The sequence below is a fragment of the Manacus vitellinus genome, unplaced genomic scaffold (assembly GCF_001715985.3).
Source record: "Manacus vitellinus isolate BGI_N305 unplaced genomic scaffold, ASM171598v3 scaffold_19_pilon, whole genome shotgun sequence".
In the NCBI taxonomy this organism is placed as follows: domain Eukaryota; kingdom Metazoa; phylum Chordata; class Aves; order Passeriformes; family Pipridae; genus Manacus; species Manacus vitellinus.
Window position 1 is genome coordinate 6,865,247 of NW_021939395.1, and position 72,089 is coordinate 6,937,335.

The window sequence follows — 72,089 nt, forward strand, 5'->3', positions numbered from 1 at the left end:
AAGTAAACATATATATTTAGAGAAAAGATCTTCCAGATTAATTACAAATCTGCCAAATTAACTCATGCATGAGTGAGCTTGGTCCAGTTCCTGCTTCCCACCTCCTGCTAGTGGGAAGGTCTGACAGCTCACAGCTGCTGCTTCCAGGAGAGCAGCGGGGCCAAGGGCGAGGCAGGACCACCGGGGTGCTGTGCCTGCCCACTGCAGTGTAGGGGCTTTGTGCTGGGGGAACACAACCCACAGCTTCCAGTGTCTGCAGTACAACTGTGAAAATAAAGTCAGGGGCTGCTCTTTGCGAGTACTGAGGCTGCTGTGCTCGTTCCTAGGATAAGGGCTGCTTCTGCTCCAGCTGGGTTTGATCCCCACATGGGCCATTCACTGGGGAGTTGGACTCGATGATCCTTGTGGGTCCCTTCAAACTCAGAATATTCTGTGATTCCATGGCTGACATGGATGGAGGGAGGGCTGGGCTCTGTTTTTCATATTAGTGGCTTGCAGTTCCTACCATTTACTGAATCAGCCCCTGAAGCTCAAACAAGAGCTCGTGGTGCCAACGTACCTCAGGAACACACAGAGTTAGCAGAGGAGGGATAAAATGGCCCTGCACTTGTGCACGATCATGAGCCAGGCTCACAAAGATATTGAGGCAGCTGAAGGTGCAGGCAGGTACCTGGGGCCACTCATAAAGAACCTAAACACGTTTTTGTATATCTGGTCCTTGGTAACCTGCCAGACTACTCCAAAAAGGACAATGGACTCAAATTTCCTGTTTCTGGCTTCACAGGAGCACATTTTCTCAAAGCTTGTTCCTTCTGTCAGATTTTCCCTTCAGAGCAAGCCTTTGCAGAGTGAATTTTCAACAGTTCCCCATGTCCTTTGATATGTCCAAGTAGCTACTCAATTCACAAAACCATGAGGTGCCACAGTTTTACCAGTTTCCCTTGCAAATTTGATTTTGCAAAGAACAAAGCCAAAAGACTTAGCAGAACTCCCAAGGTGTCATTTTTTTTAGTACTCTCACATGCTCAGAAATTCTGTTGTAACTTCCTTCTAAGTAGTTGGGGGTTAATGAGACCGAAGAGAATGATAGGAAGGAAAGAAATAATTATATATTCTCTTTTTTTCACCACATGTCCCAAATGTCACCTCTGACCTGGCTTTCTATTTCTGGCATGGACTAAACTCCCTCTATTTATTTAGCAGCCTACACACCATTACAGTAACATAGCAACAGTACTTTCAGTTGTGAATTTTAAAAAAAAAAGGAAAAAAAGGAACATATGAACATGTTAAAATTGTTAAAGCATCGCAGTCTAGTAACACTTCAATAAATGCTTTTTTTTTCCCCTTTAAATGACAGAATTATTAGGTTTTCAACCTGCAAACCCAAAGGAGAGGGATGCACAGGGGAACCAGTGTCACCACCACAAAGCCTGTTCTTCATATGCCAATCCAACTGTCCCCTAAACTTTCTGTTTGTTTTACTTAATGATGTTTCAGCTTGACTATTTCTCAGGCTCAGCACAGATGAAAGCGGGAGTTTGGGGAGGATACTGAAATAATGATGAAATTTATCTAGTGGTTTTCCCTCTCTTTTGAAAAACAGTTCACCATTATTTTATAATTCATAGCTCAAGGGTGATATGACACTCAGAGTTATCTGTCAGAAACGAACATTTAAAAAGTATAAAGTGAAGTTGGAGTAACAGTGCCATTTTCAGCTGACAATCCAAATCCCACTGTTTTACAGGAAAAGTTAATCAGTGTAAAAGCAGCCCCGGAGTCAGGGGAGGATCCAGTGAAAACATGTTGTAAATCTTCTTTCAGTGGGAGCAAAGCACCTAAAAATCTCCAAGAAACCCCAATTCCCTGAGCTACTTGAGTTCTTCTTAGTTTTAAACCTAAGGCCTCAGTGAGAACACAATTATTTTCTTAGGATGGATTCAGAATGCTGAACTTATTAAAAATAAAACTTCTTAAGCTTGCAAAGCTTCCACTATAAATATTAGTAAACAATACAGATGATGTAGCTGGAATAGCAGTGAGCACTTGGCCAAGGAGTGTATGACTTCTCCTGAAACTGTTTCTTCATTGCTACTGTAAACTCAGCTGGCACCTCTTCAGATGTTTCTTGTCCTCTCATAGGGATTTGATCAGCTCAGTCACCTCTGAACACTGGGGGCTTTTCTGTGGAATCAGCAGCAGACCTTGGAAGCTCAGCTTTACAGCAGGGACACATGGGCAGCCTTCTCAGCACTCACAAACTCAGTTCTTTGGTAAACTTAGTGCCTTCGCTGCACAGTTTGTAAAGTCTGCAACGAAAACATAGTTCATGCTTGTTCTGAACTATTGGCTTCTCCTTGGCACGACCAGTTCATGTCAGCTTGAAAAAATGGCCTCACAACTGTAAAATCCTTGAACTTCTACAAACAGTTTGCAAGTCTGGTATGCAAAAACAGATTGTTCAGAAACTATGTGCTCTGCTGGCACTACAACAGTTGCGAAGTTAGGAAGTGTCCCCTTATGGCCGTTATTCTGTCCAACAGAAATATGAATACATAACCCATGGTCCCTGGGACTTGGGAGTCACAGGATGAATATTTATCACTAACAGGGCTCACAGAAACGATTGTCTTTAAAAAAAAAATGCCAAAAACAAGTTGAAAACTTTCATATGACACCCTAAGTTCCATTTAAATTAAAACTCCTATTTAAATAATTTCAAATTCATATTAATAACAACATTGTACTCACTTTCTGTAAAATGCTCTATGGGAAGGGATCCTGGATAACTGAAATGTGCTGTTCAGGGCTTTTGTGGAACACTACAAAGCAGTTTTGACTGCAAGGGTCAGGTGGGGTCTCTGGCATCAGGTGGAAAGGGAATAACAAAATCTCTAAGAGCAGTTGTCTCATTCTAACAATTACAAAGCTATGAAGGGAGTGTTTTTCTGCCACAAGAACTAGACATCAGTTTTGGTGGTCTTTTTAAACAAATACTAAGTTGCAGCAGATTTTAAAACTGAGTTTTGCGTGGCTATCTGTTTGTTGGTTTGTTTATTTGTTTTCCTGATGCAACACAAACTGAAACAAGTCAAGGATAGCAGAAAAAATTTTTAAAGTTCAAGTATTTCATTTTATTCAACAATTAAATGAGAGAGAAGAAAATGTATTTTATCTGGCTAGAAGTAATGTTTTGACATGCAAATTTTATTTCAAAACCAGTATTTTTTCCTTGTCTTATCGCATTACTAATTCATTTCCAAATCAAATGAAAAGGACAAGAAAGTAAATAAAATGACTGTTTCTCTACCGAGTAACATTTTAGGTGCAAACTTGTCCCTTTCCCTAAAAACCTACCAAATTTTCATAATGCACATTCATAGCAATTTAATGCATCATTGGTAGAAGTAATGTGTTTATCCATGGTTTTAATGCTACAACAAAGAGTTCACCAAAGTATGACTTGCAATGCTTTTTCCTCTAAGCCGTGTTTGACTGCATCACTAGTTGGACTACCACTCAAGTTAACATTTCCTTCTCTATTTCAAACTAGCATGTTTTTTTCTCCCAAGTCTCTATTTTTGAATGCAAAGACCTGATAACTTGTGGGTTTCTGTTTTGAACAGAAACCCATAGCTGGACATTCCTGTGCACTGAAAACATGAAGTCAAAGATTAAACTGGGGCTTCAGGACTGTTACGGCTCCACCCAAATAAATAGTCCAAGGGAAATTATTCTGATACACAGGTTGCCAAGAACAGCAGTGTTTTTTCAAAATTATTTCTTTCTTAGAAATCAACCTATCTCATTAAACATTGCATTTAAACTATCAAAACATGGCTAAAATGGAAGAAAACGGTCTAGAATAAACATCGCACTTAACTTACCAAAACAAGGTTAAGTGTGGAAAATGGTCTGATTTGCACGTAGCTAATTGCAAATGCTTAACTCCAGTGATGGAAACTCCTCCCTAATATAAATATTCTGCTGTTATTTTACCAGTGAGATCAATTTGTACAGGATTTCACAGAGAAGGGAAGGTGTAGGCTGCCACATAGGGGCTTCTGCTTGGAGGCCTTCATTTACTTAAAATTCAGTTCTTAATATACAAACCAGATAGACCAGAATATACACTGGATTTTAAAATGAAGCAACAACAGAAAAAACATAGGCACAAAACTTACAACTAGAACAAGCTACAGGCTTTGACACCTTTCTCCATCACATGGGACTACTATTTCCACCCAAACTATGAACTAGAATTACACAACCCATGCAAATTGGTTAAATACAGTCAGTTATTTCAATGAGAACTTGGGATATGGATTCTAGAAAGGTATTAAAGGTGATCATAATTCTCTATTCAGAGGGGAGAGGACTCAAGAGGTGAGGCTTTGTAGAAAGCATTTGGAAATAAAAGGACTTCAGTGTTTGGCTTTTTTTATGGATAAAAATTAAGTTCAGATTTCAATTCGATAGTTATTTTTTGGAAACTTCCCCCAAGCCCCAGACCAGCAGAAGAGGTACTTGACCTCACATAGCACTTGGGGATTTCTTTAGGGGAGGGTGGCAGTGTCCTCTGCTGACAGCAGCCCAACGTTAGATCCGAGAGCAGATGCTCTGCATCCCACCCGCCCGCGGCTGTGCTCTGCCACTCTTGTTCCTATTAGTTCAGCAAACTCTTCCATAATTCTACTTTACTTTTTCTTCTTAGTGGCCAGTAACTTCCTGTTTGCTCTCCTGATAAATACCAGAACTTCAGCTAAAAATGGAGAAGTTGTCTACATTCTCTTATCTCCCAAACCCCTGGCCATGGTGTGCTGCGGTCGGGTCCTGGCAGATCCCCCAACGGTCAGAGACATGTGGCTGTGCCCTGCTGGGCCCCTCTGACAGCCCAAAGCACAGAGGCAGTGGGAGCAGACACTGCTTTACTCTCTTTTTCCATCTGGTACGCTAATTTACACCTCTGTTTGTCTTCCCAGACCAGACACTCCGAGAAGAAGTGTGGCAGGAAGTGCAAGGCTACATTTTCTAATATGAGGTCCATTTTGGACTCTTTGTTCTAGAGAAGCTGACAAGGAATTTTGATTTTCAACAACGTTTGAAGAAATCAGTCACTCAAGTAAAGTGGGAAACTTGCCTTTTTTTTGAGCAAGTGGTCTTCCCTCATCAATTTGTATAGTACTGAAGATTAAAAATAGCTCTTCAGCAGGGGGACAGCTGTGCAGCAGTGACTTAAATGGAGCTGCACTGACTCACAACAAGCAAACATCTGTATATAGCCCTTTACTACTGCAAACCACGTAACTTAACACTGCCAGTAAGTAAACACTGGTGTGTCATTCAGCAGAGCTACTGCTACTGTTCCTCACTGGTGTGACAAACTATGGGACAGCGGTTTAAGGACAAGTTGCAATTAGCCGTGTGTTAAAAATCCCATCTCCTTATCAGCACATGAGCAATGTGTCTTCTCAATGGTACTAGTCTCTTATTTCATTAAACATCCTCTCATAGTGACTTTTGCACTGGCTGTGCTAAGTCCTTTGTTTTCTAGGCCATGAAACCATTCCTTCCTTCCACCTCCACCAATAAATAGAAAACAAACAATAACAATCAGTGATCACATATATTTCCATATGAAAAGTATCAAAAAGCCAGCTGTTCAATGCTGACATTACAGAATTAGGATGCATCTATTCAGCACTAATATAAGGAACTGTGAAACCCATCGAATTTGAAGCAGATTCTCCCATGGCATCTAATTTCCTTATAATCCACTAACATCAATACCAAAATTTCCAGCAGGGCTAGATTTTCCTCTTTTGGAGCTGAATGTAAAGCTATGCCTGAAACTTAGCATTTTTGGTCTAGAGCAGGATGGACTTCACCTCCATCACCACCACTTCTTAGTTTTTCTTAGCAGCTTCTTCGTCTCTGTCTCCGCCCCATACCAGCCTCCCCCAAGCTTTGGGTGTTCCTTGGCACTGCTCAGGCCCACACAGCCCTGGTCAGTGAGAAAAGCTGGAACCAAGTGGGGAAATGAGAGCAGCACAGCTTTCAGGTCACAGTTAGAGGACAAAGAACTGCAACACACACCAAATACTCTCCTGGGAGACTCCTTGCACAACTGCCTCTTTAGATAGGCTGACGTGGTGGTGGTGGTTCAAGTATCAGACAGAGGGAAAAGCACTGCCCATGCTATTAAACCACTATTAGAGTATTTGCCTGCTCTAGCAAAGCTCCCTGTGCTTTCTAATAAATTCTGTGCATTTAGCATTAAGCTCTCTGTTTTTACAGAAAGTTAGACTTGGGTAATTAATCTCATGTTCGTTTCCTGCACATGCAAGAGAGCAGCCTTTGTTAGGGAATGATAAGACACTTCTAAGAATAGTGCTAAGAGCATCAGCTTTGTAAGACATTACAGGAAAAATATAGATTCTTAACACCTGCTTTTTGCTTTTCAAAGTTTTGAAAACAATGTTCTGCTTACCTAGACCCAAATGCTGACTTGTTCACACATAGAAAACCTAATTGTTTTCTGCAGAGAACAAGCATAAATAAAGGTATACTTTGGTCTTTAGGTTCCAGCCTTGGAAAGATTAATTTGTTTAATTTGACAAACACTGTAAATATCCTCAGTGGCTTCAGTGGGACCATCTGCAGTTCCCAGTCTCACAACATGAATTCATCGCTTTGTCTAATTTCTTAAGTACAGATTCAACTGAAATTAATTGGATTTTCTTAGTGGTTGTAATAGGTGAAGGATTAAGAATTTCTCTGTGCGTAAAATAAGGTGACCCTCAGGTTGGACCTTACAAAGGCTGGATGCTGAGCTCAGGAAAACGTAAACTGGGAGACAAACCCATGGGAGCAGCGGAGCCTCGGCAGTGTAGGAGAGGTCCCATGAGCAGCAGACCAAGCTGGCATTTGAAGCTCCCTGGAAGCTTCAGCTCAGACCGTGGGGCTTTGCCAGCTGAACACAAAGGGTGGTGTACAGTTTGGGGATTTATGTATGTTGTCAGTTCAGAACCAGAGCCAACACCATTCTCCTGTAAGCGGTTGACACTTGACACCTACTGAAGTCAGTTTAAACAGTTATTGTTTTAAAGCTCTGTTGTTTTTAAGCAGTCACTGTGGTTCAGCCTGAGCTATCTGCCACCCCAGTGCAAGATGCACAAGCTGCCATGCTGGTGAAACTATATAAAAAGTGGAGGGAAAATAGTTTACAGCAGGTGAGAGACAATTTCCATCTGGTTTGTAGCATCCACTGTGTAACCAGTCATATGAGAAAGGACATTAAGCTTTGCTGTACTTGCAGCAGATTTATTTCTGCTTTATGATGGACAAAGGAGTAGCTTATCCTCCTAACCAGAAAACAGAGCCTAATCTGCAGAGATCTGGCTAATCTAGTGGTTGATGTTTAGAGAATAACATAGAACAAATTTTCCTTGGTTTTCTTGTGCAAAATCTGAGCAGAGCAGACTGCAACTAGTCTTGTGAGCTGATCAGAGCCCCTGTTGTGACTATTATCTTGACTGTATAATGGGGGCTTTCAAATCCCAGCTTTATCACATTCTGTTTTCTCTACTTTGCCCTTTTATGAATATTGAGTCATCAAAAATAGCTTCACTGACAGAGTTACTAATGATACCAGCTGGGTGAATCAGTGGTTCTTACATTGTGTCTGCTATACAGTCCTATTTGTACACTCGTTACAAAATATAGCAAAAATTAGAGACCCATATTTTATTTGCAGCTCCCCTGAGACACATCATAGTGGTTATTTTAGAATTGGAAAATGCTAACCGAACAAAGCAAATATTCAGCCATTTCAATGCAATACTGTGGTCTAAAAGAAGAAACTCTGATTTAAAATAAGTTAAAACTAAAATCTAACATCAGGAAATTATCCTTTCTGTCAGTCTTTGGTGCTAAGAAAAAATACACCACCAAATGATATCCACCACATTCTTCACGATACAGTTATGCCTCATATTACTAGAAAAAGCTAACATCAGCAGTCCGGAGAAAATGCTGATAAACAGAAGTGAATACGACAAATGATGTAAGCCATGCACTCGGCTCGGCAGCGAGAGACACGTTCGGTGGCATCCTACTAGTACAGAGCTCGGGGGTAAGTTAGGTTAGAAGGGCATGACTCAAACGGGTATTACCGAATCCAAAAGTGTAACAACACAACAACATATCAACATGCCTGATGAAGAACCACCACAAATGAGTATGCAAAATGGCCCACGATGGGCTTTACATTTTTAATGCTGTCCCAAGCAAAATTTTAAGGGTCATTTATTCCTACTCGGAGCGCCTTCCTCAGAGCCCTGGACCGAGACAGTTTCCTATGTTTGCAACACACATCCTTTTTTTTTTTTTTTTTTTTTCCAAACAGGCAGGCAGATAGAGAACGAAACAAGGGGCCCCCTTCACACATAACGCAGTTGCAGCTCTCCATGCAGGGCTCGCTTATTCTCGCCAGCCTCCTTCACCTTCCAGCTATCAGGAACTTTACAGAACAGCATCTTCCAGCACCTCTTTATCACGGACCAAAAGTGAAGCTTTCTGCTGGCTACTGGATCTGGCATTGGTAAATAAAACTATTGCAGATGTTGCCTTTAGCAAGTGCCATTGCAATTACAGAGCATCTTAACAAAGCAGAGACTCAGAATTTAAATTATTAGGATTTGGGCTGTTTGGTTGGTTTTTTCCTTTTTTTTTCCTTTTTTTTTTTTTTTTTTTTTTTTTTCCTGTTAGGATGTTCTTGCCCGTCCCTGGAAATGTGACATCTGCAATACTATTACAACAATTCTGCTAGTTACGGCAACATTAACTGAAACCGAAATGTGGTTTTTAGCCTGATATGTTGCATAACAACTGACGAATTATAATCTTACGAGACGGGAAAGGTTAATTCCAAAGGGCACAAGAATGTCGGTGAAAACTAAAATACTCCGTAAGCGCATGGACTTGGAAATCTTTTTGTTTTGGTCCGAGGCGAAGCCGAAACAGGAGAGAGCTTTCAAAGGGACAACGAGACAGCGAGCACACGCCGAAATCCCTTTAGCGAGAGAGAAAAAAAATGCCAGCAGAGCCTCTGCACTTACGTATCTCTTGAGTTTCTTCTCGGGGGGTGATTTGATGAGCCATCCAGTGCAAACCACGTCCCCCGAGCTCATCTTCCCCCCCGGCGCGGAGCGGCGGCGCGGGATCCAGGGTGCGGGCTGCGTGTGCGTGTGTGTCCGCCCGCGGGTGTGTGCCTGCGTGTGCGGGTCTGTGTGCTCCCGGCTGTGTGCGTGCTCCCGGCTGTGTGTGTGCGGGTGCCTGTCCGCCCGTGCGGGCGTGTGGGTGTGTGTATTGTTCCCAGCCAATTCGCACCCGCAGCAATCAGCTTCCTTCAGCTGCGCTCTGCCGCGGCTCCAGCCCGCGGAGGAAGTCATGACATTGATCACTGACACGACCAGCCCTCCCTCCGCCGCCAGCACAATGCAACACACGGAGCACGTGATGGGCGGCCGGGGCTCGCCGCCGCCGCCTGCGACACCCCCCGCACCGGCACCGACAGCGGCTGCTCCCGCGACCGGCCGCGCATCGCCCGGACACCCTCCCGGAGCTTCTGGGAATGAATGGACACTCCCTGCCGCGAGCCCCGGGGATGTGGACACCCTCTGCGGAGGCCCGGGGATGCTGGACATCCCTGCCCGCGGGGATGCTGCCGCCCACGCCAGGAGCCCCGGGATTAGCGGCCACCCCGCCAGACCCCCGGGGTGAGCAAGCCCCAGAGCTGAGCCGTGGGAGCGCCGGGCGGGGCGCGGTGACCGCAGTGGTCTCCGTGAAGTGTCGTGGTGACCCGGCGGGGTTGACCGCGATGGCCGGAGAAGGGCCCCGGCCTGCGAGGGAGGCGCAGCCAGTGCCGGCAGGGCCAGTCCCCACTGCTGCTGTCCCCACTGAGACCTCCACTGCGGCTTCCACCATCCGCCAGACTTTGTCGGTTTGCGGATTTAAAGGTTTTTCAGTAGGATTTAGTCCCTTGTATGAATTTAATAGGAATAAACTTGATTTTTCTTCTCACATCATCATATATTTTTAGAAACAGACTTTTTCAGAAGTGGCCTCAAGGAGACAGGTTGCCATTCCACTGTCACAACTAAAAAATACTCCCACAAAGTGCATAACTTTGCTGATATCCTTGTAGTCAGTGCCTCTTTCCAGGATGGGAAATTCCTGCTTTTTCAAGGACAGGGCAGCTTGTATTCATTTTTAAGAAGTCCTTTTTAACTTTGACTTAAAGTGGACCCAGTGATTCTTCACTGGGTTTCACGACTCTGTAATTCCAGGAGTCTCACGTGCCCCTGCCCAGATACAGCACTTGTGGTGCCCCTGACTCTGCAAGGTGTGATCAGCAGCATCGGGCCAGTGGGAGAGTTTAATACTTTCACAGAATTTTTCATGTCTCTGCTGGGGCTCTTTGACAGGGCAAGCTGAAAACAGCTTGCAGTGTCACTGCTGGAATCTCACAAACTAGAAACCATAACTGTTTTTTTCAAGTTTTTAAGCAAAAATGTGGTGGCAATATGTATTTATTATATTTAATATAATATGTACTATAAATGGCATACAATATATAAATATATGCTCTATGTACATTTACATAAAAATGTAAATAAATCTGTACAAACTCATAGCGTTCCTATTGCTAGTGCTTTACTGATCTTAAAAAAATCCTGCCATAAATGAAAACTGTAATGAATAAACTATAAACAGTTTATTTCAAATGTGCTCAGACTTCTTTTGATATGTTTTTGTTTGAGTGTGACTTTCATGCAGCCCTACAATACTATGTAATTCCCAGCCTTCCATTCTACTACCACCTTCACTCAGCTCCATTTATCCTTTATTTACAGTGATGTTTTAACAACTTCACATGTTTAATAGCAGGTTTGTGAACAAGGCTTTGTAAGACTTTTCCTTGGAGAGATGCATCCAGCCACAGAATTATTTAGGGAAGGAAAGTCACACTTTCCTTCCACATGTGACTTGCCTGTGTCACTGTGACAGATACAGTAGCCTTAAACCTAAAGGCTTTAAAACATCAGTCTGCCAAAATAAAATGAGTTGTGATACACTTCATGTGTTATCCCTGCGGTGTCCTAACAATACCCATTTTTTACTGGATCATCCTTCAGACGGATGAGTTCCCTTGTGCAGCTTTATAACCACTTGCAGAAAGGCAGCAGAGGGAATGGGGAGGGAACAGGACACAGGTACAAGGAGCCTGGACTGCCAAGTGGATCTAAACACTGAATACCAAACCACACCTTAAGGAAAGCTCTGGCTCTGTCTTTGCTGTGGTCAGTGGTAATGCTGCTTAAATCACCAGTAGTCACCATCTTTTAAGTCACTTGTCCCTGCCCTTCTGCCATCCCCTCCATTGCACAGACACAGTTTATTTGTGTGCCTGCATGAGGAACTGAATCACAAAATTGACTGTTTGGAAAAGAATGAGTCAAAAAAGAGAGCTTATTTTCCAGCTGGATCAGGACTAGTTTCCTGATCTGATAAATGTCGTGGCCTACTACACACTTGCACCTGACCAAGGGAGCAGGCGATGCAGGGGCAATAATAAGAAATCAGCAGTTGCTTAAATTGGCACTTCTGCCCAAAAACCGCCTGCTGAGTGGTAGCCATGGTGACAGGGAGGGGTACAGCGATTCTGTTCCCTGCTCGATGTGTCATTCCTCTGTCAGACAGCTCCTGTCCTCTGGAACTGCTGGAATGGCTCAGCTGCTTGTGAAGCACCTGCCCAACAACTTGCATTCAGTGTAATCAGAACAAATAAAATCTATGCCAGTTTATTTACGGTGCCAGTAGCCTGAGGAGAAATACAGGAAGCCATAATTAAGCAGAGCATGTGGGGGTTAACATGTTTGTTATGAAAGCTGCTGTTCCTTCTTGGCATTTGTGCTCCAAACATTAAAAGAGCAAATAAAGTTCTTTTCTTACCCTGACGACTTTCATTGTGCTGATAATGTGTCACTCAGGCTTGTGTTTGATAATAACAGGCTTAAAAATGAATGGTATCTCATCCTGATGGAAGAAGCGGGATTTCACTTTTGTCCTGATCCATGCAAAGATTATTCAGCCACTTTTAAAACATAAAATTCTTTACTTAAATCCATCATCATGATGGTGAACGACAGAGTCTTTGTTTTAAAAGTCTTGCAGTTGAAAACAAATGCAGAGGGCGAACTGAGGTTGGAAAGAGAATGGAAAGTGAGGAGAAAGAAGAGCAAAGAAAAATTGATTTCGGCTGAACACTTCTGCAAAACCCTTGGGGTGTTCTATTTTAGTTCCAGCTTTTGCATTTATCCATTAGCATTTCATTTTGGACTTCAAGTATGTTTTGAATACATGTGGTGAAATCACTGGTAAAACTCAATTAAGAAAGTTTAAAAATAAAATTTATTTTCTTAATATTATTGTGATGCTGGCAAGTTTGAAAGTGTGGAATTACACATATTTGTGTAATATGGTTTAATGTCTCACTTGGCTTATTGCATTTGATGGGAAACTCCTTCGTGACTCTACAGAGCACTGATTTAAAGAAGTTAAGTGTGCTATTTAAGCTTGTCCATTTCCATGTTGCAGAACAACTGGTGATGTTATCATTAATCTTGAGAGTAGTGAAAGTTCTTATTTTCCTGTGGACAAACAAATAATCAGGATGGAAAGGATGGGAAAAATCAGGAGAATTTATTTTATTCACAAATTTATAGTTATTGAAAGAGGAAGAGACACCAGAGTTATCTAGACTGACATTTCCACAAGCAGATATTTTTCTGAGAATCCAGCCCCACATTTAATTTACATCACCACACAGGCCTGGTGAAGGTTGAGGTGCATGCAAGAGGCAGTCATGGCCCTGGGAGAACAGCCCTTTTCTCTCATCTAGCGACTGATCCCTGTTTACACATGGAACTCGCACCACACTTACTCAGCAGAATGCTAACATGCCTCTGCAGCATTCCCTCGGCAAGCAGAACAGCCTAGTGCCACAAAAAGACATGACACAGTATATATGTTCCAGCTGTTCCTGACAGTTACCACTCTGCTCCCCCCTGCAGACAAATATTTCACTCCCTCTCCATTCACAAGGACAAATTTAGCAAAGTCACGGGGGATAATTCAGCCCCTTCTCTTCCTTTCAGTAGCCTGTCCTCACCATACAAATCAGGTCTGATGGAGGAATGCACACAGATCCTCAGAGCAGCTTGATTTGTTGCTGCTGTTCAAACAATTAACTACAGAAGCCGGAGCCTGACCACGGGCACAGACCGATGACGAGGGCTCTGCACTGCTCTGGTTGTCTGAGGGATATGTTGTGCCTGGTTCATGCTGTGCACTTGGGCACCCCCGGGCTCTCAGTGGCAGCGAGACCCAACACCTGATTCCAAGGCAGGAGCCACTGCGAAAATAAAAGAAGAAAACAGACAGCTGAACGTTGCTGTGGTTTTGCTCCAGGAAGCATATGAACTATGTGAGCTGCATGTGGGTATGGCCTTTATTGTTGTGGACAGGGCAGAATCTAATTTTACCAAAAGCACTCATGACACATAGGGAGAACTCTGTCAATCCCTTTCAGAAAACAGACCAACGCCCTCTGGCACTAACCTCCTCTGGGAAACAGCAGCAGACACCCAGCATCTCATAGGAAAGTCTCCTGTTTAGGAAAGTAACTGGTGGAAGGGCTAGAATTCTGCTGGATAGTGCATTTATTTGCAAATGTAAAACTGTCTTTTTCTAAAGTGGGGGTGCCAACAAACAGGGTCACTTTGGTTCAAACCCCTGCCCTGTCTCTTTTACCAGAAGAGAGGTTTCTCTCTTTGTTATCCACGAAAGCACAGATTAAAAATTGCATTTTTGCTACTTTTCAGCTTCTACTTGCAGACTAGTAAACAATACATAGGTGGATAAGTTGGTCTTACACTCTACATAGGCATTGCTAGCAACCCTTTTGTGAGGATTTCCTTGCGGGGTAATTACAACAATGGCTCCTCAAGGTCAGCAAATAATCCTTGCAGTTGAGGGAGGAGATACAGCAGAAAAGATGGCTTTTTAAAAGAGCCAAAATTTCTCTTCTAATTGTCTTAATCACCTTTTGAAGCTAAGAGAAACCCACTTCATTTTTCATACATAACAATAACCAATACTCAGCTCATATGTGAGGTCTACTGATTAACTTTATATGGCAATTTGGAGGAGTTTGCCTGTGCACAGCTGATGGATCCTGGTGACATGACACAGCCAAACCTGTAACAGCCAGGAATACAAAATAATCTCTTTGACATCAAGATTATGACATGCCTCTTCCAGGTCAGAAATAGCAAATCATTATTAAATTTTAATTTTAATCTCCTGAAAGTGAGGACTTGCTAAAACCAGTTTACTCTAGAAGTTTACAGCCTAAAGTTTGGATATGAAGTTTAAAGAAAGGTCTCAGGAAGGCCTGCAAAAACAGATGGAAAAAGAAGTTTGTAGTTTTACGTTTAAATGAAAAAATATCTACCTAGCTATTTTCAGACTCATAAATGTGGAAGGCTCACCATGAAGTGCAAGATGGATCTCAACTTTCCTAAAATATTCCTACTGATAACAGAGAACACTCTGGAGTGATGAGAATATAAACCTGTGAAAATTAACAGAGGACACTGTCTGCCTTTGTTCTCTATATTGCCCAAAAATGCCAAGTTATAGGAACTCTACCTCTTACACTGTGACTTGAGAGAAATTTTCATGCAGATGGCAGAACTGTGGGTGGAAGAGAGACCTTCCCCCACTAGGCAATTGAACTACTTTGTTTAAGTATGATTGAATAGAGGCTATTACAGCAAACAGACCAGATTTCTGAACTCTGTGTGTAAAAGGTTGCCCTGTGTGAAGAATGTAAATGCAGGAAAGGAGGGATTGTTTTGATGGCAGCTGTGTGTTTGAGACTGTTACAAAAAAGGAAGAATCATTACAGGATGAGGAAGAAAGAAGGCCTAGGCAGTCGGGGAAGTAAAATAGAAAAAAAAAAGAGGTAGCAAGGAGAAAGGCAGAAACGTATTCTATGTGGACTGGGATAAATTAAAACGAATTACTCTTATCTAACAGATCTTTCAGCAGAAATGGATAATATTCTGGAAAATATAACAGGTTCAGTCTAGTTTCCCACAGAGTGTAGATGCTGGCAAGTAAAAATAGACATAAAGGACAAGATTAAAAGTATTTTCACAGCAGGGTAAAGCCCGTGGCAACTGAAGTGATGGCTTGTGGCTTATGCAATGCATCTGCCATGTTTGCAAGGCCAGGGCAGACTTTTTACATTTAAGCATCTTTTGTGCATTTCCTGTATTTAAAGGAAACCCTGGTGCATGCTAAAAGCTTTGAAAAAGAACTGTTACATTTACAAATAGTCTGTGATCATCTTAGGGATAACAGTGTGAAATCAAACCCACAGGAACAGGCTTTTGCTTAAGGAAGAGATTATTTATTTTGGGTAGAGATTTGTGAAGAAAGAATCTCAATTATCATTAAAGAGACTTAAAGGCTGTATTGTACCAGCCTGCTCACTGGATACTCACAAATATTCAAAATTTTGTAATATTCTGTTTCTGTTATGGACAGATCATTTACAGGTTTTCAATATTGCAAAATAACTGTATATGTTAGGGAGAAGAGAATGCCATTGTAGTGAGCAGCAAAATATGCTTCAGATTTATTTCAGTTGGAAAAAACTTTTGACAGCTTTTGCTTTGACCTAAAATCTCTTTTAAAGTGCCTTTCACTTTCAATGAAACTAGACTTTTCTGGTCAGGGACTGTCTTGAGACAGTGCTCAAATTTTGGCAAAGTCATAGTTTATTACATCAGGAAACATTTTATGACCTCCAAAGGAATCACTCACTGGTCATTGTTAAATTTTCATGACATCATTGTTTGTCGGCAAAATCTGGAGTTCAGGACAGAACACACAGTTGTAAAACTGTTTATTAAAGCCTGGGCTATGGTAGCTTAAACTGATACAAATTAGTGTGGCTGCAATTCCACCCTTCATCTTGCCATGGATCTGTTTTGCTGCTGTATTGGCACTGGCCCCTGAGTGCGTGGGCAGTTGAGTTGTTTTGCTGTGCTGATCTGAGAAAAAAATAGTAACTTTCTTTGTTGGGATCAATTTTTGCTTTTTAGAATCTTGAACTAACCCTTTTCTCACCTGCAGAAACAAAAATAACAGTGCAAGGGGTCTGGAGCAGAGAAACATGGTGTGGTGGGAAGGTGTTTAAGTTCAAAGCTGCAAAGGGCAACTGGTGTCCATATAGGCAAGGAAGGTACCTTTGCAATATGTTCCTGATGAGGCTTGGTAAACTAACACATTCTAACACGATCACATAAACCTGGCTCATCACATCCATGAAGAGATGACAGTCTTCTCACTTTCATAATTTACCAAACTGTGAGAGTTCCTGGCTCTCCCACTGCAAAAATGAACACACAGCCAAAAAAAAACCCGAAAAAAACCCCCACGAGGATACCAAGTGAAAAAAATGTTGAGGGAAAAAAAAAACCCCTGTGCTTGGGAAATACAGCCCTATTAGAAGCCTTTTCAGTACCAAAGTAAAGCTTTGGCTGCTAAAGCCTGGATTAAAAATGCAGTATTGGGATAAAGTTGTAAAAACAAAGAGTATTTGTACAGCTATCAACGCTTTGAACCAGATACAAAGGATACATTAGCTATTTTGTTATAGTTCCCAAAGCTGAATGTGGTCTTGTATTTGCAAACCCTATTGGCAATGCCAGAGACTGTCTGTTGGGTAAAATGAAAACTGGATACAGAAAATTGATGCCTGAACCACAAAAAACAAACAAACAAATAACCCTCCAAAACCACCAAAACAAAAAAAAAATCCACCAAAACAAAAAAACCAAGAGAAAAAAAAATCCCAAGCAAACAAACTCCACAAAAGCTCCATCCTCCTCAAACAAACAGAACCCCCCCCTTTCTGAAAGAATACTCAATGTGAAGCCTATTAGAGCACATTAGTGCCTGTAGATGATGCAGAATCAGGTAAGCACCTGTTTGCAGCCCTGAATTGCCTCATGCAGGGGCTGGGTTGCTCTCATCTGCTCGGTTTCCACAAAGTCCTGCAGCAAGGGACATCCTCAGAAATTACATCTTCAACAAAACCTGGGTTCCCAGATGAGTGACACATAAACCAAGAGCTCATTTGAGAAGTATCTTGTGTATTGTAAGCCTTAGAGAGGAGGAGGCCTATGCTTCTTTCTAATCCTATCAGAAGGGAAAAGAATCTGGAACCCTAAAGCAGATAAACTTTGTAAGGGAACCTGTGAAATAAGGGTCTGAATGAAACAGGGCTGCACAGGTAAATGCAAGAATGCATAGAAGTGTGCCACTGGATGTAACTGAGGTTACTCGTAGAGAGATAACCTGTTAGCTTAATAAAAGCAATATTAAAATAGCAACATGATATAAGCATTTTAAGAGAGATGGCAGTACTGCAGTCAGGGTAAGGTAACACATGGTTGGCACACTGTGGTGGCTCACACTTGGAGGCTGATGTAGGCATGGAGATAAAGGTGGCATATATGAAAGTCAACAGGCAAACACCTCAGAGACAGCACTTCTCAGTTACTCCCAGATCCTATTTGTTTCCAAACTATAAAGCTGTTTATTGCTTACAGCTAACTTGTATTGCACAGTTGTGCTTTAAGTTCATTGATGGTACAATTAAGCTAAAAATGACCAGTGTTGTAGATGTGGATTTTGGACTATGGCATTCAATGGAGAGCCTCCTGAATGCGCACAAGGGAGTGAACAGATCCCAAACCCACAGGATACTACCTTCCCAAGGCCCTTCTTAACAAGACTCTTTTGCCATTTTAGGGGAAGATACTGGTTATACACGATGCAGTTCTAGAAATATTTAAAAAGCAGCAAGTAAAAGACGGTTTACAAGGCTAATTTTTATAATTTTTTTCCCCGTTATTGATCAAATCAGTTTCAAGACTGAGGAGTATTCCTCTTGTCAGGACTCCCGCAGACGAGTACAGGTCGGTGTTGCCACCTGGTGGCACATGACAGCGGTACTGCCACTTGTAAATCGCCACACAGTGCATTCACATGGTCGGACACCTACCACACTGAGTTACTTGCTTTGTGTAACAGTTGGGATTTGGCAGACTTTTGGTGCATTAAGTTTATCTGTTCCTGTGAATTCAACAGGTCTGCTGGTCTCTAAAGCTTATCATTTTGGATGGTGGGAGATTTCTTGGGAGATTCTTGGGAGATTTTCACATATTATCTCTTCTCGTGAGGGCAAGAGGAGGGGCAGGCACTGATCTCTTCTTCTGTGGTGACCAGTGACAGGACCTGAGGGAATGGACTGAAGGTGTGTCAGGGGAGGCTTAGGTCAGATATTAGAAAAAGGTTCTTCCCCCAGAGGGTGGTTGGGCGCTGGAACAGGCTCCCCAGGGCAGTGGTCACAGCACCAAGCCTGACAGAGTTCAAGAAGTGTTTGGATGATGTTCTCAGGCACATGGTTAGACTCTTGGGGATGGTCCTGTGCAGGGCTAAGGGTTGGACTCAATGATCCTTGTGGGTCCTTTCCAACTCAGCAAATTCTGTGATGCTGTGCTTCTGTTATTCTGTGATTTTAGCATATACTGTTTCATTCTTCAGCCTGCTTTTTGGTAACATTTCTCGATCCACAGCCATATGTTGGTACCTATACAACCCCTCCACAGCAATTCACACAAAGGGGGCTTGTATAACAACTTGGCCTATGAAGTGATTCCCCAGAATACTAAGATTTATTTTAAAAAGTTACCCAAATCCAATATATCTGTGCTAGAGAAATTGCGACTGCTACAAGTAGTGCCCTGTTTTGAAAAGGTTAAATAGCTACCATCCAAAATTTTAAAATCTTATGGAATTATCTGGATAGTATATGAAAATGCTACTGGATCTGTATCATACCAACTCTTTACAAATTTCAGCAGTGTTTGAAATACAAAAGTGGGAAACTGTGAGCCTAAGTGTATGCAATTTCTCTTTCTAAATCTGACAATAAAACATAATTCTCATCATACAATATGTTAAGTGGCATCTTTCTGAATTGGGCAGAGGAGGCTTGATAGATTGGTGTGTAGACTACACATTCAGCCCTGGTGATTGTATCTGGCAGACTAAACTAAGGAGTAATAAACCTGGGAAAAAACAAAGAGCTAATACCTAAATCTACAACTTCAACATGACAAGTGGCCTCCTGCCTCCCAACACATAAAAAAAAACAATTGGAGAAACCCAATGGAATTTTTCAAATATTAGCACAAAAAATATATATAAAGTAAGTACAAAAAAGCACTTCACTACTTTAAAGAAAAACCCCAATTAAATGGATTATCATAAGATAATAAGCGATTTTTTCAGCCAATGGCCTGTGGATCCATGGGAGTACACAGCATAGTCTAAGAGAGGCAGCTAAGAACATCTCTGCATAGTGTCAAATGCAAATGTGAAGCACACAAGCAAAAAATAGCCAAAGGAGATCTTTCAAGAAAGCAGCAGCTTGGTTGTTTTGTACAGCATGCAATGTTCCTGTGAATTTCAAGGAAAAAACAAGCTGTAACAAACACTCGAGAGTGTTTGGCATAAACAGAAGCTACAAATGTTTGAAAGTGGAGAAGGAAAGTCAGATGTTAAAAGTGGTTAGTGAGCTATTTTCCATAAAGGTTAAGAACAAACACGTCATAAACTGGAATTTTCCCACCTTAGAGACTTTCTGCATAGCTAATGGTAAACTTAATCTTCTAGACAGCTCTGCTTGGAAAAGCTATTTGGAGCACTCTTTCAAAACCAGTCACGTCACTCTTCTCGATTGCACTATGAAAAATGTACCTCCCAAAGCTTTTAAAAATAAATCAAGTGGAAGGGCTACTGCAGATGCCGTGGGCCTTGCTTTGTTGAACTGTACAGCAGACACAGAAGGCAATAGGGGGGCTGAATAATTTGGAACAGCACTGTTACTGCTTTAAAAATGTTTCACAAAACGAAAAAGGGGAGTTTAGAACTTAAATCTTCTGTGCTGGGCCATAATCTAGATAATGAATCTCTGAGTAATCAGGCAGTCATGGAAACAGTTAAGACACATGTTACTGGCACCTCACTGGAGTCAATGCATAGATGGAAAAGAGTTCTCAGAGGTTTTTCTAAATGCAGTGTGTGAGTGCTGCAATAGCCCATTTGCTTAGCTTAGTTGTTAAGTTATGCAAAAAGATCTTGATAACAGTTTCTGAGCTTTTTACTGGACTGAAGAAGCTTTTATTGCTCATTCTGCCTACTGGGCTAAGGTTTCATTGCTGTCTCTGTACAAAATGCTCATGATAATGCCTTTGTAAGTAATCACCAGGTAAAATGGCTGATTTGGAGCTCTCAGTTTTTAAAGTCTGACATCTCAAGGATTGTTTTGGGATCCTTTAGCAATATGACCAAGGTTACAGCTCAGCAGCTGAGAATCTGAATGTCTTGCATTGACAGTCAGAAATACATGCATTGCCAGTAACTAAATCGAATGGCTTCATAAGTGCAATTTTCAACAGAAATATGCAAACACTGCTGAATTTAAAATGGCTCAAGAAAAAAAACCACATATGTTTTTTCCTGTAAGCTATTCTTGCTTTGGGAGCTCCACTGGTACCTCTGCAGATGTTAGGAGATGTTTTTCTCTCTAGTACAGCCTGGGGCACTTAGGAAAACACACTTGCCATTTGCAACAGGGTTTGGAACCACTGGGCTGAGTAAAAAGCAGTATGGGCAGCAGGTGGAGGGAGGGGATTCTGCCCCTCTGCTCTGCTCTGGTGAGACCCCACCATCCAGCCCTGGAGTCCCCAGCACGAGGATATGGATGTGTTGGAGTGAGCCCGGAGGAGGCCACGAAAATGCTCCGAAGTCTGAAAAATCTGAGAGCTGGGACTGTCCAGCCTGGAGAGGAGCAGCCTCCAGGGACACCTCATTGTCCTCTTAAAGGGGACATATAAAAAAGATGGACAGCGACTTTCTGTGCGGGCAGATAGTTATAGGACAAGGGGGAACAGTTTTAAACTAAAAGAGGAGAGATTTAGATGGGATATTAAGAAGAAATTCTTTAATGGGGGTGGGGGGGGATAGTGAGACACTGGAACAGGTTGCCTATGGAAGCTGTGGATGCCCCATCCCTGTAAGTGTTCAAGGTTAGGCTGGACGGGGCTTGGAGCAACCTGGTCTATCGGAAGGTGTCCCTGCCCGTGGCAGGGGGTTGGAACGAGATGATCTTTAAGGTCCCTTCCAACCCAACCCATTCCGTGACTCCCCGTAGCGGCCCTGGCCGCTCTCTCTCCTGTGAGCTGCGGTGTCACTCGAGAGGGCGGGAGGCAGCAAGGCCTCCGCGGGCCGCCCGTTGTGCAGCGCCCGGCGGGCACGCTCGGGCACCGCTCCGGGCTCCCCGCTGGACCCTCCCGGTGCCGCCCCCGCCCCCGCTCCCCTCACACGGCCCGGGCCCGTCAGTATCGCGAGAGCGCGCGCGGGCCCGGGGGAGGGAGGGGCGGTGGGGCCGCCCCCGCCCCGGGACCGCCGAGCAGACATGGACATGGACCCGAAACCTGGGCCCCGGCCCCGCCGAGGAGAGCCCCGCGCCTCCACATCCACGCGCCCCGCCGCCGCGCAGGACCCGGCGCCGAGGAGGTACCCGCCGGGGGGGCCCTGCGGGTGGTGGGAGCGCCACCGGGCCCCGCCGCCCCCTCCTGCGGCCGCTGCTCGGGCCGCGCCGCCCCGCCCTGAGGCCTCCCGGGCCCCTCCGCACCCGCCGTGAGGGCTCTGCGGGCCGGCCCCGCCGGACACACCCCTGGCCCCGCGCCCGTCCCTCAGCATCGTCGTGGCATCGCCCCGCTTGCGGTGCCCCCGGCCCGGCCTGCGGCCCGGACACGCCGGTGCCGGGGTCGCTTCAGCCCCCGCCTCCCCTGCGGACCCCCCGCACCCCGAGCGCTCCTGCAGGACCCGTCCTCGGGAGCCCCGCTATTTCCCTTCCCCAGTCCCCAGGGAAAGCTGGGACGCTTTCCATAGAAGAACCGGCAGCTCCGAGGGCCGGCGGTGGGAGTGTGGGGCCGGGCCGAGGGGTTCGAGGCTGACCCGCTCCGCCCCAGCCCGCACGGCTCGGGGTGTTCTCCTGCCCGGCTCGAGTGCCCTGGTGCAGAGCACACCCCTCGAACGAGCGCGTAGGGCTGCCAGCTGGCTCTCGTTAGTTTTTTTGGAAGAAAGACAGAAGGCTAAGGCACAAGGAATGTAAAAAAGTGACGTATTCAGGTATCCTTGGAAACTGAACAAGGTTCAACCTGAAGAGTGAATCTTATAAAAACTTAGTAAGAATGAGGACTGTCCATTTCTGGTATTGGAGAAAATTGCAGAACTACTGATAACAGTGCAATCGGAATTTTTAGCCCTGTTACTGAAAGTCTGTTTTTGTCTGTAAGGAACACTTGAGGCTTTCATTACTTACGTGTACAGACACAGTGCAGTGTAATTCTGAGCATTGCCTGGTTGTTCACAGGAAAATGTTTAAGGGCTATTTCTCTATTAGATACAACTTATTCTGCAAAATTTTATGCATGTGAACTGATGAAAAGTCAGTACTAAATGTTTAGGAATGCCTGCATGGAGAAATCATTTGAAAGCAGTGAATGGTTTCAGATATTATCAACTTTATGCTACTGAGCCATACTGGGCAGTATCGTAGAATTATAGGATGTCCTGAGCTGGGAGGGACTCACAAGGAGCATTAACATCCAGCTCCTGGCCCCGCACAGCACAGCCCCAGGAATCCCACCATGTACCTGAGAGTGTTGTCCAAACACTTCTTGAACTCTGTCAGGCTTGACTGCTTGGGCACAGCTGTGACTATTTCTCTGGGGAGCCTGTTCCAGTACCCAGCCACCCTCTGGGTGAAGCACCTTTTCCTAATATTCAGCCTCAACCTCCCCTGACACAACCTCATGCTGTGCCCCTCTGCTTCCCTGCCCAGGCTGAACAAGCCAAGTGGCCTCACCTGCTCCTTGTATGGCTTCCCCTCCAGACCCTTCACGATCTTCTTTATGCCTTTTGAGTTCTTATTCCCAGTCATTTGTTGACGGTTTGTGGGGCCTTCTCAGTTTAGGACTGTTACACTTACCAGGTAGAAATTTCCCACCCTAATACTAGTAGCAGTATTTAGGGTAGTTATCAGAGATTTTACAGGGGGGTATTTTGTATCCTTGGAATACTCAGGATCTGTTATTTTTGAAACTGCTGCGTGGTTGTGTTTCTTTGTGAGGTGTTTAAATGACATCATTTTTCAGGGGACTGTCTTATTTGCTAATGGAAACTTTCTAGAGTAGAGGCAAATTGTTACCAGCGAGTTTCCTGAGTTAAAAATGAAAGTATTTTTTTGCTGGTTAATTGCACTGAGACATGTCCTGTTCCCTGACAAGTCAGGCCTCTAAGTGATGAAGATACATTGTGTAAAGTTTCTAGGGAAAAACTCTCACAGACCTGATGAAATGTTTTGTGGTTCTGTGTTGTAGGAGGTACATGGTCCAGTTTTTAGTGAGAAGTATTCTTATATCAAAATGTAATCATTGTCAGGATGTAGATTTCTGTAGCTCAGAACATTATGCAGAAGCAAGTTTGGATATGATGCTTATCCCTACCACCTGCCTGGCTCCACCAGCACGAAATAGTATTTTAGTGAAACTGCAGCATATTGTCTTCCCCTGTAAGTTATGAGGAGGAGAAGGGAAACAGGAATGCATGTATCTTCTTTGTCTCTTTCATCAGCTTTTGATAATCTCCTGTTTGTTATTTCTGATACATTGGGAGCCATTAATGTTCAACAGAAACACTGCAGTGAGAAGCAGGGGTGGGAAAGCAGGGAAACTGTCTTTTATCTTGAAAGGTAATGTATAGGATGTGATTTTATAGTGCTGTGGCTGCAGTAACTTTACATGTCAGCTTGTTTGCTACTTTAACTCAGAATGTGTTATTCACAAATACTTATTGCAGAATAAATTTGATTTGGATGCCACCATAAGTTTTATTCTTCTGGGGAAATCTGAGTAACAACAGAACTGGCATTGCAGCCATCTGCCTTGGGGCTTAGAAAGATAATATTGCATTGCAATTTACTTGGAAAACTTTCAGTTAAAAAGGATACTCATAATACTGAGTTGTTCTGCTTGAAGAACTGTATATTTATCACTAACAGTTCTGAAAGTTAAGTGTAATGTTGCTTGACAGACTTTTGGTACATTTTGGATTCGTTTTGCTACTTGACCCTGAATAGTTTTGATTAATTATTATTTTAATTTAATGTATTTATGGGAGGCTGATACGTAAAGCAAATTAAGATTCTGCAATGTTACATTTTATACAGACATGAACTTTGACAGTTCCTTTCGGTTTATTCAGAGCATATAAAAAACAGTTTTATAATTTAATGCATCTCAAAATATATTTTTTTTATTGGCAGGAGGTGTGTAAAAAGGCACACTTCAAAGGCAAATTAGGAAAACTTTCCTAAATTAGGGGAAAAAATCCACCAAACATTTTGCCAATATCAAAGTTGTGATAAACCTGCTTTGAGCTTCCCAACTGAAGACAGAAATGAATCTTATAAACTACAAAAGTCAGCCATTTTAGTTACAGTTGCTGAAATTTGTTTCATGTGTAGTAAATAAGGTAGTTCAGGGAGTGGTTGCTGCATGAATTGATTTGGTTGTTAATTTCTATCTCTTCCTATCCATATGCCTAAGTGTAGTTAAGCTGTGTTTCCAATTGAACTTGTGACTATTTATCTAGAAGTGAAAACAAACAAACAAAACTCAACAAAGATGCATCAGAAACTTACAGTTAGGAATCTGACATTAAGAAATCACATTTAATGTTTTAAAATGTCTTTTCAATATATTAATGATACATTTATAGCAAGATCTCTGTGAAAAAATTAAACTTTGTTCTCTTTCAGTAATTTCTTTCAGTGCTTTCAACATGGATCTTACTTGTAGAGATAAACACAAGGATGAGACGAATCTCCAGCTTTCTTTTTTTCTAATCATATCTCCTCTTTAATTTCATCATGGATATCATGTTCTGCTTTTGGTGAAATAATATAATTAATGCGTAATAATAGCATACTTACCATGTAGTTTGTAGGTTTGTTCAGTTTGATATCTTTTTGCTAAAAAAACTATATAGGAAGCTGATATTTATAAAATGTTTAACTTTTGAATTCCAGAAAAATGATCCCCCTTTTCAACTCAAACTTCCTCCAAAAGCGGCTAGACCTGAAAAAGAAGTTGACCCAGAATATGAAGAGAAGATGGTAAGTGTTTTCATGATGAAATATACTGCAGCTTTTTATGGCACTTGGTTGTTGGAACTAGATCAGCACAGTTACATGGGGTTATTGCAGCCTGAATGTGTCAGAAAAAACCCTGGCCAAATGAAGATTCATCTAAACATTAGTCCAGTGTGGTGTTTCTCACAGTGACTAACAGTAAGTATTTAGTGAAGAACAGGAGAACAGAGGAAGCAGGTAGTGGTAGTTCTGTTAAACACTGTCTCACTTGTCCAAGTATTTCTGTCTGCATGATTTCTGGAGTTGGAGGCTGTGGTTTTTATACTCAGCAGTTGTCAGTTGATTTTTGGTTTTGTGGTTTCTTTTTTAGTTATCCACTCCCTTCTGTGGTAAGGAGTTACTATTCAGTGACATTTTATATTTAGAACTCCCTGTTTTGTTTTGAATCTGTCTCTGCCAGTTTTATCTGATGACCCCTTGAGTCATGTCAGAGGCATCCTTAAGCTACTTCTTAGCTGAGAGAAATACTGAATCTCCCAGTTTTTCATCATATAAAAACATAAAGGTTTTAAGTATTGATATCCTGTAATAATTGTGCCATAACAATGCAAAAGATACCTGTCCATGACATGAAGGAAGGGAGCTTGTAGTGCTGGAGAGGAGATGTAACAGAGTAGCTTCTGTGTGACAAAGAGACAGAAGCCAGGAGGACATTGCAAGGCTTGTTCTTGAATGATACATGTAGTAAGTTCTTGGTTTAAGCTGGTATCTGTATCTTGTTGTATTTTTCTTAAAAGCTTTAATGTTAAATGGATGCCTAATAATTACAGTAGAGTCTGAAAGGATTGGATACCATGGAAGTCAGGGAAGAGTATCACTCTTAAACATACTTGTATGAATGAATACTTAATGTTTAGCCAAAGAGAAGACACACAAATCTGTTTGTTGGGAATGAGCTGAGTAAATAGCTAAACTTGTTTTCACAGTAATACGTGGTGAATTTACAGCTTTCCTAAATTAGCTTGTTAGTTCAGTTGTTCTAGGAGGCAAAGGGATCAGATATCAAAAGAATCTACCTTTCATCAGGGAAGAAATAGTAATTTTTTCCAGGAGATCTCTGTGAAGGTGTTCCTGTGCCGGTCGGTGCTGTGCTGTTAAGGAAACGCAGTGTCCTCGTGTGGCGAGATCGCGCATTGCGCGTCAGGCTCATTTTGCTGCCCTTTTCTTTGGCTGGTGTTACTGCTGGGGGGGCACTTCCATGGCTGTTACCTGCAGAAAGGCTCTCTGTGGTTTGTGTATTTCCCGGGAATGTTATGGTGCAGAACTGCTATTTCACTATTGTAGTTTTTATCATGATATATAAATGACATCACATGAAAATTGCTTCAAGTGGTACAGTGTTACATGAAGCTTAGAAATGTTGTTGAGAAGCTGATAACAATTGCATTCTGTCAGATAGTGTCTGAATTCTGTTTTTCAATAAAAATACATTTTTATAAAGAAAAGTTATCTTCTTTTTTTTTTTTAAATTCTCTTCCCCACTTTGCAAACTAGAAAGCAGATCGAGCAAAAAGGTTTGAATTCCTCCTGAAGCAGACAGAACTTTTTGCACATTTTATTCAACCTGCAGCACAAAAATCACCAACATCTCCACTGAAAGTCAAGCTGGGACGGCCACGGATGAAGAAAGATGAAAAACAGAGTTTGATTTCAGCTGGGGAGTAGGTTTTATTTTTCTTTCTGACTTCTTACAGTTTCAAGTAACTTATGCTTTTTAACATATCTGTTTAGTTTGCATAGAGATTATTGTACTTTCAGTAAATCCAGAACTTTTCCTGTTAATGGTGTATCAGTTTCTTTAAAAGCTGGTTGGTGTGTGCATGCTGATCCATCAGTGTTAATATGACCTTGGATCAGAAATGCCCTTGTAAACCAAATTGCCTGATTCTTGCCACTTACAATGCTTTGGTCTGTATTGTGGGGGGATATTGGAGCACATGAATTGAATTTCTTTTGTGTGATGTTGAATTAGAGGTGCATTCCAGAAGTGCTCCAGATGTGCTCCAGCTGCTGGTGAACAAGTCAGTGGGACCAGAGTGGAGCTAGATCAGGTTAAAACAAGACAGTATGGATGAGTGAGGATGTTGGATCCTCAGCACAAATTTTCTTGCTCTGCCAGTCTGTCTGTATTAAGTATTGCAGGCAGAGCCTGCAGTCAGTGTATTGAAATTATTTTGTATAAACATGACTCTTGGGTTCTTCCTTTAGGTACCGTCACCGGCGCACGGAGCAAGAGGAAGATGAAGAGCTGTTGTCCGAGAGTCGGAAAACATCTAATGTGTGTATTCGCTTCGAGGAGTCCCCCTCCTGTAAGTATTGTATCAACACTTCTCCAGTTGCTTTGATGTAATTAAGATCTGAGCAGAACACAATTAAAATGTTCTACTTAGAATTAGTATTTTTCTACTTAGAGGAATCTTACATTTACAGATGTGAAAGGAGGAACTCTAAGAGATTATCAGGTTAGAGGTTTGAACTGGATGATCTCATTGTATGAAAATGGTGTTAATGGCATTCTGGCAGATGAAATGGTAAGCAGTCATCTTTTGGAATTTTTGTGGCAATTATTGAGCAAAATGCAACATTAAAGTGCTTATAGTATTTAATGTATGTGCAGTAGTATGCATCATTCTACAGTAGTTTGATTTTTCAAATCTGAAATTGTAATGCAATGAAAGAAATTTTATTGCAAACGTTTGCTATCCGGTTTGCTTTGAACAACTTAAATGGCAGAATTACATAGCAGGAAAATTGTTCAAAATTATTTCTGTATGGTATTTCACTTCAGCAGGTTTCTTTCCCCCCCCTCTTTGCCAATGCAGGGTCTTGGTAAGACTCTGCAAACAATAGCATTACTAGGCTATCTGAAGCATTACCGAAACATTCCTGGGCCACACATGGTCCTGGTCCCAAAATCAACTCTGCACAACTGGATGAATGAGTTCAAGCGCTGGGTTCCATCGTTACGTGCTGTTTGCCTTATCGGGGATAAAGATGCCAGGGTAAGTGTTGTACAGTTCAAAAATGTTTCCATTATTTTGCAAAAATATCATTTGGGTATGTGGAATTCTCTCTAAGCTAATTACTTTATTACAGTATATTTTAATAATCTCTAACTATATTAATGTTGAAAATGCAAAATGTTATGCTTGTAACTATGAAGAAAAAGTACAAAAGTACATCTTGCAAAACAGAGATGGGGCAGAGGAATGAGGTACTTAAGAAAGAGAAAAGATGAGTGGGTTATGTGAATTGCGTTGAAACACTTCTGTGGATTGTGTCTTTGGACAAGTTAGAGTTTTTTTTCCCTACTGGTTGTATGTACTGTGTTTAAATTACAGAGGAATTATGCTGAAGAGTAAATACTTAATTTTGAATAGGAGATCATTTGTGTTTTGCTTAATCCCAGCTTTCTCTGTGCCTGAAATACAAAGGATTGAAGGGTTTTGTTACAGTATCTTTCAATTACTGAAAAGATGTTTCATAGTCTTTTGTGTGCTAGTTTAGTTCATCAGTAATGTTGGTGGAAAGAGTTTTCACTGAATGTCATATAAATTGTTCATATTTATAAGTGTTTATTAATCCAGTTCTTCTGCTTTAGGCTGCATTTATCCGTGATGTTATGATGCCTGGTGAATGGGATGTTTGTGTTACATCATATGAAATGGTAATTAAAGAGAAATCAGTCTTCAAAAAATTTAACTGGAGGTACCTGGTAATCGATGAAGCCCACAGAATAAAGAATGAGAAGTCTAAGGTAAACTTGAAATTGTTTGATGCTTTGAAATTAGTTCAATACAAAAAGATTCCATCTGATTTGTGCAGATTTTAAGTGTCAGGTGTGGTGTTTTTCAAAATAAAAACCATAAGCTATTGGGTGGTAAATATGAATTTCATGGGTAGCTCACTGTCTCTAAATTTTATTGACATTGTCTTAGGTGTCAGAAACTGATGAAGATTCACTGTGCTTATCTGTACATGGTGATGATAACTATTTGTTGTATTTCTAGCTGTCAGAGATTGTACGTGAGTTCAAGACAACAAATCGATTGCTGCTTACAGGAACTCCTTTACAGAACAACCTCCACGAGCTGTGGGCATTACTCAATTTTCTGTTACCTGATGTCTTCAATTCTGCAGACGTAAGTTGATGTTTGGAAGTACAGTGTTGGTCTTGGTATTTTGATTCCCAGGCTGCTGTCTGTAGAGGAGAAGAATGAACAGCCTAGTAAGAGACATAGGTTGTGGAAAGCCTGGATTCAGGAGAAGCTCTGTGTCTTACCAAACTGTAGACTGCTTTTGCTCTGCCTAGTTAAAACAGCGCATTCTGTTAGTGTAGATAAGGCCTCAGAATAGTAATAGCAAATGTAATATTTTAAATAGTTCAATAATTATGCAAAATTTGGGAAAGAACTGAAGAATTAAGAATGTGAAACATCCAAGTAGGCATAAGCCTTTTTTTGTGTAGAATTTGAGTAACCTTTCTCCTCCTTTACTGTTAATGTTTCCTTATACTTGTATTGCTTGCTTCCATTATTTTTACTCTGTTGTCCATCTCATTACTTAAGGACTCAGGATTCTTTTTCTTTTTTTAACTTCTTGCCCCATCGTTACACAAGCACTGAGGAGAAGGACTTGGACACGGCAGTGATGAGCATGGAATGCTGTTGTAAATGAAGCAGAGTAATAGTATTTTATCTGCAGAGTTATGCAGTTGACTTGAATGTTATAACATGCTGGGGAACAGACATAGCATTGCAGACTGATTTTTCTTTCACTCACAGAAGTCATTTGTCCCAAGATTTATGCCACTCTCAGCTAGAATGAAAGAGAGTCAATATGTGTCTGTTACAAGTACAGATGATAAACTGTTCATACCGATTGTGCTGTTTCTCACCACAGGATTTTGACTCATGGTTCGACACTAAAAATTGTCTCGGTGATCAGAAACTTGTGGAAAGACTTCATGCTGTAAGTAATTAAAGCTGTAATCACATGCCATCGTTAGCATGCACAGTGTAAAAGAGAAAACTGGATTATTTTCCCCTCATCTCAGAGTTGCGAAGATGAACGTGAGGTATTTAGTTCCAGAACTGCCTGGCAGAATTTTCATGAATTAAATATTGGAACTTACTATTGTAGATACCGCTTTTTGTGCCATTACTGTTTGAAGCAGACAAAGTCTGAACATAAAATGTGAAAATGAAGACTTTTGAGATCTTTTTGAAACCACTTATTATCGTGAATGGTATCTGATGCACGTCATGCTAGTCTGAATAAAGGCATGCCTTTACCTTGTTTTACTGTGCATGAGATAAAAGACATTTTTCATCTTACAGTAACAAAACAAATCAGAGAAACTACAACATACATTGCTTATATTTGAAATGTTGGTGTGTTTTGTATATGCTGCTAGTGGAAATGAAACAGAGCTTAGGTTAAAAAGAAATAGATTTTATAAGCTTATGGGTTTGGCCCCTGCTTAGGATAACAACTGGGAAGAATGTGGCAATTCTTACCTAGGGTTGCATATTTATGTGTGAACTTAGTCATTACTGGACAACTCTGTTTTGCAGACTTTAGCAGAATTTTTCTGAAGGAGTCACCATGACAGCAATAGATATTGGTTAGTTCTGAATACATACCACACAACTGAGTCTATTTATTTTGTATTTGAGGCAATCAACTTTATACATTTATCTGTATAAAACCCCTTAATTTGTGTAGGTTTTGAAACCATTTCTATTGCGTCGTATAAAAGGTGAAGTTGAAAAGAGTTTGCCTCCAAAGAAGGAAGTAAAAATTTATCTTGGACTCAGCAAAATGCAGAGAGAATGGTGAGTTATTTACATCATAGTAAGATTCTTTTCTGATACACACATTGATGTTATTTTTCTTCTTATAATTGAGTGTTAAGAAAGAGAAACCTGTATTTGAGGCTTTTTTAAAAAATGCACAAGTTAAAAAGAACTCAGGAAGGCCAATGAAAAGAGCTGGGAGGAAGAAAGCAGAATTGTTTTTCCTTCCTTAAGTTTGTTTGAAAGAACATGTGCCTCCTAAGCTTCCTCCTTTGATTCAAGTATGTATGCACCAGTAAAAATCTCACCTGAAATTAAAATAAAACTTTGAGGAGCTACATATCCAGAAAAAATGTGAGGAAAAGGAGGCAGATCAGTGTAGCAGCTTCTGTCAAATAAGTGATATATTTAATTCACTGTGTACTACTGAAGTGAAAGATAACCCAGTAAATGACAGATCACTGTCGCTTGCAAACAGATTGCCTTTCATGTTTAGGTATGGATTTATAAATTCTTATTAGTCAGACGTTTTTTGCCAAGTTTAATAATAATATAGCTCATTGTTATATAAACAAAGCAAACTCCTGCGTCCAGAAATAAGTAATTGGGATATTGCAGGGTTTCATGCATGTTTTGAATGTCAAATACAGACCTGAGAGTTTTTCAAAGTTGCCTTTAAAACTTCAGGTATACAAGGATCCTGATGAAAGATATTGATATCCTGAATTCAGCTGGGAAGATGGATAAGATGCGTCTGCTGAATATTCTGATGCAGCTGCGGAAGTGCTGTAACCATCCTTACCTGTTTGATGGTGCTGAGCCAGGCCCTCCCTACACCACTGACACGCATCTCATCACCAACAGTGGTAAAATGTTAGTGCTGGATAAACTGCTGGCAAAACTCAGAGAGCAGGGTGAGTACTGGTTATGGACAGCAGTGATCTGAGTGCTCGTTGTAAGCACTACCTTTCAAAAAGAGCGTAGGTTCATTCTTGTCTTCCCTCCACTGAGAAGGCATTCATTACTTTGTGAGGTTTTGTTGAAAATTAATTTTCTGTAGATCTGAGCACATGGAGGGAAAGAAGTCTTACAGAAATGATGAGTAAGACTAAAAATTTGGAGAAGCAGAAAGAAAGGAAAAAGGAAGCTCTACTCTTCCTTTCTTGAAGAAAATTTCCAATGAGAAGATTAGTTTGTCTGTGCACATCAGTTGTTACCTAATTATCTTACGATGGTTTGAAGTGTTCTGTTTCTTTGGTTGTGTGTTTCTCCTGTATAATTTATCAAATAATTTGCCTTGAGTAGTTAGATCAATACCAGAAAAGTAACTTCAGAAGAGAGATGTGAGTTAGACATAGTACAGAATATTTCACATAGATTCTCAGTCATGCTCTATATTAGCTCTGTGATAAGATTAATGTGAAAACATAAAACCAACAACAAAACCTTCTGTATTCTGTCAGGTTCAAGAGTTCTCCTTTTCAGTCAGATGACTCGCTTGCTGGATATTTTGGAAGACTATTGCATGTGGCGTGGATATGAATACTGCAGACTTGATGGACAGACACCACATGAAGAAAGAGAGGTATATAAACAAGAAATTAGTTTGGTTTTATGTATTAGATTATTAAGAAGTTATTATTTACATATTTATGGATAGCTACATAATTTTTTAAGGTAAAGCAAAAATGCTACACTTTTTAAAAGGCTGCCAAGGGCATATCCTATGAAAAATAGAATATATTGTGGACCCAATATGGATATTTCCACTTGTGCAAATCTACAGTTTCTTACTTGGATAATTTTTTTAATATGAAAATTGAGTAAATTTAAAAGAAATTTTATTGAAAAGCCACCAACAGTTTGGAAACTTTTTTGAAAGATCTGGTACTAAATCGACACCACATTTTTTTTTTAGGAAGCAATAGACACATTTAACGCTCCCAACAGCAGTAAATTCATTTTCATGCTGAGTACCAGAGCTGGAGGTCTTGGAATTAATTTGGCAACTGCTGATGTGGTTATTCTCTATGATTCAGACTGGAACCCTCAAGTAGATCTGCAAGCCATGGTGAGTTGACTCCCTAATACATGTTCGTTTGTTGAAGTTGTCAATGTTCTGTTTTGTACAACTCTTTTCAAAACTCACATTTTTGTTATTTTTCTTTACTTTTTGTATACACAAGACAGTACCAAGAAACTGAGGAATTGAATGAAAAGGCATGAATAGAATTTGTGGAAGTAACTGTAGGTTTTTGTCTGAATTATTTTCATAATGACAGATTACTTCTATTGAAATACTGTATCAATATTGTTTATAGAATCATTCTAATATCTGTCTTTCCAGAAAAGAACAGTAAGTGAATAACAGAGGACTGTTTCCAAAATAAATGATTAAAAGCATGCAACCTTATATTTCTCTTATTTGGAAAATTTATGCTTTTGCAACCCACCTTGTTTCTGCATAAGCATAAAATCATTCAGTGGTGATGCTGGGGAAAAAAAAGTTATCTTTGGGTAAAACATACTAAAATCTTCTCTTTCTGAGTGCTGAATGTAAAAAAAATAGTCTGTAATTTGTTTCATGTGGAATAAAAATCACATGATCCTTCTTGCGTGATTGGGAGGGTGGGTATTTGTTCAGTGGTTTATAATATTTAATTTTTTTTTAAATGCACTTAAACTCATCAAATATTTCATGTGAATAGCTCATCCTTTTGATATGCATGCTGACTGCCAATAGTAGACCAACTTCCTGGAAGCTGATGAGTGTGATTTGTGAACTTCAGTAGGGTTTTCAGGAAGAAATGAATATTATGCAGGAGAGTATAAGACTTAACAGATCATTTTTTAAGGACAGTCAGAAAATCCTGGTACCCACAGCTTGAAGGATAGTTGTTTAACTTTTTTATTTAAGATGACAAAATATTTTTGTTCATATTTTCCAGAGAGGATAAACACAAGTTTGTCACAAACACAAATATAGTGTGTCAGTTATAAAGCTCATACTCTGTGTGTTGTACTTGTGCTGTGTCAGCTGCATGTTGATGATTTAACATAGCTGGCTTAGGACAAGTACAGTATTAAACCTGTGGCTGCAGGAACTTTGCCCAAGGAATCAATATGCTCAAGCCAGGGATGCCAGAGTTTCATTACCTGTGTCAAGTGAGAGGATTAGTTTGAAAGCAGTGCAAATGTGTGTGTGTACTGTTGTATCCCCACTTCCCAGCTGCAGTCTAGACAGACATTAAGATGAATTTAGTGCTACAGAATGACTCAAACATAAACACTGTAACAGCCAGGTATAGGTAAATATTACTACACTGGTTTTACATTTTTGTATGCTCTTGAATAGTAGGTGAGGAAGCAAGAAGTACATGCTAGTCTGAGTCTGCTGTTTCTGCAAGCTAACTGTGTATTGCTTGTGAGTTCTTGTTGCTGAACACTCATTGATTTGTGTTTGTTAGGACCGTGCGCATCGTATTGGTCAAAAGAAACCAGTACGGGTGTTCCGACTTATCACTGATAATACTGTTGAAGAGAGGATTGTAGAAAGAGCTGAAATAAAACTGAGGCTGGACTCTATAGTTATACAACAAGGTATCAACTGCTATATATGTTTGTCTGCAACAGAATTGTTCAGTCCCTTAAAGTATGGTTAAATGGCTGTACAAATGTACAGTGTTAGAGAAAGCAGGCCTTATGTATAATAGCAGTGTACTAAATCAACCCAAGAAACTCTAATGTATACGTTATTCACTTGTTCAGCTGAATTATTTTAAATTCTATTTCCTGAAAAATGTGGATGTAGACTTATATTAAGAGTCTAAATGAGAAAAGTAAACTACAACTGAATAGATGTTACTTGGATTTGTGATGTATTAAAAATGAGGAAAAAAAAAAAAAGATATGTTCCATGGCAGATAAAATAATTATATACATATGCTTCTTACCACAAAAGAATTGACTGAACATTAAAACTGCTTTGTGTATCTTTGTTTAGAAACTCTTGGAAGAATAGTTTGTCAAAAACTAAGGTGCCCAAGCTAAGTTTTGAAGGTTACTTGTATTTCCTCGAGGGTGGGCTACTGAAAGGATAATGGTCAAAATATTGATAGCATGTTGAAGAGATGAGATAGGATAAGTGAAATTTTGGGACAGCAATTCAAATTTTGGCAAAAATATTCAGAAATTTGGATTGAAATCAGTGAAGTGAGTGTTAAAGATATCAAATACTTATTAATGGTTATTACAGAATACTTTGTCATTTTTTATCCTGAAAAAAGATTGTGATCTTAAAAGTTGAGCTTTGTAAGAATAAGATCTTAAATGTAAAATTTGGATTATCTGAATGTGAAACGTTTTTGTTATGGCTTGATTTAAAGTAGTTGTTTTGTTATTTTCCCTGAAGTTCTTGATTTCCATTTATTGTCATCTCCAGTGAAATGTAATTTTTCTGTATGGTTGTTCTGTTTTTCCTTTCTTGTTCTGTCAGTGAACTAAAAAAATCCACTGTTTGCATGGTCCTACTAGACCACCTGCAATTATAACTTTCAACACATTTCTTCTAATTTTAGGGAGGCTCATAGACCAACAGTCCAACAAACTGGCAAAAGATGAAATGCTGCAGATGATCCGCCACGGAGCCACTCATGTTTTTGCTTCCAAAGATAGTGAGCTGACAGAAGAAGATATAACGACTATTTTAGAAAGAGGTGAAAAGAAGGTTAGAGAACAGTTTTGTATGGAATTCAAAATGTATCAAACACGAAATATATGTGTACAAAATTGAAATGGGATCTGGTGATGTAAATTTATTTTTATGCCAAATTTTTACTATTTGTACATGTTTTAAATCATATGAAAGTTTTGAGGGAGTCGAGTTGTAATTATTTTCAAGGTTCAGACTGTGTGCATCGTGTCTTAAGCACGGTTTATTTTGTGGCCTTTTAAAAAAATGTAAATTTAATGCCAACAATTCTAATAGACACAAAATCTTTATGGAACTTCATTAGGGATTAGATAGCTCTGTGCAAAAATGAACTGCCATTTCAACTCCAAGGAGTTGGGCATAAATTTAATTTAAATTTAGAAGTTAAATCCTATAGTTGTAGGACTACATCCCAGCATAATAAATTTAGCTTAATGGAGAGTCTTGGAGTCAAATTGTTCTAAATTGAAAAGCACAATGGGCATCTCTCTTTACAAGAAAATGTAAGTAAAAGTTTAAAGCAGAAAGAGACATTGTGAATGTTGCAGTAATGATGAAAGCTGTATTTTTCAGGAAAGATAAAATAGCTTAAGTGAGCCTAAAAGTATCTTCCTCTCTTTTTAGACAGCTGAAATGAATGAACGGTTGCAGAAAATGGGGGAGAGCTCCTTGCGAAATTTCACTATGGACACAGAGATGAGCTTATACAACTTCGAAGGTGAAGATTACAGAGAAAAGCAAAAGGTAATTTTTCTTAGTCTTTAAGACTTAAGTTGAGAGGTGCAAGTATAAAGGCCATACTATAAATGTTATGGCTATGAAGGTTATTCTGGAGAAGTTAGGAGCTATTGAAAAACTCACTCAGCTCTGCAAAAGCGTCAATATTCTTTAAATATCATTTTTTTAAAATTAGCTCTCAGGTCCACTGATCTTTTTCATGGTAAAATCTGATAATATTGCTCAAATTTTATCCTTTCTGCAGCAAAAGTACTATGTTGCATCCTACTATACTGCTGCATTCAGCTTTATTTTACTGTCACATATCTGAGGGGGAAGACCAGGCCTGATTCTGTGTGTGGATCTTGGACTTTAGTCTCGTTTTGCAGTGAAAGTTTTAGTCACAAGCATTAATGTGCACTGTTTGTACACTGATTTACATAGTAATAGAAGGATCATCCAAACAAATAGGTAGTGCTCAGTCCCACAATGTTCCCTTTGTGTCTCTTTGTTTTTTGTGGGATGTATGGAGAAGATATCCTGAAGGTCTTACCTGGAATCAGATATGTGAATTATTATTTGTTAACTACAAAATGCCCTTCTAGCCCAGGTTTCTTATCAATTTTGAAGAAACATTTAGAAAAATAAATTGTTTAACGAGAATATAGTGCAGTGTGTGCGTAAGGTTCTTTCTTCATGTTGATAATTTCATTACAAGAAGTAAGTTAAATACAGCATAGTCTTGAAATACACTTAAGTAACTTCAAGTGATTCAGTTAAGATTAATCTACTTTTAATGGATTTTTTGTCTATGTTATAGCCTCTGTAGATGGAGAAGCAATTTATTCACTTCACAAGAAATTAGAGTATTCAGAGCCCAAGTCCCCAGTCCTTCCATTGTGTTTTGGTAGATGGAATCGCAACCTTACTCAGGTGTCTGACACACCTAGAATACTGTAAAAGGATCTACTCTTGCTACTCCACTGCCTTGCTTGTGTATTATCTTGAATGTGTTAATCAACTGTAATTTCTAGCTTATTTTTGAACTCTGTTGTAGTACCCAAGTCATTGAGCATTTGCTATGCAAAAATACATTCCTGTTTTGTACTGCCACTTCAGTCATTGTTCCTGTGACTTTAGGAAAGCATAAAGCTACTTAAATACCTTTTTATTCTAATCTGTGTGTAGCTGAGCATGATGGAATGGATTGAACCTCCAAAAAGAGAACGCAAAGCTAATTATGCAGTTGATGCTTATTTCAGAGAAGCCCTACGTGTTAGTGAACCAAAAGTCCCAAAGGTAAGAAGTTGGCAAGTATGGAAGACTTTTTATGTTGATCTTTTGCTACTCCTCTCCCATGTTGTATCCTGTGCTCTCACCCTCTGTATTTACAAAGTGATAGGTTGCCACTGCTGCTGAATTATTAGAATGTATTTGCACAGAAGTCAAGCTTATATAATGCTGATGTATCTGTGTATTTTTGAAGGCTCCACGACCTCCAAAACAACCAAATATTCAGGATTTTCAGTTTTTCCCACCACGGTTATTTGAACTTCTGGAAAAAGAAATTCTGTATTATCGTAAGACTATAGGATATAAGGTAATGTTGTTTTTTTTTTTTTTCTCTTCAAACCAGTGAAATGTATTTGTATTCCTTGTTGCAGATTTATTGCAACTTAAAACCTCTATTCCCCTGTTTCTGTTCCACTGTGGAGCAGAAAAAGTAATCTGTAATTCTTTTCTTCACTCCAGATTTCATATCTGTGTAGCTTTGTGTTTTGTGGTGGGTTCCTAACAATAAAATAGAGTAGAAAAAGTCGAGACAGTTGTGATGCTTCAAATACTCAAACCCAAAAGTGTGATATGTGGTCTAGCTGAGAAATATAAGGTCACCTTCCAGAGTATGACTTTTTTTGTTAAAGCTTTTGTATATCTTATGCAGAAAGTAACTTAAGATAATACTGTCTTTGTGTTGATATGAAGGTAAGTGAACTGATAATGATTTTCCTTTGATTTTGCTGGGATATAAAGGGTTTAAAGATGTGGAGAAGTCTGAATGTATTAATACTACAAAAAGGAAACCAAACAACAGACTTCTCTTTTTTTCTTTTCTTTTTAGTTCCTACTATGCCTTAGTTGAATTTCTCCCTCTTCCCTGCTGACGTTACTGGACAAGTAGTGAACTCAGATTCTGTTTTAATGTTGATTATCTTTACTTCCACCGGTATTGACTGAGTAAATCAAGTGGATCCCCTACTAGACATGTCTGTAACTTGCTTTAAAAAACCCCAAGTTTCATGGCAGGTTTCAGCAAGTAGAAATCACCTATAAAATGTGTTGGAAAACATAAACTTGTCATACAAAGCAACAGATAGAAAATTGGTGTTGCCTAAAAGTAGAATTAAAATTAGCAAAATTGTATTTTTAAGAAAAAACAGAAGGTGTCTCAGAATCTAGTTTGAAGCAAAGAGAATTTATATGGATGACAGGATAGAATTAAGCTAAGCATTAAAAGGAGTATAATTAGCTCAGGGAAAGAATTTATTCCATTAATGATCCAACAATGAAGGATGAGAGAATTGCTAATGTTGACAATATGTATGAAAACAGAGAGGTTTCCAGCCCTGTTAGTGAAACCTGTCAGACTGGATAGGTTAAACATGAATACTTGTTATCTTAAAAAGTTAGTGTAACTGTTTACTGGTGGTGAAAGTGATAAATATGATTAAATTTGTCCTTTGAAATGGAACTTTGCTTCTGATGAGACTTTATTATTAAAACTGAAAACTGCCATAAACAGTATCAGAAGGTATGAAATAGGTAGGAACTAAGCTTTATGTGTCAGTCTTAATTTAAACCATCAAAGTCAAGAAAATTTCTTAGATATTAAAAACAGCTAAACAGCTCTTAACTTACATATTTTTGCAGCAAAAGGCAATAGTTCTACAAAATCTTTACTGGACTTGTTTGCTGTTGAGTGTAGTGGAATTGCAATACACAGCTTAAAGGCCATGAATATTAAATGGGTCAGAGTGGAAAGAGATGAAATGTTGCTTGGCCTTGTTTACCTCGTGTTGTCTGTCTGGTCCTTACTTTGGCTCTGTGCATAATTTCATAGGAAACCTGGCAGAACTTAGGATTTCACTGTAGTTATACAGCATTTTAAACCATTGGATGTGGGAGAGCAGATCCTTAGCTGATGAAAAGTACCACTGAGATCAGTGAATTGCGACAGCTTACGTGAGGTGGGGCTCTGCCCCTCACAATACCCTTAAATAGTTGTTTGTGGAAGTGGTGAGTACAGGGCATAACAAATTTTATAAAAGACATTTGACAAAATCTAGTCCTATTTTTGAGAGGAAGGGTTTAAGCAATAAGATTTGATCTAGCTAAAACACATTTGGTAACTTGTACAGATCAGTACTTTTAAAATACAGTCTTTGAAATAAGTATTGCTGCACTACTGCTTTCTGATACCCCTGATTTTAGGTCCCCAGGAATCCTGATCTTCCAAATGCAGCTCAAGTACAAAAGGAGGAACAAAAGAAGATAGATGAGTCTATGCCTCTGAATACTGAGGAAACTGAAGAGAAAGAAAAACTTCTCACACAGGTAAAATAGAAAGAACTGAAGTATTTCATCATGTGTTTTTACTATGATGGAAAGTAAGTACTAAAAGCTACACTGATGTTGTTGAAAGAAGAAAGTACATAACATGTAATGATTTTCCTTGGTTTTGCTTTGAGGGACCTTTCCTGCCCTTGAACAAATTTACTATTTCCTTGAATGTCCTTGAATGTTTCTGAGGCCAGAACTTGTATAGTAGATGCACTACCCAGCAGTACCTGCAGAAACCCAATCAGCAGGTTTCTCCTGTATACATATAGCTTGCATGGATTTTTTTTAATCAAAAAAGGTTTGAATCAAGACAAACCTCTATCAACATAGATGGTGTTTATGCAGATGTCTAAGGCACATCACATCTATTAATTCTGTCCTGCTTGAGTTGTTAGGCATGTTCTTTTTCTACTGGGACTGAATTCCTGTCCCTGGCTAGTTCTTGCCCTATTGGATGGTCATCCTGCTGAGTAGGCTTATTAGAAGTTGATTGTTACAGAGAAAGGTGTATCTCAAAGTAACAGGATTTTTTGATTCAGAAGAAAGAAATAGTGTACCTTGGAAGAAAATTGCAAGGTCACAATTTCACTACTAATTTCACCTGTGTATAGCAGAGGAAATATTTAAACTGGTGCTGATATGCATATCAGTACTGCTATTAATGATTAAAAGGAAATACTTGTATTGTGTACATTATACTAGTTCTAAAGACGCTGCCCAATTGTGGAGTGAATTTATTCAGCTGCAGAACTGACAGAGTTCCTTGTAAATATATTTCTGTGATGAAAGAAACTCAGTGCACTACAGATTACTGCTCAGGCATGTGATTGTCTTGTTTGTTCTTGGTGTTTTCTCCTTTTCCTGTCTTTAAATTGTAACGTCTCTTTCTTGGATGATGTTTTTGTGCATTGCATCTTGCTTTACTTGTTCAGTTTTGGATTGATTTCTTTGGTACATAACAAATTCTCTGTTTGACAGTGCTATAGAGTTTCCATTTGATTGCATCTTTTTGGACTAGAGATCATTTCTTGACATACTTATGCTTTCATCCAACTGTTTGTCTGGTACCAGGTTTGTAAATGTCTGAAGTAGGAGCTCTTGCTTTAGATACTTGCAGTGCTCTAAGAACTTGTAATGACATTGCATTGCTCACCCTGTACTCCTCAGATATGTGTTTCTTGTATCTGCTGAAAGGTGACTGTCATTGAGCTTGTTTCTTTGGAGAAATATCACAAAAACTTTAAAAAGAGAGGGTAAAAACCTCTTACTAATGCATGTGGACTCCTGCCAAAAAAAAAACCTCTTTAGACTTTTAATGATTCAGTAATAAGCCCCTGGATAATGTGAGTTTATGGAAATCCTGGAACACCATTAGCCACTGTAATTACATGATGTGTCAGAGCCATTGCCAGGCAGAGCAAATGGTACATACATAAGTCAAAATTCTGCAAAATGTTTCCCTTCTTTCCAGTAATGCCTTCTTGATCTGTTGCTGCTTGCAGGGTTTTACAAACTGGAATAAAAGAGATTTTAACCAGTTTATTAAAGCTAATGAGAAATACGGGCGTGACGATATAGACAATATTGCCCGTGAGGTGGAAGGAAAGTCACCTGAGGAGGTCATTGAGTATTCAGGTTTGTGATGTTTTGAAATGTATTTCTTAATCACACAGTATTACCATCATTTTTGCTACATGTTCTTTTAAAATGCAGAATTTATACGTGTGTAAGATTTTTTTTTTTACAGTATACAGTGTTTTTTTCAAAAGACTTAATTCTGTTAAAAAGGTTGATTTTTCAGGATATAAAAAACACCTGCAGCTACCTTCATCCCTCCTTAGTCAAAATTTAGAATTATACATGGTTAATTTACGTTGACAACGTGGACCTGTGGAATTGTAAAGTTGCCTTGTAGTGCCAATGTGATTCTTTATGCTGTGTCTCTGCTATTTTAGCTGGTACACCATATCTTTGTCTTTTGTATTTACAAAATGCTTTTTAATTTGTACAGATTTCTTCCTCTTTCATTCTTGGATGAACACCATAAAATTTAGCTTTACAATATTCTTCTTACAGTTAAAAAGGAAGAGCTCCAGAAGAGTTCCCTTCAAAGCATTGAGTTTATTTTGGATTGGCTAAAAGTTGTCACTGTAGAAACCACAGTTTACTAGCTTTTATAACATACAGACTAAGTAGTCTCTGCCCATAGAGATAACTAGTGAAAACAAAAATAGTAATGTGTTTTACTGCTACACCAGTGGCTCTAACCTGTTTCACTACTGTTATGGAAAGCAGTACTTAAAAATGACTACAGTTAATTATATTGAATGTAAAATTTGTTAGAAATTTTTACTAAACCTTTTCTTAGAGTTAACTTTTAAGGATACTGAATAAAGGGTCTGTGCAAGTTTTTTGACTAGCATAGTAAACTGGGAGAGCATTAGCACATCTTTTAAGATTTAATGGAACCATAAGCTACATTCTTTTTTTACCTGAGTGCCTTAACTGAGTAAAGTAGTAAGAGCAGAGTAAAAGGTTACATTCAACAATTTTGTTTTGTGTTTTCAGCTGTTTTCTGGGAACGTTGTAATGAACTACAGGACATTGAGAGGATTATGGCTCAAATTGAACGAGGAGAGGCAAGAATTCAACGGAGGATCAGTATCAAGAAAGCCCTCGATGCCAAAGTAATCACTCCAGGTTTTTTTGTTTTCTGCAGCTGACTCCTTTCAAATTCCTTCAGAAGAGGAATAGTTGGGGATGGGAGTTCTGTATTCCTTTATATCCTATGTAGTATTCCATCTGTCAGTGATCTATGCTAATATGTAATAAATCCTTGATGTAATAGTGTATGTTTATTATTCCTCATTTTTGTTTTGCATTCAGATTGCAAGGTATAAAGCACCTTTTCATCAACTGCGTATTCAGTATGGAACAAACAAAGGGAAAAATTACACAGAAGAAGAAGACAGATTTTTGATATGTATGTTGCACAAGATGGGCTTTGACAAAGAAAATGTGTACGAGGAGCTGAGGCAGTGTGTGCGCAACGCGCCTCAGTTCAGGTTCGACTGGTTCATCAAATCCAGAACTGCCATGGTGGGTATCACTTACATGGACAAGGCATTGTATGAAATATCTTGTTCCCTCTTTTTTAAGCACCATCACATAAAATTTGGATTTGTGCTTGAACTTTGATGTCGAGGAAACAAGTGCTATAAGAATAACTTTGGTTTTCATTTTCATTTCTTTTTTTTTTTATAAAGTAACCTTTTCCCTTAGTGCAGCAAACAACACAGTACAACTGGAACAAACAGATTAGAAAACCTGCCAAGCTGAAGTCCCATGTTACCCAAAGGGATTAATGCAGAGGTAGACTAAACTTACAAATATCCTTGTTAGTTTATTGCAGACTTGAATGTTTTATCGAACAATGTCTCTTAAAATATGACTTTTTTAGAATTGTTGGACAATATTAAAGACCAAAACCATCTAAATTATATACTTGGAGAAAAGAATAGCTTTTCTAATGTAGTATTTAATTTCTAAAAGTCTGAAGAATGTTAGTGATTCACATAGGAATTAATCATTGAAACTATGGGTTTAAAATGCACTCTGTAGTTGTGAATGTGGATTATCACATGAAAGTGCTTAAATTTCTTTAGGTATACTTTTCTGAAGATTTTATTCGTACTTAAGGAATATAATGCAATTTCAACAGAAAGTAGACTAGTACTCTGAATTTCAGATTTTTTTTCCCTTTGTCATAAGAGCAGAACCATTAATTTTTAATTTAGTCATTAGGTGGGAATTGATAACACTAACAGAAACTTTGGTGGTTGCAAATAAGAAGCTATGTAGGTACCAATATCAGAATATTGGAACTCTTTCAATTACTAAAAACTGTTAGCTTTGCCCTGGGATTTTTGTTTAGCCCTCCCCTGACTCAGTTCCTTTTCTTTATGAGTAAAATTTGTGAATCAGTTCACCTTATGTAAGAAACACAAACGCGTTTTCACATGAACGTGTTTAAATAGGAAAAATGTACTTCCAAATTTTTCTGTAATACTAGAAATAACTTAATCTTGCAATGAGTGAGAGCTGTAATACTTCTCTGTCTGCTTGAATAGAAAATCGTATTGGTTGTGGCTGATACAAGAGACTGGAGCTCCCTGTCCTTTATACAGCTGTTGTAGATTCTCCCCATTGTCTTGTAAACAAATTTTCAATTAAATGCTGTGCTGCAGTCATATAACTTAAATGTCATTTTGTATAGAAATCTGGATTTTTTAGTAGTTTAGTCTAGCATTTGCAGAGCCACTGTGCATTGTTGTTTACTGACTTAATTTTCTGGCCTCAGGATTTGTTTATAAAATGTTCTTTCAGAGTTCTGGGTACTGTACTAAGAATAAATAAAACATAAGATAAAATATTTAAAATGTGTATTTGAACAGGTGGGTATATTTGCTTCTCCCAGTACTGCTTGTAATTATGCAATACAATTTCTGCTTGATATTTCAGCAATTAAAGTGTTTCTGGATAGTGCAGCAGTTAGCCCTTAATTAAAAAGAATTACAAGCATTACTTACTAAAATGTCTGTTTGAAGAAATACTGGATTTTAAAATTATGTCCATAAAGAGAGAAGCCTCCAATATTTAGTCCATTAAGAAGTTTCTTTTAAGTTGTCTATGCAGGAATTCACTGAAGTAAATCATAGAGATGGGTACTAGAAATTAAAAATGTAGCTTGGCTTTTAATATTGGTTGATATATAGTTGTCAGGGGTGGAGTTAAATATGCAATTTAAATCTCCTTGCAGATCCTTATGTTCAGTGCACTTTTCTTTTTAAAGGGGATAGAAATAATTTGCTCAAGTGTAGAAATAAGTTCCGTGGTTTCTAATGCTGAAATTGAGGCACTGGGAATATGGTGAATCTTCTGGCTTAGGTTTTCTCTTAAAATTCCATCCATTAGTATTAATATTTTTAGTTTTTCTGCTATCACACAGCTGAAAAATAATGTTATGAGAATACAAAGCTAAAGCAATCTTTCGTTTTCAGTGCGCATTTAATTTTCTTAAATGTTTTAAATTGTCATGCTATGTATGGTTTAGTAGTTTATAACTGCAAATCACTGATATAATCTATGTATTCTAATATCCAGACATTTGTGGGGGGATTAATTTCTATGGGTCCATTTTACACTAGTTTGGGGATTTTTTTTTTTGGTAAAGAAATGTGCTGGAAAAATCACAATACCAAGGATAATGAACCAAATATAAATACAAATATTTATAGAAGAGTAAATAAGTTTAGTGAAAGTGGAGAAGACTTCTTAGAATGCTGAAATTCACGTGATCATTTAAGCTGATATGAAATGAGATAGAAAGGGCAGCATAATTCTGAAAAAGACTTGGCAGGCTCTTTGAGAAAACTTTGTGTCCTAACCACTAGATGTCTCTTGAATTCCATACAAATAGCTAATTTATCTTCCATCTTATTACTTCTGTTTCTTCTCCTGAAGATTTCTCTTTGAAAAACAAATTCTGCTTCGTTTATTTATTCCAAAATCAGATGGTTTACCCAAAATGTAAGGTTTCAAAGAGATCACGAGTGCCTAAGATTGTAGGGTTTCTTCCTTTTTAAATTGAGCACAGTTCTTTTTTGTTCTTTTATTTCTGTCCGTGCAGGAAGAATGCAAAATATCATGGCAGTAGTGAAGCAGGTATCTGTTCTCTGAAGTCATAAATTATGCATATTCTTTTTTACCTTTCTGCAAACCCTACCTAACATAAGACAAATGACTCATTTGTAAATACAGGAATATCCAGACCTGTGGATAAAGCTTTGCTCCCAGGTCAGCATCTCTGCCTTCACTCATGCGGAAGGTGATGGTTCAGTGCTCCCATCTTATTTATTGCAATACTGGTCTTTATAGCTATGAAGGGGTGAGCAAAGTACATCTTATCTCTTTCCATTCTAAAGAGAAAAGTATCAGGCCACAGAGAATAAAAACTCATCTCTAAAAGTGCAAGGCATTTTAAATAAGCGTATTTTTGTAGTAATGAAATGGAATGGAGCAGTCCACATTGAAATTTCAGCTGCTCAGTGCAGGATTTCTCATGCAGATTCTTTCTGATGGCAGGTGTAAAGAAACCTGTGTGCATGTCACATCTTACTGTCAACTGCCTCTGTGATATTCCAGAGAAAATTGTTCTTGAGTCCATCCTCTGTCCACAGCAGATGTTTTGGAGTAGTGGTCCATCTGGAAATTCTAACCATGAACCTGTACACTTTAATAAATCTATGTATTTATGCAAACATTTTCCCCCAGGAAAGAGGAGGATTTTTCTGAATGCCTTGAGCAAATGGATCAAGGTTATTTCTTAATCCTTTCTGTTTAGTTGCTTGTCTTGAATTTAACACAAACCAGTTTCTCATACACTAGTAAAAATCATGCTGGTTGTTGTTATTAACCAGCTTGTCATCACTCTTTGCCCCAGCTCCTGAGTGCAATGTACACAAATTTAATTGATATAAAATACTTCTGTCATATTGACAATCATCTTTCTATTTCTATTACTTTTTATTGTCTGTATTCATCTGTAGAGTGTAGGATTTTGGGACAGAGGCTCTCTTTTGTTCTGTTTGGCGATGCAATGTATGTTGGGATGGCTTGCACTCAAGTTTACTCAGACTTATTGCCTTTTTGTCTAAAAGCTGTTGTTTGGGTGGAATTTGGGAGGTTTCATTAGTTGAAGTGAGAGTATTTTAGCTTCAGCAAGACTGCCACATTCCAGGGCACAAGCATGGCACCCTAATTTGTGGTTTAGCCTGTACTGGTGGGTGTGGGGTTACTTTTACATGCATGTGATAGAAAAGACTTACTGTAATACTCATTTTGTGAGGCTACATGCATGACACTGGAACATTTCTAGTAGGGAGTTGTAAAACAAAAATGTCCTGAACACTTTTTTTTGTGTGTCTGGTAAAAAGAATTCTTGTAGTGGCAGGATTCTCTGTGTCCATTCTGAATTACACAGCTTTCACCCAAGGCCACGGAGCATCCTTTGCAGAGGAATCTGTGGAAACTGTAGAACTTAAAGAATGTGGTTAAGCTTGAGCGTTTTAATGTCTCAAAGATGAGTCATTTGCTTGACTGTTTCAGAACATTCAGGATCAAGAAAGCATTCAGGGTGCATCGTTATCCATCGGGAACATGATGGCTGAGGCAATATACAGGTTTTACAGATGCTGAGAAAATAGAGACTAATTTCTGGGCAGAAAGGTCACCTGTTCACTTCATTGCAAATGGACCCATTGTAGGTTAAGATTTATGCTGCTAGGTGATTCTAGGATAGCTTGTGGTTCAAAAATGGCTTCATTGAATTTAATAGAGATAAGACATATTTTTCCAGCTTTTTTTTTTAGCTCAGACGAAAGCTTCCTGCGTTGAGTTGGAAAGAAAAGCCCATGGAATCACTGTTCTTAATGTACATAGAATATACTGAATAATTGTAATAAAAATTGGTGCTGTTGGGTATTTGGTAAGAGATTTTTTTTCCTTTGAGATGGGGTACAAGAAACTGTCTGAGTCACTTGAGTTCTATAAAGCAAGACGACCATTAGTAACTGCAGTGCAGCTACTTTGAGTTGTTCAGGTCCTCATCACTTTCAGATGCCTTACAGGTCTTGATGCTAAAAGCATTTAGGGCCTACCACCTCCTGGGTGCTGCTTGAAAATACAGCAGTGAGTTCACAATTTCAGACTGGATAGATTTTTGCCAATTTGGGGTCTACGGAGTCTTACCACAAAAAGCCCCCAAACTTTAATCAATTTGCCGCAGAAAACTATTGGTTAAGGTGGCTTTGATTCTTTTTCTCAAGATACACTTGAAGACCTTTTTTCCTAAAATCTGCCATACTATGCTGGCAAACTGTAATTTGCTTCATCTAACCAAGAGGAAAGATCAGATCAGTCTTTTGGGATGTCAGTTTGGAAGATACAATCCTGAGAACTCCTTGTCAGGAATTTGAATATTTCAGTAAATCTTTCTCTCTTTAAAGGTTACACTAAGGGAAAGACAGATCAACAGTAACTAAGCTGCATGAATATTAAATGTTTTAGGAAAATGGAAGTACTTTGAGATTCAAGAATTTTGAACATACTTATGTAAACAAGAGAATTTGAATAATTTACTGAAAAAAAATGATGTTTTCTGTTTCTTTAGGAGTTTCAGAGACGCTGCAATACTCTCATATCATTAATAGAAAAAGAAAATATGGAAATTGAGGAAAAGGAAAGAGCTGAAAAGAAGAAAAGAGGAGCAAAAGTTACAGCAGTATGTTTAGCAGCATTTACTTTCCTTCTAGTGGGGCAGAATTCAATTATATTTTGTGAGAAAATGTAAAAGATAATGATAGGCACTGATTACTTTAGTAGAAGCCATTAGGTGAGAGATTAAACTGAAATATTTGTCTATTCACAGCTCTACTAGATTTTTTAGATAGGTATTCCCAACATACAGTATTTTGGAGCTTTTTTCTTTTTTTTGAAAAGTCTTTTGTATAAGTAGCAGGGGAAGACTCTTCTTAAGGAAAAGTTACACTGCCTACTTTCTACCTACTTTTGTACCTCATATGTTGGTTTTATTTGTTCTCAGATTGTTACTCCTCCCCTACATAGTAGTTGCTGGAAGAAGAAATGAAAGTACTTCTTTTATTTTGAAGGGTTGTCATCTTTAGATCAGAATTATGTATAAGTCAAGGTCCTGATCTTTCCATCCAGTTCATGGTATGTGTGGTACCTGCATCACTGAGACCATGTAATGATTCAAGAATATAAAAAGGGTGGCAGACTTAAGTGTCTACATCAGGGATTTATGTTTGCCATGTTATTATATCCTGAAAAGCTGAACTGAACTCCAGAACACATTAGGGTCACATATCTCCCTTTTGAATAGTCAGTAACAAACTTAAAAGTATAATTTTTTTTTTTATCATCATGCCACCATTTTGTTAATTTTATAATTATTTTTTCTCTTTAGTCACAGAAGAGAAAAGCAGATTTGGCTACTGAGAACTCTGGAAAAAAAGATGCCAAGAAAGTGAAGTCGTGAACCTGAAAACTGAATGCTAAATATTAAACTGCCACTTTCTTCACTCCATCTACGTGTATTAATTGCCAACTTCTTTGTATTCATGGTACTCTCCCCAAGTCCCATGGTTTAATTTTGCAAATTTTGTATACTTCTCAATGCCTTCTTTACCTAAAATGTGTAGCTTTATATCTTATGCATTCCAGTATTTTTGTGTACTGTATTTTGTGAGTTTCATGTCTTTGGCAAAATTCACTCAGTCCTTGGTTTTTTGAAGCTTGTGCTGAGGTTTTAGCTTTTATATGTTTTATATGCTGCTGCTTTGAAAGAAAACCTAGATTCTATAGCTGTATTATTGTTGTTTCATATTTTAAATTTATATGGCTGTTGGAAAATAAACTGACTTAATTATTTGAAGAGAAATATACTTCATATTTGTTTTCCCTACCCTCTCTCCCTTTTTTGCATAGCTACATTTAGAGAGAATGTTAAGGTTTGTATAATTGTGCCTTCATCATCAATCAGATTTTTTTTCACAGGAGTGCTTAGACAGGATTAGGAGCATGACAGAACAAAATCTAATTAGACTGACATCCTTGTTTGCTGTCAGCATTAAATGGACATTTTTCTCTGAAATGTTCAAAAGAAAAGCCAGCAAATACTTATACAGCAAATACAAATATTTATTTTATCACTGATTTAAACACAGGTGAGGTGTTTCTCAGAATGACCTCTAGATGAAAACTTTTCTATGCCAAATAAAAGGAAGTAGTCAACTACCAGCTTCTTGTTGTTTAAGTAGCAAACAAAATAATTCATTTTTGGATAGGTAGGCTGCTCAGCTATGCTGCCTTGTTGCTCTGATTATCTCTGCTGAAGTTCTGCTTTTACCTTTGATTCAACATGTCAGTCAGAAGCAATGGGGATATGTTATGGAGTGCTCCTTTTTAGTATTTCTATTTTAATGAAGGGATGAAAGTGTTGGATGTATGATTTTTTGACTTTGCAAGAATGGCCTTTACTAAGCAGGTTCATAGTTTCTGCTCACCTTGGAGTCTCTGCCTTTCCCAGATCAGTAGAACAGTGACTGTGACATCTAATGTTTTACTTTAATGTTCTGTCTCTGATCTGGTGTTTAGTATGGACCTTGCTGCAGTGAGACATGCCCTCATAATGTCAAGTCTAGATTAATGCAGTGTGCTTTACATGGTACTTCCCTTGAAGACTTACTTGTACATTTCTTCTGGTGCAGTTTGCTTCCTTCGGTGGTTTGAGGTGTTTTGAGATGAAGAAACCTCTTTAAAGTCCTTGTATTTCGTACTTTGCATTGGGTACCTTCTGTATTTGTAAAATCAGGACTTTATAAAATAAAGTTCTTGAGTTCTGCCCATGTTCTTTAATGTCATTTAAAATATATTGATATGTCTTTGAAGTTTTCTGGGATTAGTATCTTAGTATCTCAGTATAAGTTTGATGAGTAATTTCCAGCTTTTCTTGGTGGTCTCTGTTTAAGGTTTGGGTTAAAATGAGTGAGCATTTTAAAAGATGAATAATTTTATTAATTTGAATATATTTTGGAATGGCGTTTTTGCTTGGGGACCAAGTTACTAATAAGCTTTTATTTGTATGCCTTGTAGTGTAAAAAAGGGTATTCCTCTGTTGAGGTTCATCTGATGAGTGGAGATTTACATCTGGTAATGATGGGGCACAACTTCAGGCAGAAGGTTAGTCATGGGTGTCAGTGTGTGCTTTCAGTGAGTGTGCAACCCAGATGGGATAGGTCTGCTCAGAAAAGAAGCTTGTCTCTTCAGCTGATGCTTTTGGTATTGGACTAGTTGACATCCTGCTTTATCCTTGGGAGAAGGACATCTCATGTAATTATGGACGAGGAAAAGGCTGTGCAGCTATGTACATATATAATCACAAATCCCTGGAGTATTGCTATTAATAGAGAGAGGAAGATGCCTTATTTACATTTGCTTTTCAGCTCATGTGCCACTCACTAAGTTTATGGCCTGAAATTATAAAAAACAGTGAAAAGAGGAGGAAAATAAAAGCTGAAAAGCCAATTGAAATTTTTATGGAATTACATGACTAGGTCTAGAGCTATTCCATTGCTCCTATTTAGCATTGGATGAATATTTTAATGTTTTAAGTCTTGAAATAAGTGTATTCTTGTTTTGTTTATTGTAGATTAGCTTTGTTTGACTTGCATGTTTTTGTGTATCCAATTTCTCTGTGTTGCAAAGTGTATGGAAAGACTTAAAATGGTAATATCTTAACATGTTCTTTTATGCAGATTTCTTGGTTTGAGTTACCACTTGAGTTAATGTTCACTCTTCTCCTCCTCAGTGACACGATATACAAGTTCTATAGCAAAAGATCATGCAATTGTTCTTCCAGATATTATCCCCTTGACCAGACAGCTTCTCTGAAGAATGATAGATGCTCCCAGGAGCTACCTGTTATCTTTTACAGTCTGTAGTCCCTGGTTAAGCTGAATGTGCTGTTGAACAACAGTCCTTGAGAGCACTTGTACACTATAAACTAGTTCCTCAGCGTAGTGAGTCTTCCCATCCATCATGTCCTACAGTGATAACTAAAGAAAATTGCTAACAGCTGCTGGTCAGGATTAAAGTAAAATGGATCTTTCTTGTCCCTTTTCTGTTCCTGTAGTTGCAGGTACACACACAGTACGTGCCTAGCAAGTATCTTAAATGATATGCTGCTGCTGTGACTCAAAATTAGATGGTGGAAATGAAAGAATCTTCCTATTTTTAACTGCTATTTTCTTAGGTGAGGAATACTGTTTGTAAGAAGTTAGTAAGCACTGAATGTAATGTGATACAAAACTTCACAAAAGTCTGGGCCTTTAGGCAATTTGAGAGTTGCCAAAAATATGACAAGATATAAAATTCTGAAAATAACTTATGAGTTCCTGTTCAGCAGACAACTAAAATCTGATTGTGTTAGCATTAGACTTGAAGAAAGAAGAAGTCACCTAGCACCTTTCACACATCAGGCAGTGCACATAACATCTTGGGAGAGGTCAGGACAATTGTGGTGGGTTTTCTTTTTCACATATTCATTACTTGCCAAATTTTCAGTCCTTTTATTTTTGTCTTATATTAGTGATGACACCAAAAAAGTCATGCTGCTGACCACCTTCATTGTATTTAATTTCAGTTTGTTGTGATGACACAGAGAAGGAATGAACTTTCTTCTTGCTGGTAATATTAGACCATCCTTAGATACTGTTTGCACAAGTAGCTTTACTATACTAAAATATTAAGTAAGAATTTTTTTCTTATAGATTAGCACTGCTTGTTTGATTTAGTGCTAGTGGTCATGGCTTAAAAAAAAAGTGCAGCTTTCACTCTGAGATCATAAGCAAGGGGTACAGTATGCAAAAATTAATCAGAATCTTTCTAAATGCCTGATAGAAATAACTTTGTTGTGCAGTGCCTGCAGTTCCTGCTGGGCACTGCTGTGTTACAGGCGCTCTCTGTGCATGCCTCTTGCCCACGTTCAGTGGAGGGATTAAGTACTTTCAGTGATCATAAATAAATGCCAAAGCCTTACAGCCTGAAAAACCATGGAATTTTGCAGTTAGTACTGGTTTATGTGAATGTAAAATGACAAGGTTGGTGCAGACATTGGCACTTGTGTTGCTGGAGGGGATTGATCGCTGGCTGTACTTCTGATCTGATTAAGAGAGCGTGACAGTTGTTACATTTTACCTAAGTTTATCTAGTCCGTGTACTTAGCTTCAAGCATGTATGTAAATGCTTTAGTGGGTCACAGTTCTAATGTTTGTTATGTTCTTTTTCTGAAAGAGTTAAAGTTGAACTTAGTTTGCATATTTTGAAATGTAATGTACTCTTTTAATTGCATTTGCATGATATCCATTCTTTCATGAGAGCCTTAATAGAAGTAATATTTGCTGCCTCAAAGGTATGTCTACATTGTGTTGTTTAAAGGTAACTTCTGAACTTTTTCAAATTGAGATTTGTTTCCTAAGTTGTACATATATGAAAATAAAAATTAATATGAACCCGATGTCTTCTGGTAATTATACTTCTGGTACACATGGGCCCACTCACTTGGATACTGTTCAAGATAGTTTGATTTGGTTTTGTTGCTATTGTGTCTCCCATAACTTTCAGGCTATGGTGGCTGAATGTAAGGGCTGTACGGTTGTTCCATGTCTGCTTTCAAACTATAATTTCCTGTAATCTAAACCAATATATTAGTAGTGCCTATATTTTTGTGACAGCCTTGCCTGTGTTATCTTGTAGTACAGTATTGTACAATGTATGTTGATCCTGTATTAAAGTATATTGGTTATTTCATACCTTTGGTGTGTTACTAAAATGAAATACTCTGGAGCTTAAGTCTGGGTGACATAGAATGGTAGGAACCATGAACTATGTTTTTGCAGCAGTAGACATGCTAGATATTCTGCTTGCAGAGGTGCATGCCCTAAACAAGTCCTCAATTTTCCACTTTTTTTTCTCAGGATGACCCCATTGAAAAAAGAAAGACAGTAAGGAGCTCTGGAAGACCAGTTTATCCTGGCATTGATTAGCAGCAATTCTCTCAGCTTCACAGTGACTTTTGATAGACCTCACTCTTTTTCAGGTGAGGCACCTAGACTGGGATGAAGGACCTGGGAATAGAGATGTGGTTCCACCTTATCTTGTCCTCACTTGCAGCCAAAACAATTGTTGGGTTCACCACAAGAACTGTAGTTCTTCCAAATAACATTGCTTACTGCCAGGCTGAGCAGGATCCCATAGCTCATTTCTACTTCTTACATGTTCTCAGGAGTGGGCTGCCAGCACTAAAGTCTACTGTTTTCAAGATTTTCTTGGAAGCAGTACCTGCCAACTCTCGTGGAGGAGATGGTCTGTTCAAACAACAGAACATTTTGATAGGAACAGTGATCCTGGCTGTGGAATTCGGTATTATCACATGATGAATGTTCTTAGATGCACTCGGTGTTTTGGGGAAGGTTGTGCTTTAGACACCTTTTGCAAGGAACAGGTTCTTTTATTTCTACATGGCAGTTTCTTGCCATAAGAAAATACACTGAAAAGTCATCTTCATCTGTCTTCTCATTTGTTAATTAGGTGGACACTGCCGAAGGCCACAAAATCTCAAATTCCACTTAGCAGTTTGGTAAATGGCATTCATTATGTGTCTTCTTTTTTTAACTTAGGTGGATATTCCTCAGGAGATGACTTCACAGTGAGGGTTTAAGAGTCCAGTAAGACTCCTGTTATTTCTCTTTCCTTTGAACTGTTGCTTTCAGATTTTCTTAAAATGACGTTCTGATGTTCTAGATACCTTGATTTTCATGTCTTAATTACTTGAGGGTTGTTGACCAGGGGTTTTTGTTTGTTGGGTTTTTTTTGTGTTGGGTTTTTTGGAGAGTTTTATTGTTTGGTTTTTTTTTACTTAGAAGGCTGTTTCAGATGGGTGGGGTGTAACCTGGGCAGAGGTGTGGGGTGATGTCCACTTCAAGAACCCTGATGCTGCAGGGACCTTTTAGCCTGGGTGTTGGTGTGAGCATGTTTGTGTTCCCCTGCCTACTCAGCACCACCTCCCCTTGTTTTCAGTCAACTCAAAAAAACTCAACCTGATGTGGCTTTGTGCCTGCCTAATTTCTGCTCTGGGTGGCAGGAGAAGTCTTCTGGGCCTCTCTGACTTGAGGTGACACTTCTAGTCCTTAAGCTGAACAAGGCCATCCATGGTCTTGGGAACCTTGAATGCCCTGTAGGATTAAAAACATGCGGATTAATATTTTCATTCAGTGCCCTGGCACAATGGAGGCTGTTGCTTGTCTGGTCTTCCCTCCTGCCCTGCAATCCATGTGAGGCTGCCATCGGTTCCTGTGTCTCTGGCTGGAGGTTACAAAGCCTCCTTGGAGGCACTTGTTGTTCTGACCTCTCTGGACACACTAATTGGACCAGTCCTGGACCCTGATGTGAAGCTGTGCTGCCACGTGCTGAGTGGTGCTTATGAGGCTGGAAAACAGAGGGGAGACAAGAAGTTGTAAGTTATTCCTGTAACCTGCTTTAAATACTGACTGGTATTGGGATGGAAATGTGGTGGAGTCCCTGTGAGGAGCAGGAAGATGCACAGATATGTGATGTGCTCTTGGTTGGGACTAAGCCTTTGCTTCTAGGCCTTATTTCAAATCCCGCTGGGTCAGTTGACATCATGGATATTTTCATTCAGAGGCTCCTTGGAAAGCTGTTCAAATTAACAGACGGGGTGTCTTGGCACAGTTCCCAGTCCCTGTGCAAACCCTGCTCTCACGGCAGGCTCCTCTTCTGACATTTGAAATGTGGAGGGAAAAGGTTGAATCCTGGAAAAAACTGCCTGTGCTGGGCTGGGAAAATCTGTGTGTACTTAACAGGAGATTTGATGGCTAAATCTATCTATTTTTATTGGTAGTAAACTGAAATTTAAAGTAAAGCCACTGTAACTTGCTGCTGAGTGAGTGGAGTTATGGATGCACTGGAGCTGTGCATGTGCCTTGGGGTGGAGCACAGCTTGTGGGGGCAGTGTTGGACTTCTCTCCTCCCTATCTTTCCTGCTTGCAGTGCTCTCATGTTCTTACCTGTTCAGACCCCAGGTGGTGGTGTTGGATCTGAAAGGAGGAAATAGGAAGATGGAGAAACTCCTTTCACTGTGAACAAGGCTGATGGTGTGGCAATATTGAGGTGCTCTACGCAATTGCTTAGATTTTTGTCTTGACAGGGCTATAGTCCAGCTGTCTCCACAGAATTGTCACTCCTTCCCAAACATACCTGCAAACTTCTTGGCTGACTGGCTGCTGCCACGTGAGAGGTGATTTGAGTAGGTCTTCCCATCCAAAAGTTGCATTAGCTGGTATGGCACTGGGTGCAACACTCAGAGCAGCTCAGAGGCAGCCTGCAAGGTCTGTACTTGGCTTTGTATTTGTGCACATTCAATGGCTGCTTGAAGGGGGGGCACCTCTGCACCACGAAAATAAACATCCCTTTGTGCCACAGGATTTTTCTTCAGCAACTTACTATTAAAATTATGTTGCTGGAATTTAAAAAAACCCCAGAAAACCCTACCCTTTAAAAATGTTTCACTGTTATTTTATGGCTTCTGCAGGTACATATCTCTAAAATGATTTTACTTATTTATGTTACAAAGGAATGATTAACAGTACTTGAATGTGTGGAAGAGGTACAAGAAATTTCTTTTGCTTGACATCAGCCCTGGAGACTCAACATTTTCTTTCAATATTCAAAAAGGAATTTAATTTTAGCTTTTTGTGATGCTCATTGATAATTAACTGCTCCATGTACTGCATCTTATTATGCTACAGACCCGAAGATTTTCTGTTGGAAATGAAAATCGATTTCAACAAATTCAGTTGTTGCTGCCTTATTAGGTTATGGTACTCAATGTAAATTAAAGTTTTGAATTTATGTCATTGATCAATAGATGCAATTATTGATTTGGGATGTATGAGGTAAAAAGTGAATAAATAAGTTTTTGTCTTTGTTTTTGTAACATGGAAACATATCAAAGTTTACTGAGCTGCAAGTAACTTTGTAGTGAACCTCAGGCAGAATCAGAATCACAGAGAGTAATGTTAATCTGTTTTTTTCTTCGGTGCTAGTAGGATTTTAAGATGCTGACTGACAGGCATCCTGGTTTAGAAGTTTATTTAAAACCTGGGGTGTAAGGGTGGGCTGATTGCAGCTCCTGATGCCCATCCATGGATATTGTACATGGGCCAACACATCACTCTTCAGAAATCAATATCTTTTCTGCACAGAGGGCTCATTGCAGTGTTGAAGGTGCTCTGTCTGAATATGGCCAGAAAGTCTCCATCACTGGAGGAAACTAAAAGTAATATGGAGCTAATAGCACCCTATTAACACAACATATACAAATTAGTACTATCTTTTTTTTCTAGATTGAAATTACCATTGATTGCTCTCTAAAATATTCCAGGAGTTTTGAATGGATGTACTATTTCTTACTCAAAACTAAATATTCATAGTCTGGACTAGATGAAGCAACATGGGAAACCTGTCACTCAGAGCCTGCCTGTGTGTGCCAAGGTGTGGGAGAGCTGAGAAGAGTCTCCTTTGTAATCAGTGCATCAGGAAGAGTTTGTGTTCAAGGACAGCATTGCTAAGACTGTGTTAATGGATTATATACCTGTTTTTTCTGTGTTGCTTTTGATGAACAACCTGAGACCAACAGCATTGCCAGTTTATCTGACTTTCGATACTTCTTGATCTCTTTCCTTTCCTTCCCTGCACTGTTTTGTGGCTGAGCATGTCTTTCCCTCCTTCAGTGCAGTGTCTATTGCCTTGGCCAAGATCTGTACTGATTCCTTGACCATATTTCAGAAGCCCTGAAAGCTAAACTATTGCAACCGCTGCTTCAGTAATGGACATCTTCTGTCTGCCTTTTGCATTTGTTGAACACAGCATTTTGTACTCTGGATACCACTCTACCTCAACAATTTTTTGCTGTTAAAAATAGAAATGTTGATAAAATTAAGCAGAGTTTGTAAAGGGACGTCACAGGTGTTCTCAGGATGCCTTTGTTGCATATTCATGTAACTCAGACTATGCAAAGAGGCTAATGTTTATGCCTGCGTAGCTCTTTGATATGTGTGTTTTGCAGAATTTCCTTTGCCAGCTGAATTATTGTAGCCCACAGCACAAAGGTTTGGCTCCCTAATTTCAAGCAGTAGCTGCTTATGTTCCTAGTCCTGGGGCAGTCAGATTTCTGGTTCAATTCCCTGTGATGTGCAAAAATCAGGTGTGATCTCTGCTTCTCAGTAGTAATGGCTGACCTTAATTTGTTCACTTCACTAGAATGAAATAAAAATCAGTGTTTTGCAATGGAAGTGATTCTTAAAACCCAGGACCCCCTGGGGAAGTCCTTTTTTATCCTACTCCAACCAGTGGTGGTTGCGTGCAGTCTCCTGCCACTGGAGGGACTCTTTACTGGTGTGAATCTGTTGAGTAGAACCTCACAGTGAACCCAAGACTTAATTTTACTTTTAAATGTGATGACACAGTCCAGCCTACTTTGCCTATGCTCAGTGCTGATGGATTTGTTCCTAGTTTCCCTGGAAGTGTGGATACAGATACCAAGAGTGGCTTGGATTTTCTGTTCTTTCCAATGGTTTCTTTGGCCAATTTCAGCGGAATTTCTCTGGTGTTGCTGTAGTGAATTGAGCTGGTTGTGTCCAGATATTATATGGAGGCTGATTTAGGACTGACTGATTTATTTCCTTTTCCAAGTGTGAGGTCTCCTGTTCACCTGAGTTGGCTAAGAAGGTAGAGAAGCAGCAGAGAACATCTGTGCTTATACACAATAGACTTGTGCAGTCACAGCAGTGCCAAGGAACTCGGTAAGACAGGAATGGTGTAATTGCAGCTTGGGGTCCCTGGTTGTGCCTGCAGGATTTGTGTCCAGGTGAGGCAGGAGAGCAGCAGGAGGGGCCTTTGAGTGGCAGTGCAGGATTGGGAGCTGGAACACTGACAGGCATTTCTGTGTCTCCTCTGGGACCGCAGCAAGCTCCTTTCTCTGCAGACTCTCTGTCCTTTCTCTTCTCTGCTAAGGTCTGTTTATGCCATGTATTTCCTTTAGGGTTAGGATGGATATCTATCTCTGTGCTATGGTAGCACTAACAATGTGGGCTACAATCATGGGTAGGGTCTCAGGGTGCTGCTGTAATATTAATAAGAGCCTTGTAATAAGATTCAGTGTTTACAGTTCTTTCCAAATCATGGCTGTTCTGAGTAGCTCAGAGTATCAGGGCCTTAGCTACGTATTAAAATAAGTAACTGATTTGCTTTCCATTGAATAAATGACATGCTGGAGGAATGATTAATGAATAGGAAATCATGAGTGTCACTGGCACACAAATGGGAATCATCATTCCCTTAACAAATTTTTTTCCGGTTGGGTTTAACTTTCCCTTGGGAATTACAGTTTCACTAATTTAACAAAACCACACAATAAATAACTCATCATTTTTTATAGAGGTCCGTTAAATAAATCTATATTGAAGTACTGAGAAATGACACTTGTAGAAGAAACATTGCTGCAAATAATGAGAAAATTGCAGATGTATTTTATACCTCTTCTGAAAATCAAAAGGTCTCATAAATACAGTCTGTAAAAATGTCTGTGGAAGAGTTAACATAACTGTACAAGCAATAAGCCTGACCTTTCAGTGTAATTTATTTTAGATTTGCTCAATCCTTTTTTATTAAAACTAGCACATCTGAAGCAGAATTAAATCCTATTACACCGGCTCTGTGATTGTATCAATTTTTCTCTGCCATGGCACACTTTATTAAAAATTACTTTGTTTCATATTGGTTAATGCAATCAGGGGAGTAAATGAAGTTTTGTGGTCTTTGGTAAAGAAAGAAGCATGTGGTTTCTATCGTTGAGAGCAGTGTAAATTGCCCTGAGGATCAGCTGAGTTCCAGCCCTGCAAAAATCAGTTCGGGTATTTCCTCTGTAGTGGTGAGACACAGGTCCCCATCCTGTCCCAGTGTCTGCACTGATCCTGGGACTGGGTTACACAGGGACACCTGCATTACACCTTTGTTCCATCTTCTGAGCAAAAATATTCCTGTAAACTACATACCAAATCCTTAGAGAAGCTATTTATATCAGATGAGGAGTCTTAAAATGAAAAAATGACTTCTCATTCCCTTGTGGCAGATTCACCATACATCTCAACTTTACAAAACCAAAGGTGTGCTTGAGTCAAGCTAAAATAGCTCAGGGAGTGTTTATATCTCGATTAGTCAGGTCAAGGTCGTTCTCATAGACTGGAACTAAAGCCTATTACTCAATTTAAAATCCAAGTAAACTAACTTTTCACTTGTTATGCAGGAGTTAAAAGCAGTGCATACATCTGCAAAGTCTTAGGTTCTGTATTGTCGCTATAAATATGAATTTGGGATTGATGAGGAGAGTTGGTCTTGGTCTGGCAACACAGGTGGCAACTCACTGCAGACAAAGTATGGGAGGGATCAGCCACACTGTTTACATTCACAGCAGGTTTGCAGTTCTGTTCTGCACCTATCCTGAGCACAATACCTCTGAGACATCTGCAGTGTTCTTACTGCTTTTGATAGCCAAAGAAATAGAGGTTTTAGGGGTTTATATCCATTTAAATGGGAAGCAGGTGGTGGGACAAGGAATGCAGAGCTTTGTAGTGCTGTATGGTCTGGCAGCCCAGGACCTCTCAAAAAAAATCTCTTGCTCTCTTTCTAGCTCTTTACTTGGGAACATCCAATGATATTTCTGTATATGTTGGGCTTTCTTTTTCTTTTCCTACTGTCTCACTGGAGTGTCTTTGTTTCTGCCTTGTCCATAGTCCTGTGTTTTAATGCGAAATCACCAGTTACCACCAGTGGAGCCTGTTTCTTATTGTTTCTATTACCTGAGCTGACTCAGATACATCTTTGTTCTGAACAACACTGTGTGCTCACAGATATCCCCTGCCTGTGTTTCATCCCTCTCTCATGTTTTAGTGGAGCCTGTTTGTCATGCTGGGTGTTGATGTTTGCTCTAGAAGCCAGTAGCTATGAAAGTGCTGCTGTATTTGCTGTGCTTTTGTGAATTTTACTTGGTTGTCTTTCCCCTCAATTTCTTGCAGTGCAGAAACTGCAGTTAGGTTGGATTGCAAGAAGGGGATTTAGATGGAGCCAACTATTTTTTGATGTTTGAAGTCTGTCCAGTGCTCTTTAACTGACCAAGATCTACAGTGCTTTGGAGAATTTACTGCTTCCATTTAATGGGCTGTTCACAATTTCAGGACCAGCCTCAGTAGCCTTGCTGAGCATATTTCTATGCTGATGACTTGTTTACAGTGAATAAGAACTGACACATTTCATGTGCACAGGTTAATGCCCCTAAATCAGGTGCTGTAAATTGTTACGGGTGGGTAGCTGGGGCAAGAACTTGTTTTTCTTTTATACAGCATTATGGCAAGATCTGGAAAACATGTGAGTTTATTTCTTGCTTACTCTACTCATTGCAGGCAAAGTGCAATGTTGCCTCTTTCTTCCCCTCTCCCACCTCGTGTGCATAGATTGGGGGAAAGGGTGTGGCTGGGGCTGTCCTGAAAGGACACACTTTGTGGGAGATGATCAGAACCTCAGAGCAGCTCTGGGTTCTTTGAGGATCACATGGGTACCTGCAGCTTCAGTTTGAAGGTCCCGAGGCTGGGAGGATGCAGCAGCCTCTCTGCACTCCCTCTCCAGTGTCTTCTCTCCCTCCAGAGCACAGCTGCTCTTGGTGGCTGCAATGCTTTTATTGCTGCTGTGATTTTGCTCAGGTCCTCAGAGCAGCATTCATGAAGCAGTAGTCTTCCCTCTAAGACAAAGTGTCTCAAGTTCTGGCCTTAAAAACAGTGTTCCAATTTGGAAAATCTCAAGTAGCCTTTTACCTTTAAAATACGTTAAGTATTTTTATCTCACAGGAGTAAAAGTAACTCAATATGCATATCAGGTAGAGAATGAGGCCTTTGGGCAGTGTTATTGGTGGTGTGGGACTACATAAAGGAAAAATGGCTTATTGCTTATTTCCATCTGCCCACAGCTGACCTTTCCAGGTGCAATGTGTTTCGTCTGGTGCATCTGGAAATGCTCCAAAACTGCAGTCTCCTAGGCTTTGGGACTGTACATATTTCTTTAGAGAAACCCACATATCTGCAAATAGGAAAAAAGGAGAAAATTCTAGAGGGGAACAGCCTACTCATCACTGAATCAAATCTGAGTTCTAACAGGTTCTGTTGGGTTATAAATGCTGCCTTGAACATTCACTTAGAACAAATTTAATTCTGGTGACAAGTAATGAGCTAATAAGCCCTGATGCCAAGAAATCCTTTGTTTTGCTCCTGAACAACTGTATTACAGGCAGCTCAAGAACAGACCTTCCTTTATGGAAAGGAAACTCTCAGGGAGTGTGGGGGTTTGCTGCTCACTACACTTGCCCAGTGAGCCTCACCACTGGCACTCCTTAGTGTTACTTGAAGTGAAGGCACAACAACAAAACTCATTTCACAGGGACCATCCAACATTAGACATTAAAAAATTTTCCATCTCTACCCCTAGATGAGACCTGAACCAGCGACCTGGAGGTGAAAGGGGCTACTGCATGGCTTTGGAGCCTGCAGTGTTTGTGTTCATCCCCCAGAGCACTTCCCTTGTATCAAAAGGCAAGTTAATCTGTCACACAGACTAATCCTGTTTGTCTCAGAAGTAAACACAATTTTCCAGTGTAGAGGGGCTATTTTAGATGATTTTTACATTCTAAATCAGAATGTCAGAAAAAAATGTTTGCATCTCTTTGTTTAAGATTTTCGCTATGAAAGTCAAGGGACTACCTTTGACCTAAATGACTTTTATATGAGGAAAAAGGTGGACAACATAATAATGTACATGATAATGTAGAAGCCTTTCACTTCCAATGGGCGACTTTTATTTTATTTTATTTTTTTTTTCTGATTTGGAAGTGGAATAGACAGAAAACATGATATGCCAGCAGGTGGACCCTTCTGTCACCTCAATCACTGTGGGCTTTGCTTCTCTTTCAGAATTGAGTATCCCCTTTCAGGCCAGGGAAGACTTGGAGAAGTGGACAATTGGAGAGGCAGCTACAAAAGCACAGAAGTCTTATTATGCCAAACCCTCTGACAGTTTTTCAGCTTTGTAGATGTAGGTAAAGGTAGACACACTGGTCATTACATCAGTAGATTTGGTCTCTGACCAGACTCCACAAATGATCTGCTTGGACACCTTATCTGGTACAGGGTCTGTGACTGAGGAATCTGATTTTGTGAACACAGCTCAGTATCAGTGCAGCTTCTGAGTGGAATATTAGGCAGTGGCTCCCTGCTAAGGGAGTCCATCTTCTGATGTCTCTGGGCAACACAGGAGGGGGAAGCTGTTTGTATTCTTGTGCTTTATATCAAGTGCCAGTGATGACATGTGCATAAAAATAATTAGTGAAATAAATACTCAGGTGTCGATGCTCTGGCAGGAGGTAGCCAAGGGAATTATCTATGTGGAAAAGGATCATTTAAGTTGAGAGCATCCACAGGGATAATTGATGCCAAATCTACCACTACCATTGATTTAGGCATAATTAGTTTGGATGAAAACAAAAGACTGTCATAAAAAAAAAATAAACTGAAGCATAGCAGCTAATTCAGAAGTCAGAAGCCTTCATCAAAGGTGTTTCAGGAAGGTGTTTTGATCCTCTTGCACTGATTATGTGACTTGGTGCATTGGCTCTGGCTGGTTTGCACTGTGGTTGGGCACAGACACTGTACCACGAGAAAACTATCCTGATGCTCCCAGGACAGCATTAGCCAGCTTGCTTGTATTATATTTGGAGAGCTCTACACTGAAACAACCTTTCTGACCTATTACTATGTTAGGGATTTCATGTGTTTCTTTTCCAACTCACTTTAAGATTGGCTTTGATTTCTGGATCTGCTACTAGTTTTTAAAGTCTCATAAAGCTGTTCCTTTTCCTGAGCTTTTGTAACTGGCTCTGAACTAACCTCAATTTCTTGGTATTGCCCTTTCATTGGTACATAGTTTGAACCTCTTTCCCCTTACCTAATGGACCAGGCTTTCTTTGAACTCTGTTCCCCACTTGCCCTGCAGCCTTTTTGTCATCTGTGAAGGGAAGCCAAATGTAGACATGTGGTCCCCTAATCCTCTGGAGAACGTGTAGTTCACAGATGATGTGTGTTATAGACTCAGCTGCAGTGAAATAACAGATTTTATTCTTTTCCATGCTGTAGCAGCTTATGTATTTAGTAACAGAGATCTCCAGTTCATAGCTTCTGCATTAGCCACAGTGTTGGTTATCCCACTAACATTTTGCTTGTCTGTTGAGCACCCAGTGTAGGTACCCTCCAGTTTCCCCCCCTTCTACTGAGGCTATTTCTTCACATAATAGGAGGTCACCAATTATTTCTGACTGATCAGCAGAACTGCTTCTAGGTTGCATAAATTTAATGTGGCCTTTTATTCTTCTGTGAGGCTACTTCTTCCAAGGGGCATCTCTTCACTGCTGGACATAACATGGAGACAGCCCTGCTCCAAGCAAAGGGGAGGAAAAGTACTTTTGTAGATAATCTGCCTGGGGTTTAGACAGTGAGAGACCAGAAAAGGTTGTTTATAGTCTAGCCTAGTAAATGAATTTAATCTCCATAAACTCTTGATAAGGATCTGGTTCCTCAGACACCCAGTGTCAGTGTAATTCACTGGTACCAGGATGGATTTATGCTGATAGAGGAGCTGGCTCATATATATTTCCTTTTTAATTTATATTTTGCTGTTTTCTATTTCTGGGAAATGAATTAAGCAGAACTAAGGCCACTTAAGAAAAGTGTCTGTGTAAGACTGGAGGAAAATCTAGCTGGACAAATCTGCTGGTTCAAATTCAAAGCTGTACTGAATTTCAATTAGGCCTTTCAAATGTTTTGGTGTAAACAAGCTGAGAAGGTAGGCTGGAGGAGCAGGACAGGGGGAAACTGGCTTTGTCCTCTCTTCTGACATCCCCTTTTGTACTGTGCACATGGCCACAACCAGGCACTGGATGATAGTCCTGATTTCCTGGGAAATCATCAGTGCTGAGAGAAAAGGAAATAAGAGGTTAATGCTGTCCTCACTTGCACATGGGTCAACATTTTCTAAATGAGTATTAAAAGAAGACCAGTGGTGGCTGTGAGGGGAAGAGACAACACATGAGTTTGAATTTGCTTCCTAAGGCCTGGAAGGCATTTTTATTCTTGTTGAGAAAGAATTCTGAGGAGGGCTGTGCACAGTGCTGCTGCTCTGTCTGTTCTTTGTGTATTGCAGCTGGGCCCATGGGCCCATAAAGATGATCCTTCTGAGGAGGACTACGAGTTAAAGATTTAAAAAGCAAAGATTCCGTAAAATGCAAACAATGTGGTTTATAATAAGAAAGTATAAATTAGGAGAAGAAAATAGCATGTTGAAAACAGATTAGTAAGGAGTGTGCCTGTGGATGCCTGGGTAGCTTTACCAACTAGTCAATTAGAGTCAATTATCATCCTTAAACTCCTAGCCCCGTGTTTAGTATGCTTGCAGTGTGTCCAATTTAGCTTGTGCTGTTTCACAGGTTCACAATTTTCTCTCTGTGTCTGAAATGATCTAGCTGGAGACACCAGGAAAGTGCCAAGCATTAAGTATATAACAATTGTAATTCTTTTGACTGAAACCTGATTTGATTCAGTTGAAAACGACTTTAGTGTATTGGATTTACGGTTCATTTAACAAGTGCTGTAGATGTCAATACATTAGTGTAAACCTGATGCAGGTAGTAATTTGGTTTCTAATGAGGTTCCCCAGCAGTATCCAACTATGAAAAATGGAACATTCTTCAGTGGAGCACAAAGTGCACCTGCCTGATGGCAGATGTTGTCTGAGACCCTGCTACTTCTCTCCCTGTGAACAGTGTGGTGTTATATCTTGCTATGGGCTTTAAAAATGCCTTGAACTGATGAAACGTTAGAAGCACAGATTGGGAAGAGTAAAAGATTGCTCTTTAGAAGTTTTGTTTTAATTATAGATTTAAATTACAACTTTATATCTTGCAGTCTTAATTGTGCAGTTGCTGCAGATGCAAAATTTCAGTCAGATTTAATGGAACTTAAAAGAGAAACCTTTTATTTTTATGGGGCTGCATGATCAGATCGTCTCCTTACCTCCCCACTGCCTTCAAACTGTTTCACTGAATGATCCTTCTGATGAGGGATGGAAATAGATATAGTGCAGAGAGGCTGGGAAACACAAAGAGAAGGCAGTGATGTCTCCCTGTCCCTTGACTCTGCTCTTCCCTCTCTGGACATGAGACATGTTCCAGAAAAGCAGCTGTGGAAAATATTGTCTCCTCTCAAGGCAATATGTGTGGTCGAAGGTGTGTGGGTCCCACAGTAGCTCACAGTAGCCTTTTCCCTATGGGAAAGACCCTTCCAAGCTGCTGGGCAGCCCATGGGCCCACCTCCCTTCAGCACTGGTGCTTACAAAATACTTTTAAATTTTTTATATGCTGCATGTAGCTTTTGTTTCAGCATTAAGCTGATTTCCACAGGTTGAGACGTTACTGATCAATAGGAGGGGATATGAGAGCCTGACCCTGGCAGCCTGTGTTGGTGTGATTAAGGGTACAGAAGAAATGTTCAGTCCTACACAAAGCAGCCTTTCACTGTCTCTTGATTCTCTTCACGTCTCTGTTGGAAATACAACTCCTTTTGCTCCTCTATACTTCTTAATTTCCTTCCTTTGCTGTTATTTAGCTGCTAAGTGCTACGTGCTGCAGTAGATAATGGAAGAAGCTGTTCAGAATGAAATGGCATGGCATTCTATGCCCTTTTGTAAACTATATAAAATAAAGATGAACTTTTCTGCCCATTCCAGACAAGGCACACCTTGCTGCAGGGTGTTGGCTCCTGTATTTTCCTCTGGATTGTGGCTGACTCCAGACAGCAGTGTGTCAGGAGCACTATTCACATCCTCCATGTAAAGACCAGTGTCTGTGGGGCTGCATGCCCATGGTCACAATGAAAAGTGTCACTTTTGCGTGTATCATCTTCAGAGGAAGGAAAAACACAGTATACTGAATTCACTTGCTGCACGAGATGACTCTGGGGTGATGTGAGTGCTTGGTACTTTACAGCCACTGCAGTCTGCAAATGCTGCTCTAGGATGGAGCTCTCAGAAAAATCATTCCAAAGTGCCTTTTAAATCAAATGTATCAAATTCTAGGTAAACTTGTTACTTCAGAATTTAAGTGGAAAAATCATAATAAGCTTAGTTTTCCCTTGGAAATGAATAAACCTCAATTGAATTAAGGGTACTTTAATTCTGAGTGAGAGTGTCCGTACAATGAATTAATGAAGCTTAACTGAGCCATTCAATTTGTGTTTTTTTTAGATCTGATTACTTCCTTAACAGTGCTCTGGTCTAGGCAAGTCCCTAGTTTTGTATTCCTCTGCTTCAGAGAGAATTTATCTTCTGTGGTACCAACTTGGAGGGCGGCAGACAGCAGCTACCAATGCTTCTCTGCAGCAAACTGTCACTTGAGCTCAACCTCTAGGTTTGCTGGGGGAATGAGATGCTGGACAATGTTTTAAGCAATTGTTGCATCTTAAATGTAGAGTACACAAAAGCACAGAACTGATTTGACAGTGTATTAACATATCAGAACTGCATACCAAACTTAGCTACTATGAAATGATGTACATATTTATAGACCTCCCAAGCCAGCTGAAGCCAACAGTGTTTTCACTCTCGTGTGAAAAGAAAACTTACCTGTTGAAGGCTCAAAAGGTGGAGTTGACACCTTAGCACCTTTCTCAGCTCACCTCTCCTGCCTGGGATGGAAGGAGCCACAGCCCTGTGGCAAAAGACTACACTGCCTACCTGGATAGTGGTTTCCTTCTGGATTTGCAGCAAACAGAACTCTTCTACCACTGTGAGATATTGATATGGCCACCAGATAACAGTAACACCTGCACAATGTTTTGTAGCAACCAGGACTTCTGCCTTCCATGATTTTGTGTCCTCATGCTTTTTTCCTAGGTCTGACCCGATAGTACTTGAAGATATAACAGAGCAGAAGTACCAGCTCCATCATTTCCTAGTGGTCTAAAATCAAGAGGGAGGTCAGAACAGTCACAGAATTACAATACATGAATTCAGGCGAAGCTATTTTTCGTGTCTTCCTCTCTCTGCTTTCATAATTCAAGTTCTCTGGGCTTTTAGGAGGCTACAAATGAGTTGGCAGGTTTTTTTTGGTCGGTTTGCTTTAATAACAGTGTGGGTCTGACACAACCTCGGGTTTCTAAGCACTGGAAATTTGGAATAAAGAGCCTTGTTTTTCATGTCTGAGAGCTGGCAATACTGCTTCTTTCCTCCTGGTGCCTTTTATCATGGAGCTTGACAGAAATATTTTGTTTGTTATTTAAAAAAATGTGTTTGTTAAAAGTTAATATTTTTTTCTTGTAAAGTCTCATCCATCCTGGTATTACATTAGCAATTCTACTTTGTTCTTCTGTGAAGCAGGTTTCAGTTTACAGGTACATCTGCTTTCCATTCCACAGCTTAAAGAAAGTCGTCAGAAAAATCTTAAAACCTACTTAATGAAGCCTTTTAAATGCTCATCCTGCACTTTTGAGTGAAGAGCAATTTATATTTCATAAAAGTAGAAGCTGAGCTGCAAGCTGTAAGTAATTATCATATAATTAAATGTCTACTATGAAAGAAATGAAAACTCAGGCTTCTTGGGAGGCTTCCGTGACTGGTTTATGCAATCGCAAATTAAATTACATTTCTTTACCTTATGAATGTTCAGGAGGTACATTAATCTAGTTTGGAGGTGCACCTTGGAGACTGCTAAGCTGTGTTAAAAAGGGAAGGGAGTTTATCAAACCAGTAAATTCCATGGGCCAAGAAGAAGCTTGCATAAATATCTGTGATGGGTTCTGCTAATGTGACTGTGCTTTTCTTGTATGGAAGCATTTGCAGCTAATAATGAAGAAGTCAACCCCCATGTGAGCAGTAGCTTGAGTGAACTGTAGTATCACTTTGCTGACCCAGGCCTGGGTTCCAGTGGAATGGCCTTTCTCTGCAGGAGGGAAAAATGTTGTCTGTTTGTTGGGAATGGAGTGGGGGGTGTTGGATATCAGGAAGTTTGGACACTCTTCATGTGTTTAGACTTCCTGTATATTTAGCTGGGAATCCCCTTCCACTACCCAAAGGGCAGTGAGTTTGAGGGTGGTGCATCTGCTGGAACTTGCAGGAAAGAACCTTGGGTCTGAATGTGAACACCTCCTTTCGTTTCACAGAGGACTAACTCTACTTCTGTTAATACTTATTGAAACGATGGCGTTGACTGAAGAAAAATTTCATGGCAAGAAAAGTGGTGAAGTAGTAGCACATCAACATGTGCACTTTGTATTCTTGCTACTTATGCTGTTGGCATTTTAGGGCATGGTACATGGGTCACTTTCACCTAAGTGGGGGAAAAGCTGAATTATTTCAAGACAGGAAGCCCTGACTTGGAGTTGTTCTGATTTAGGGAGCTGCTGCAATAACAGTCTGTTATGGCTTTATGCAAAGAATAAATAACATATTTTCATGCACTGATGGGAATAAAGAGCAGTTTCTGTGTGACTTAGCTTAAAGAACAGGAGGAGTGGATGTTTCATCATATTTTTGCAATGTGTTTAGCTTGCAGCAAAAAGGACCGTTCTAGTCATGGCTCTCTGAGAAGCTTTGGTACTGTGTTGCTAAAGGGGCTTCTCTTAGGTCAAGTGCTTCTAGACCACAAGAATATCATTTTTATCTTCTCAAATGAAGATAAATCTCATGGTGCCTTCAGCGTACACTACAGTGATAGCTGATAATCTCAATTCACAACTATATGCAGTGGGGTGATGACAATGTGATGGTATCCTTTATGATGTGTCAAGGGGACATATTATTGGTGTTGGCTTTTCTTTTCCCTCTTACTTTTTTTCTTGAGGTTAAATACTTAACCTTGACTTCAGGCTGTATTTTTTTCTCATTGCATTACTCCATTATACATTATTTGGTTTGGTTACAGTCATTAGACTTTAACTGCTCTGACATATTAATTTTTAAGGGCACAAATGACTTCATTAAAATAATGTCCTTCAGATAAGTGCACTTGGCACTGTGATTGGAAGTGGACAAGAAGAAATATGAAGCATCAACTCCTTTACATTTAGAATATATTATGGGAACCAAACCCAGTAAAATATGTATTTGAAATGCTTCTTAGCTAACTTTTAGAAACTCAATGTGTAGCCTACATGCACAAATCAATTAGGAGGGTTTTTTTCTAATGTTTCTAGTCAAAAATTTGTTTTGTTTGAAGTCTTCATTTATATACAACACTACTTTCTTAAAATCATAGAACGATTTGGTTTGGAAGGGACCTTCAAGATCATCTTGTTCCAACCCTCCTGCTGTGGGCAAGGACTTCAGAAACTTCAGATCTCCTCCAGTTTTGCTTTCTGTTTTTCCTTCTGCCAGACCATTCTCTTTTTAATGTGCTATCTGTGAGTACTCCCATAGCCCCCATGCCACCTTTCCTCAAGCTTGAGGGGTATCATGTAAAGCTGCCCCGTGGACTGCCTGCTCACCTGAGACTCCCATGGCATCTTGCCGGGCTGTTTCGAGGTGACCTGAATTGAACAAGTTATTTCAGATGTGTACTAATACAACTGAAAGCTTTTAACTGAGCGATGATTTCTGCTTACCCTGCTCTGGGGCTCTCCTTAGCTCTTGGAAGGGCTTTTAGATTTCTTCACTAATCAGCAAGTTTGTGGAAGTAAAATGCTTTCAGATGGTAGCTGGTTCAGTGGTCCTGTGGACACGCACACGCTGGAGAGCACGTCCTGACATCCAGCATTACCAAGCAGTGTTTTTATCTTGTGCTGGAGATTGAGGAGGGCCTGAGCTGAAATTACAGCCTATTTTCCCTGTCTCCCCTAGAGCCTCACAGCACATTCAGTGAACACAGCAGGCTGCTTTGGGGTGATGAGGCCTCAGCCACTTCCTTCACTTCTTCAAGAGCACCATTTTAAAATGAGGTATATAAATGCTGAGCTGCTGCAGATTAAAAAATAAAAGTTAAAATTGAAGCTGACCCAAGTTAAAAAGCAATTTTCTGAGAATGTAAAGGCATAAAGGAAAGTGCCTGAACACGATTTTAAGTGGGCTTCTGAATGTGGAAGATAGACGGCAGGAATAAAAGGATGCATGTGTTGGTGGGGTGCTGCAGATGGAGAGAGCCCTAGAGTAACAAGCTAGGAGCAAATTTCAATTAAATGTTCATACTTCATGCAACTACTAAATTCTGTCTAGATAAATGGATTTTAGAAGAATGTGTGTATTTTTTTGAAACTATGAAGCCTCTTGATAAAGTAGTAATAAATCTCTCAGAATTTCTACTTTGACCAAAGCTTAGCTGTAATACGGGATTCATTTCAACACCTAAACCCATTTTGGGGTGGGAAGAGACTTTTCCAGCTTTGGAATTAGATTTCTCTGCAATGGGTATTATGCTTTTGACCCCACATCATTGCCTTTGAGGAGCAGCAGTATTTAAAATCCGCTGTAATGCAAGAAGCCTGAGCTCCAGCTAAGTGTGTGCTGTGCTGTTATAATGCAGCACCGGTGGTGGCCATGGTTAAGGCACTGAAAGTATGTGAGGTAAACACAGGGCTTTCTTCAGGATAATTAATAATTTAATCTCTGTGAAGTAGGGGTTGCTCTTCATTTATCCCAACTACTCTTTGATTTTTCTCTTCAGCCCATGTTAGCGGGCATCTTTGCCTTTCTTCCTTCCTCCCCCCACACAGGTTGCCTTTTATAATAAACTCTTTCGGCAAAGACCAGCTTTTATTTCTTTCAGATGGCACTAAGCTTTTATTTCTTGTAAAAAATAGTTGTGACTTGCTGTAAAAAACGTTCTCAGGTTGAACAGACAACCTTTAAGAAAATGGCATGATAAAGGGCTGCAGTCCCTGCTGTGGCTGGTATGAAG

The 72,089-nt window shown here is 39.6% G+C and overlaps 1 protein-coding gene across 1 annotated transcript; it reads left to right on the forward strand.

Moving 5' to 3' along the window:
• The first annotated feature begins 22,388 nt into the window (after positions 1-22,388).
• On the forward strand, positions 22,389-53,487 carry SMARCA1 (SWI/SNF related, matrix associated, actin dependent regulator of chromatin, subfamily a, member 1). The gene is made up of 24 exons (XM_018070723.1): positions 22,389-22,407; positions 25,370-25,456; positions 26,987-27,153; positions 27,701-27,801; positions 27,923-28,023; positions 28,315-28,494; positions 29,094-29,249; positions 29,503-29,634; positions 30,395-30,463; positions 31,220-31,329; positions 31,978-32,204; positions 32,754-32,875; positions 33,209-33,361; positions 34,758-34,890; positions 35,868-36,016; positions 36,626-36,745; positions 37,907-38,017; positions 38,205-38,318; positions 40,208-40,330; positions 41,839-41,971; positions 42,905-43,023; positions 43,223-43,435; positions 48,567-48,677; positions 49,383-53,487. Exons 2-24 carry the CDS (start codon positions 25,454-25,456, stop codon positions 49,452-49,454), a joined length of 2,919 nt encoding a protein of 972 aa, XP_017926212.1. The 5' UTR covers positions 22,389-22,407; positions 25,370-25,453; the 3' UTR covers positions 49,455-53,487.
• The last annotated feature ends 18,602 nt before the right edge of the window (positions 53,488-72,089 follow it).

Excerpts from the sequence above, each read along its gene's own strand:
- SMARCA1 (XM_018070723.1), top strand. Across the intron at positions 33,362-34,757 it reads AAGTAGATCTGCAAGCCATG|GACCGTGCGCATCGTATTGG; the intron begins GTGAGTTGACTC and ends TGTGTTTGTTAG. Across the intron at positions 40,331-41,838 it reads AAGAAAAACTTCTCACACAG|GGTTTTACAAACTGGAATAA; the intron begins GTAAAATAGAAA and ends TGCTGCTTGCAG.